Raw genomic sequence first — 72,089 nt, forward strand, 5'->3', positions numbered from 1 at the left:
AACACTTCATCTCATCATGTAGGCATTGTATCATCTCACATCATCACAAGAAGAAAGGTGAGTACGGTACAATAACATATTTTGAGACAGACCATGTTCACGTAACTTTTATTACAGTATATTGTTATAATTAGTCTATTTTATTCTTAGTTATCTTTGTTAATCTCTCAGTGTGCCTGACATGTTAACTAAACTTTATCATAGATATGTATGGTTCCGTACTATCCGTGGCTTCAGGCACCCACTGGGGGTCTTGGAACACATCCCCTGTGGATAAGGGGGGTCTACTGTGTGTTTGGAAGCTGGTAGGAGTAGTATGGAGAAAATGAGAAATGAAGAAAGAGGGGAGACTAATGGAGGGCTGTCCTTGAGGAGCAGGGCAGGCTCTAGAGCACAATTATAATCAACTTTTCAGGAAAGAGAACAGCGACTGGTGGGAAAGCGGGGTATGTGGGTGTTGTTGCTGGTCGTTGGGTGGCTATGGTGGCGGGAGTCTATGACCTTCTCCTCTGTTTGCCCCATTTCCTCCGTGAGGTGGAAGATGGGGTGTAGGGCTAGGAGATTTGCAGCTAGAGAAGAAGTGCAACAGTCCTCTAGGAGAGCGGGACACTGAATGGACTCCAGAAGCAAGGTATGATCGCCAGGCAGCATTCAAGACCCACTTAGGGTTCAATTTTTCCAAAGGAAAATAAAAAAAATAGAAATCATTACTAAAAATCAATTTGCAAAGGCAGGTTTCTCCAGATGCTAACTACCTAATTCCAGGGCACATTTGCCTGACGGAGGCTGTGAGCACTTGGTCTTGGACTCCCTCTTAGTAAGTTTTGGCCTCTCATCATGGGGCCTCTGGGCTCTGTGTTGTTAACCTGCCTCCCTGGAGCTAGTCTGATGAATATCCTGTTCTGTTCAAGGCCAGATGAAACGAATTTTTCTGTTTCCAGTTGCACCACACCCTTGAGGGACCTCCCACTGAGTTCTGGTTTCTGGTCTAGACAAGATACTTCATTTTTTCACTCATTTGCATAGCAGAGATTATCGACATCAGCCAGATCTCAATGAGTGCACAAACCTGTCTCAGCCCAGGTTCTCAGCCTCAGCCCTGCTCCAGTCTCCTCTCCCAGGTGGCATCTTTCTCTTCTGTGGAGAAGTGCATCCCGCAAAAGTCTCATATATGAGTAACAATGGTACATCTCCTATAGAAATGAGACAGTGGTCACCACGAGCTGTTCTTTCACACACCTTGAGCTGTCAGGGGAAAAGTGAGCACAACCAAGGAGGGAGGCAGGGAGGAAGTGCTCATTAAAAAGATGAGCTCAAAGACAAAACTTTCCTAATCTAGTCAGGTCAAATTCTGGCTATATATAGGACTGGGGAGGGGAGGCTATTAAGAAGGAGATGACCTAGAACGGTCACCATCTAATTAGGAAGATTTTTTGTATATGCACATGAAATAGTCTGCACTTTGCGTGGAAGATTCCAGGATTCCCTGCTTTGGGCCTCTGCTCCTTTGAGAGTCAACTGTTTGCTGTTGCAACTAGAGGACAGCTCCTTTCCTACCTCCACGATCCCACTCACTCTGTCCCTCTACCTAGAAAGCCCTGCTCCCTTAATCTCCAACAATCAAATCCTTTTCAGGTGTCAAGCCTCTCTTCAAAAATTACCTCCTCTATCAAGACAGCCCTGGTTTCTTCAGCCAAAAGTTTTCTAAATTTCTCCATGAACTCTTAAAGCAGTGTATCACAACCTTTTTTTTTTTTTTTCATTATCACCCTGCTAAGGAGACTTTTTTAGACACTTTTTTCCCTAGTCGCCCCCTTACCGCAATGAAATTGTGATACTCCAGGGTAAGGGTGTCCAGGAGAAGGCTGGGTCTCCAGGACTTTGAAGCCATGGGAATAAGAAGGAAGCAACACAAGTCATCTAACTAAAGAATTGACATATCTGATTTCTCCCACTGGTTTGACGGAGGTTCTGCCGACAGGATTCCAGCTTCTTTGATTCCTTCTTTGACCAGAAGACCATTCGCTGACACAGACACCAAAACCTGGCTCAGACATTGGATTGCAGGCACAATAGAACCACGAAAAAACCACACAGAACATAGAAGGGCTCCATTTTAGAAAATGATTATGAATATGTCAAATTTTGAATCAGAAAAACTATGGATAGATTACAAAACACTATTCATGCTACAAAGTGCCTTGGAGTGTGCCTTTAGATAGTAGTACAGTATGGGGTAATGAAAATAGAATTTGATTTATAAAAAATATACACAAAGTTGAAGGAATATACATGTTCTACTAAGCATGGTGCATTAACATAGCATCTATCTGAATACACTATCAAAAAATTGTTTTTAACAATGTATTTCTTGTTTGTTTTTCAAATTACAAAATAATGCAGATTAATTGTAGAAATCTTGAAAATATATACAACTCCCCCAAATTAAAAATCACATAAATTCACAATGCAAATATTTCACTGTTGATAATAGATTATACCCTTCCAATCTTTTTTAAATGTATGTTTATTTTTTTCCAAGATTGAGATCAAGCATCATATATAGTTTTGTAATCAATTGATTTACACTTAAAAAGAGAGGATGACCATCTCCCAATACCATTAAGTATCCATCTACATCACACCTTTTCATGGCTGCATGGGATTCTATCCTGTGGATGGACCATGAATTATTACTCAATCTCTTATTAATGTTTCCAGTTTTATTTTTTGCTATTATAAACAGTGTACAGTGAGCATCTTTGCAGAAAGCTGTGCTCACACTCATTTCCTTAGGACAATTCCTTAGGTTATTTTCTTAGGACAAATTCCTAAAAGTGAAATTTCTGATTCAAAGCGTATAAAACATGTAAAGACTCAAAAGACAGGGTTGGGAGGCATTAGAGCATCTCAAGTCATGGAGGAGAGAGTGGGATGTTTATGTTACATCATAAATATTTTGTATGACATGAGGTGAGTTGAAGCATGGTACTGACTAGATTATGGCTTTGAGGGTCTCACAATCAGGCTCCCATTAGACATGGTTAATTGAAAAGAGCTTTCGACATTTCTATACATTTGTGATTTTTAAAAGTCAACTTTATTGAGGTATATTTTACATACAATAATGTACACCCATTTTAAGGGTTCAGTTCTATGATTTTTGACAACCACAATCAAGATACAGAATAAATAATGCAGCTTCACCAAAAATTTTCCTCACACCCAGTCCCAGTCAATCCCCACTAACCACTGACCTGCTTTCTGTCACTAAAGATGAGGTTCATCTTTCCTAGGGTTTCGTATAAATAGAACCATGTAGTACGCACTTTTTCAAGTCTGACATCTTTCCTCAGCACAATGTTTCTGATTCATCCACGTCATTGTGTGTATCAACAGTTCATTCCTTCTTATTACCGAGAAGGATTCCATTATATGGATGACACAATTTGTTATCCAAACACCTACTGATGGACATTTGAGTTATTTCCAACTTAGGAGTATTATGAATAAAACTGCTATGAACATTCTTGTGCAAGTCTTTGAGGGGATGTATTCCTTCATTTCTCTTGGGACAATACCTAGTAGTAGAAATGTTGGACCATAGAATATGTATACATTTAACTTTACAAAGAATAGACACTGTTTTCTAAAGTGAACGTACCATTTTACATTCCTACCAGCAAAACACAAGAGTGTTAATTACTCTATATTCTGCCAACATTTGGTATGTAAATTTTATTTTAGCCTTGGTAGTATGTAGTAGTGGCATCTAATTTTACTTTCATTTCCCTAATTATTAATGATATTGAACACTTTATTATGTGTTAATTGGTCATTCATGACATCTTTAAAGTGCCTGTTGGAAACTTTCATCCATTTTTAATTGGGTTGTTTGTCTTATTATTAAATTTAAAATTCTTGACGTAAATTCTTTGTCAGATATGGAGATATCAAACATTATCTTCTAGTATATGGCTTGCCTTTGGGTTTTTTAAAAGCATTTTTTGCATAGCAGGAGATTTAAAGTTTGATGGTTTGTTTAATCAATTTTTTTTATTAGGGTTGACACTTTTTATGCACTATCAAAGAAATCTTTGCCCACCCCACGGTTACAAAGATATTTCTTTACGTTTTCTTCCAGAATTTTTACAGTTTTAGCTTTTATGTTTAAATCTGTGGTCCATTTTGAGTTATTTTGTGTGGTTTGAAATAGGATCAATGTTTCTTTTTCACTATATGGCTATCCAGTTCTAATAATATTTATCGAAGACTATACTTTCCTCGTTGAATTACTTTAGCTCCTTTACCAAAACTCAATTGACCATGTACGTGTGGAGCTGTTGCTGGGCTCTCTGTTCATATTCCCTTGATGTACATGGTTAAACTCATGTTCATACCACATTGTCTTGACTACCCTTCCCTTATGGCTATTTTAGCTTCACTAATAAAGTGTTGCCCTTCTAGGATCTCTACTGAATACCCTGGGTGATCAACGAGGACTCTTCAGTATAGCTGATTGGAATTTAAGCCACTCTCAGCCCTGTAATGAGCTCTGGGAACTTCAGCTCATCCTGTCCTTCTACATCCAGCCTAACGGAGATTCACCCTACACATCCATGTCTTTAGTATTCACTGAGGATATTCGCAGCCTTACAGACTTTATGTTTTTTAGTTCTTAACCCCTCAAAGGGACATCCTTAGCAGATTTCCAGAGTTCTTTTGATGCCTAGCCCCCTCTATTCTGGAACTGTCTCATAATTTGTAGCCATGTCAGCCTCTTCGTACTCCACTCTGTCCTCCCAACTCAACAGTACTGCAGGGCTCTGCTTGGGAACTGTCTCTCGCCTGTGGTCCAGAATGTTTCTCCTGGCAGAAACCAGACATGATTGTAGGACTTAAATCATTTGTTTCTCTTCTCTCAGAGATCACAGTCCTGCGCTGTTGTCCAATGTCTGGAAACAGTCATTTCTTAAATTTTTTCCAGTTTCCTAGTTGCTTAAGGCAGAAGGGTAACACCATTATGGAGTTAAATCCATGAAATGGAAATTCTTTTTTTTGTTGTTGGTGGTGGTGAGGAAGATTTGCCCTAAGCTAACATCTGTTGCCAATCTTCCTCTTTTTTTGCTTAAGGAAGACCAGCCCTGAGCTAACAGCCATGCCAATCTTCCTCCACTTTGCACGTGGGATGCCTCCACAGCATGGCTGACGAGTGGAGTAGGTCGGTGCCTGGGACCTGAACCCACGGACCCGGGCTGCCGAAGCAGAACGCATGGAACTTCAACCACTTGGCCCCTGGAAATTCTTTATTAAACATTAAACGTTAAGATCCTCACTTCCACACACTAGAGAAGAGCATAGCACTTACTGGTCACTTATGATTTTTGTAACATTAAAAAAAGTACCTTTACTGAAACTGTCAATAACATAATTAGTAACTAATAGTAGTAGTAAAATATTTAATAAATATGACCATCTACTGGCTCCGTATTTCACAATGCAGCACTCACAAGTTGTAAAATATATTTTCTTATTGATTATTCAGATCAGGAACTTCTATTTAATTAGCTTTCAGGCATTTTACTCTTTTCCTAAGTTCTCTATTCATCTGGTATGTATTCAGTAATTTCTAGTTCCTAAAACTTGTAAAACTGGTTAAGGAAATTTAAAATTATTTAAGAAAATAAATGTTCATAAATTCATTCAATAGACACTTTGGGTTCATTTGTTCTTCTCTGTAGCCAATTTTAAGGTTTATCCTCATCCTTATTTATGTATCTTTATTATTTTAAATATGTAAGCCATTAGCATAGTTGCAAAAGTCAAAACTATGCAAAATATATGCTTCCTCTCCTATTCCTTCTACCACATTCCCACTCACTCTTGATTTCTTCTTCCTATATTTATTTTTTCACTTTTTATTTTGAAAAAAAAATTAGACATAAAAAAGTTGCAAAAGTAGTATATTGAGTTGCCATATAGCCTTCACCCAGCTTCGTCAAAGATTAGCAGGTATAGAAATAGTGCACAACTCTCAGAACTAGGAAATTGACAAAATATTGTTAGCTTATCTATAGACCTTATTCAAATTTCACCTATTGCCCGCCTCAGGTCCCTTTTCTGGCATATTGTTGGGTTTTGTGAATGTTAAACCCACCTTGCATTCCTGAGATAAATTCTACTTGGTGGTGATATTTACAGTTTTTTGTATTGCTGTATTAGATTTGCTATACAAATTCATGAGAGAGATTCATTTGTAAGTTTCTTTCCTTGTAATGTCTTTGTCAGGTTTTAGTAACAGGGTCATGCTTGTCTCATAAAATAAATTGGGAAGTGTCCCCTTGTCCTCTGTTTCAATTACCTATTGCTTTGTAGTGAACCATCCCAAAATCTAGTGGCTAAAAACAGCAATGACTTATTACCGTAACGATTCTGTGGGTCAGAAATTTGGGGCTAAAGTGATTTCCAGCATGGTGACAGGCTTTCCAGAATGAAACTAAAAGTAGTCCAACCTCGTAAAGACTAGATCCGGAACTGGTACAGTGTCATTTCTGCTATAATATATCAGTCAAAGCAGAAGTCAAAAGTCCAGTCTGAATTTACAGGTACTGGAAATAGATTTCACCTCTTGATGGGAGCAGTGACACAGAATTAGTGCCCACATTTAATTCATCTGATACTCTATTTTCTGAAAGATTTTGTGCAAGATTGGTAATATTTCTTCTTTGAATGCTGATAGGAATTCACCTATGAAAACATTTGTGCCTAGAGAGTGGTTTTTTGTGGAAAGGTTTTTTGATAATAAGTTCAAAAGGCTATTTAGAGTGTCTATTTCCTCTTAAGTCAGTTTCAAGTTTTTTTTTAGGAAAAAAGTGGGTTTTTTCCCTAAAGATTGGCACCTGAACTAACAACTGTTGCCAATCTTCTTTTTTTTCCTGCTTTTTCTCCCCAAATCCCCCTGGTACATAGTTGTATATTTTAGTTGTGGGTCCTTCTAGTTGTGGCCAGAAATTTCTGGTTTTTAAAATTGTTAAATTTACTGATATAAAGTTGTTCATAATATTATCATTTTATTGTGCTAAGAATCTATAATAATATCTTCAATTGCAAATTGATGTTTTCAATTTTTGTTTCTTTTTTCTTCTTGATCAATCTAGCTAGGATTTATCAATTTTATCAATAATTTTATTAATATTTCCAAAGAACTAACCTTTGGCTTTGTTAATTTTCGCTATTGTCTGTCTTCTATTTCAATTATTTCTGCTCTGATCTTTGTAATTTGCTGCTTTCTATTTACTTTGGATTTAATTTCTCTTCTTTTTGTAGTTTCTTAGGGTGCAAACTTAGATCATTGTTTTTTAACTACACTCCTTTAGGTGCATCCAACAAATTTTGATATTTCGTGATTACATTTTCACTCATTTCATAATATTTTCTAAATTCTCCCGTGATTTCTTCCTTAATCTATAAGTTGTTTAAGTGTATTGTTTAATTTCCACATATTTACAGCTTTTATACATGTTTTATTGTTAATGATTTCTAATTTAATTTCATGTAGTCACAGACACATTCTTTTTTTTTTCAAAGATTGGCACCAGAGCTAACAACTGTTGCCAATCTTTTTTATTTTCTTCCTTCTGCTTTGTCTCCCCAAATCCCCCTGTACATAGTTGTATATCTTAGTTGCAAGTCCTTCTAGTTGTGGCATGTGGGACGCCACCTCAATGTGGCCTGACGAGCCGGGCTGTGTCCGTGCCCAGGATCTGAACCCTGGGCTGCCACAGCGGAGCACACAAACTTAACCACTCGGCCATGGAGCCGGCCCCAGACATATTTTGTAATATTTCAATCTTTTGAAATTTATGGAAACATTTTTATGGCCTATTGTATGTTCTATGTTGTTGAATGTTCCATGTGGACTTGAAAAGAAGGGTCTATTTTGCTGTAGTGGATAAAGTGTTCTATAAATTTCAATTAGGGCAAGTTAGTTGATAGTGTTGTTCACATCTTCTATATCTTTAACAACGTATTGTCTAGTTGTTCTATTAACTATTTAGAGGGGATGTTAAAATCTTGAACTATGATTATGGATTTATCTATTTCTCCCTTTAGTTCTATCAGTTTTACTTTGTTCTTAGCTCAGTTACCAGAGGCACACACATTTATGATGGTTACGTTTTCTTGATAAGTTGACCGCTTTATCATTATTAAATGTCCTTCTTTTTTGCTAATATTGAAGTCTTGTATTTAAGTCTATTTTTCCAATATTAATATAACCATATCAGTTTTTATATGCTTACTGATTGTATGATATATCTTCTTCATTCTTTTACTTTCACCTTATCTGTGCTTTTACATTTTAAGAGTGTCACTTGTAGACCATATATAGTTGGGTCTGCTTTTTTATCCGTTCTGACAATATCTGGGTTTCAATTGGTATGTTTAGTCCATTTATATTTAATATAGCTATGAATATTGTTAGGCTTAAGTCTATCATTTTTCTATTTGTCTTCTATTAATTCTTTCTGTGTTTGTTTCTCTGTTCCTCCTTTTCTACCTTCTTTTTGATTAGTCACTTTTCTTTAGTATCTCATTTTAAGTCTGCTGGCTTTTTAGCTATACTTATTGATTTTCTTAGTAGTTCCTCTAGAGATTACAATGTGCATCCTTAACACAGTCTGCTGATACTTAATATGGTACGATGTCATGAAAAGTGTTAAAATTTTGTAACAAGAAAATTTTATCTATCTCTTCTTATCCTTTATGCAACTGATGCCATATATTTTCCATTTCCATGTTTTAAATCTCATGATACAATTTTATAATGTTTGCATGAAATCATTTTAGAGAAACCAAAAGAAGGGAAAGAAATAGTCTTTTGTATTGACCCACATATTTAACATTTCTATGTTCTTCTTTCCTTCCCATATATCTGAAATTCATCTGATGTCATTTCTCTTCAGCCAAAAGAACTTCCTTTAGCATTTCTCTTAATGTAGTTTTGCTGGTGATAAATTCTCTCATCTTTCATTTATCTGAAAATGCCATTACTTCACCCTCATATTTAAAGGGTACTTTCATTAATATAGAATTTGGGATTTACAGGTTTGCTTTTTCCCTCTTCTATCTTAAGGATATCATTCCATTGCTTTCTAGCCTCCTTTTTTTTTTTTTATGAGGAGCCATCATCAGTTATATCATTGACCAATGTTTTCTTCCTCTACATAGCTGATTTCAAGATGCTCTCTGAATTTTTGGCTTTCAGAAGTCTTACTGTGATACACTTGATTTTGTTTGTTTGTTAAAATCCTGCTTGGAGTTCGCTGATCTTCTTGTGTCTGTAAGTTGGTTCTTTTTTTTAACCAAATTTAGGGAAGGGGTTCAGCCATTATTTATTCAAATCTTTTTTCTACCCCATTCTCTCTTGTCTCTCCTTCTGGGACTCTAATTACACATGTGTTGGCTGTTTGATGTTGACCCAAGGTCATATGATATTGTCCCAAGGTCAATTTTTTAAAGTATTTCCCCTGTTCTTCAGATTAGATCATTTGTATTGATTCGTCTTTCATTTACCCTTTCTTCTCTCATCACCAATTTGCTATTAATTCTAACCAACCAATTTCTTTTATTTCAGATATTGCGAGTTTCAGTTCTAGAATGTCCACTTGGTTCTTAATTAAAGTTTCCATTTCTCTTCTGAGCTTCTCTCTCTGTTCACTCATTATGATCATCTTTTCCTTAATGTTCTTGAACGTGTTTTTAAGTATCTGCTTTAAAGTCCTTGTCTGTTAATTCTAATACCTATGTGTCATCTCATGGTCTGTTTGTATTGGCTGATTTTTTTTAACTATGAGTCACACACTCTTGTTTTGTCACATGTCTAGTAGTTGTTTTATTGTATACCAGACATTGTGGATGAGACATTGTAGAGACTCTGGATTCTGCTATCTTCCTTTGAAGTTTGTTGATATTTGTTCTAGCAGGCACTTAAGTTACTAGATAATCAACTTAAATTGTGAAGGTTTGGTTTTACACTTATTTAGGTATGTAGGAAGCCCAGGTTTTTTACCAAGTCTCTCTAATTTGATAAGATTCAGAGCCCAAACTCCTTCTCCTCTATGGTGGGTAGCAGTTCAAATCTCTGCTCAGTCCTTTCAAACTTTTCAGCTTTTTCTTTCTAGTAGGCTTGTTGGAGTCTTCCCTACATATGTGCAGCTCAGGGATCACACAAAGATTGGAAGGGATTTATATGCAGATTCGGGGGCTCCTTTATGCTGTGGCTCTCTTCTTTATGGGATCCTCTCTGTTTCCAGATACTCTGGCAGCTCTGAACACCATCCTCTGATACGCCAAGCCAATAAGATCACGGCTTTCTACCTTGAGTCACACAGAATGGGCTTGCTCTTAAGGAAAAATCATATAATGTAAATCTCGCATAATATGCTTCCCTTCTTTTTCATTAGTCAAATCTCTGCCAGTTTCTGCTTGCTTTTGGCCATTTTCCCATGCCTCCAAATCCTGTGTAATTGTCCAGAATTTATAATTACAATCTCTGGAAAGGTTAGGCTGATACAAGATAACCCACCATAATAGGAACTGGAGCCACTTCTTGTCTTCTTTTTATAAAAGAAAATCTGATTATAAAATTAATGCTTAATCATTGAAGAAAAGTTGGAGGACACTGAAAAACATAAAGAACAAAATGAAGTAATCCCAACTATCTGGAGCTAGCCACTGAAAACAGAGGATTTTTGGTGAAAATCCTCCCAGTCTTTTTGCCATTTGTGTATCTCTCTATCTACCTATCTGTCTCTCTAACAACCATATCCATTTCCCTTATCTTGTGGCACCACTGCTTTCTTGGTTTTCTTCCTATTTTCTCCAGCCATTGTTCTTCATAGGTTTCGTTTTCTGTGTCCATTCTTACGACACTCCTTGTAACTTATTAGTAGGGATTTACAGATACTGTAAAGTATGTCAGTATCTTCAGTCCTTGGCACATAAGCATTCAATGAACATGTGCAGAATGACTAAACTTTCCTAAGCAAGATAGAGATTTTCTTTAACCTACAATTATGCATTCTGTGGTAACCACTACAGCTATTTACAAATGTTTGGTTCTCTCTTCCTTTAGCACGTGGTAGGATTATACTTCCCTACCTGTTGAATTCAAATGGGACCACATGATTTGCTTTGGGCAATGATATGTGAACAGAATAGGTGTGTCACATGTGGGCAGAAGCCTTCAGAACCAATGCACACTTTTTTCTCCTGCCGAGGTGATTAGCAAGGTTCCATTTAGAGCCTCCGCCATCAAGCTGGGTCCTGGATTAAGAACAATGATAATAAGGAGCAGAGCCCCCACCTACCCACGATGGACGTGAAACACAAGCAGGAAGTAAACCTTTCTTTTTCACAGAAGGGGTTGGTAAACTATGCCTGGGGGCTGGCTACATTTGTAAATAAAGTTTTATTGGAATAGAGCCACCGTCATTCATTCACGTAATGGCTGTTTTCACGCTACAAAGGCAGGGTTGAATAATTGTTACAGAGACCCTGTGGCCTGCAAGCCTAAAATATTTAGTGTTTGGCCCTTTAAGAAAAGTTTGCTCGTTCCTCGTTTAAGCCTCTGCAGTTTGGGACTTAGAATTACTGCAGCATAAACTAGGCAATCCTAACCGATACACATTCTAAATATCCAAATGAGTATCAGACACAGGCTGGAGGGAGGAGAAGCCCACAGCAAAGCCAGATGCCGTGACCCTAGTAGCTAAATTTGATTTTCTCTCTCTCTTTTTTTTTTTTTTTTTGAGGAAGATTAGCCCTAAGCTAACATCTGCTACCAATCCTCCTCTTTTTGCTGAGGAAGACTGGCCCTGAGCTTACATCTGTGCCCATCTTCCTCTATATGTCGCACGCCTGCCACAGCATGGCTTGACAAGCAGTGCATAGGTCTGTACCTGGGATCTGAATCGGTGAACCCCAGGCCGCCAAAGCAGAATGTGTGAACATAACTGCTGTGCCACCAGGCCTGCCGGTAAGTTTTCTTTTCTTAAGCTTTTAAAACCCAACATGTTCCTTTTTCACATATTTTTTAAAACTCACACCATTCTTAATGTTTAAAATGTAAATCATTTGTTCTTTACTAAAAACAAATTGAAACTATGATAATTTCTGAAGACAGTTTTATTTTGATCTTCTTTGTTGTTTTGTTTGTCTGTGCTTTCTTTTGCAGGATATCAGGGTGAGCAGTAATTCTCCCTTCAGGTGAATAATAGAACCCAGTGAGTTGCTTTCAACATCAGCTTTGCAATCAGCGACATCCTTCCTCCCAGATTCTGATAACCACCCTCCAGGCCCTGTGAAGGATCGTGGCTCCATAGGACCTACAGCATCACTACAGACCAGGAAAAACTTGACGGCAGAAGCCAGAAGGGTTCTATCCAGGGCTCCAATAGAAATGTATTTCTCTTGTTCAGAGTCCAAAGGGAAGGCTGCAAGGACTGACAAGTCCGAAGGATGGAACCTCAGGGTGAGGGTTTTGAGAAGAAAAGGATCTTCAGACTAAAGGGGAGGGATGACAGGGAGTGCCTGGAAGGGTTTGCTTGGCCCTTTATACCTGAGCCAAGCTGCCTGAACAAGGAGAGACTATTCTCATGAGAACCCTCAGTAACTGCCATCTGTACCTGCCTGGATGGACGCACATGGCTTCTGGTGCCCTCTGGAGCCCAGCCCAGCTCCTTTGCTCCCCTCTCTTCTCCCAGGACTCCTCTCCTATTTCTACCCATAGCCTACCCTACCTCCTAGGATTCCTTAGATTGACACTCCCACCCCCTCACTCCCCCACCGCAGGAAACAAACCACATGAAACAAGCACAAGGGCCGTTTACATTTTGCTGGAGCGTAAACGCTCCAGGACTGTGCTGCCCCAACTCCAGGTTCCAGCTCCACCTTGACTAGTACCTAACCATGCCACCTTGGCCTCACTGCCTTCACCTGTAAAATTAGAAGTTGGATGATACAATCTGTAAAGTCCCTTTTACCTCTCAAGGTGTTTCTGCAAATCACTGCAGGGAAATAGGGACCACTGAAAACACACAAACAAATCAAGGAAAGTTATAGGCTTTTAGGAAACCAGAATATCCTCATAAAAGTTTTGTCTGAGTTATGGTGAAATGAAAATGGGACCAATCTTTTCTCCAACTCCTTTTCTTGACACAGGGAAGCTCCCATGATAAAGGAAACTATCATTTGTGTGTCAATTGGTGGACTCACAGACAAACAGGCGAGCTGCATGCTGCTTTCAGATCTAAGGAGTCTGAGCGGCAATTTGGGTCCCAGATATCAATTTCTCCAAGATATTCCCATGATTAGTGAGCATACCAGGACAAACTTTTGGAAATGAGGATAGGCCTGAACATTTGGAGCATTTGGCCAGTAAGTGTGCTCTTATTCTATTCCTTGAAAAGAAAAAAGGAGGAGAAAAGAAATACTATTTTATTCAGGGCCAAGGAAGCTCACCCAGCCTCCCCCTCCATGAGCACCCTGGCCTCTGGATCCCAGCTGCCCGCGGAGGCTAAGTCACTCTATCCAAAGCCAGATAACAAAGGGGTCAAGTGCAGACTCCCGAGTCAGCCAGCTTGAGTTTGAGTCTCCTCCCACCACTTACCTACAGCGCTATAGGCAAATAATTAACTCCGTCTCAGCCTTAGTTTCCTCGTCTGCACAATGCTTGCCTATTTTATAGGGCTGTTAAGGTTATAGGAGAGAAAGCAAGTCATGCCGCCAGGACAGTGTCTAGGGAATAGCAAGCGCTCAGCAGACACCAGCAACTGTTGTTATACTGAATCTCAGCGGATTAGATAGATCCTATGGCAGGAGACCCCTCAGACCTCAGTCTGCCCCCTGCTCCTCTCCCCTCCTTCCTTTTCACAGGATTCACCATTCCTTGATACCCTCCAGGTGAATGTGCTTTTGGACTTGGGTGCTGAGGACCAAATAAAGCGGAAGAGCTGCTTGTGGAACCTGAAGAAGCCAGAGGGAACCTGGGGCCCTGGGCCTTCTGACCCAGAAACCCTCCCTTTTCAACCTCGGTTGGTGGGCGGGGCCAAAGTGAAAACACCAGGTCCGACGGGAGCCTCCCTTCTGGGGCAAGGGGAGAATGGAGAGCGCTCACAGCCAGCTCTGCCAATGACTTAGGCAAGAGCTTGGTACACGGTGGGGCTCAAGATGTATTTGCTTCCCCTTTCTACTGGTGGTGGCCCCAGAAGCCATGTGAGAAGGTGCCAGGTCCCCAGTAACAACACTCATCTCCCTCCCCACTTCTCTTCTCCCTCCCCTGAAGAAAGTTCCTTATTAGGGAGTACCTGGGGCTTCCCTCTGACCCAGACATCCCAGCCACTCCCGAACCACCTGGGGAGCGAGTCTCACCAAAGCCCGCTCGGGGCCCCTTCCAGGTGCAAAGCCGGTAATGGGGCCGGCCTGGGGGCAGGCGGCAGCTGCGGATCGGCAGGCAGGGCCGGCGAGCAGCCCGAGCCGCTGAAATCCGGCCGGGGCTGCGGGCCGGACATCAAAGGCTCGGGGCCGGGAGAGCCAGGGTCGCGGCGCCCGGCGGGAGCGGAGGGGACAAAAAGATCGACACGTTTCTGGTTCTCTCCAGGATAAGAGGAAATTCCCCTTTTAAGGACGGTGATCGCTTTCCTCTCCCCGGAGAGCCGCGGTCCTTACATGCTCCGCCCCTGCAGGAGGCTGCCGGGTGCCCGGGGCGGCGGGGCGCGCGGGCGGTCCCCACGGAGCTGCTCCGCACCCGGCCTCGATTGCTCAAAACTCTCCAAACGACAGAAGGGGTTTAAAGGAAGATAAATAATGACGGCGGCGTGACAGCTGTGAGCGCAGGGATGCAAATCTCCGCGAAGACGCTGGCACCAGGAGCCTGCGGCGGCCCGGGTGCAAAGGATTCCTGGAGGAGGCGCGGGGGCTCCGAGAAGGGTTGAAGTTCTCAGCCCCTGACCCGACCCCGAGCTCTGAGGCCGGACAGAGGGGCGGGCATTTGCCCCTGGGAGTGCCAGAGGCCTGCAGGCCTCGGCCGGCTCGGGGCAGGGCTGTCTGCTCCATGGGGGGCGCTGCCCTCTCCCTGGGCGGGGTGGGCTGGGGAGCTGGGTTTTGGAAAGGGCGGAGTTGGGGGCGCTGAGGGAGAGAGCTCAAGACATTCCTGAAGCCAACCTCCAGAAAATGGTGACTGAGAAAAGTGAGGATGGGAGCCAAAGAATGGCTAAGAAGAAGAAAGAGGAGAAAAACGCAGAGGGAATAAGGGCAATGGGAAAAGAGGGTCAGAATCAAGGGGAACAGGTAACTGCTAGGTCAGCGCCAGGATGATAAGTTTTCAAATAGAAGTTGGTTGGGTGTAAAACAGTGGTTCTCAAAGTGCATCCTTGGGCCAGCTGCATCAGCATCACCTGGAAACTGAGGAATGCAAACCTAGTGACTCAGAGACTCCGGGAGTGGGGCCCAGCCCTCTACACTTCAAGTCCTCCAGGTGATTCTGATGGAGGCTCAAGTTCAAGAACCACTGGTACAAAGGAAGGGGCACTGGCCTGGGGGCTGGGAAACTGGGTCCTTCGGGTTTCCCATCAGTAAAAAGGAAGGGTTGGACCAGATCAGGGGACTCTGGTGGATGGAGCTAGGTGGGTGACAGAGCCTGAGTTGGGCCAGGTAGGTAATGTCCCACGCCAGGGGGCCTGAGCCCTGTGGCAGCCACTTGTTGCCTGGCCTGAATTTGGAACAAGTGTAGCCATATTATTTGGTTTTGCAAGAGAAGCTGGAAACCTGGATCTTTTAAATGTGAAATCTCCTGTTTTTTAAATGTTGGCAACTAATTGAACATTTTAAAAACATTGTTTGGGTCTTCACTGCAGGCCCAGCAAAACGCATCTGCAGCCTGGCTTTGCCCTGTGGCTCGCAGTTTATATTTTTGAGTCTTCAGGATCTCAGCGTATTCTGAAGGAGTCTGTGAGACTGACAAAATGCGGCTGCTGCCCTGAAAGAGAAAAGCAGAGCTTCCTGGACGTCTAAGAAAATATCATTAGGAGAGAAGGTTGTTAGAACATCTCAGAGTCACACAAAAATATTATTGTTCCTTTAACTCCCTCCTTGGTGCTCTCTGTCATCTTCTTAATCAGGGAGCCCATTGTTCTCATTGTAATTGAGACCTAAAAAATGCTGACCCACAGAAACACTAAGCAGCTTGCTCAAAGCCATCTGCCAGAGCCAGCCTGTGTACTGCCATCTCGCCAACCACAGCTTTCTTGTCAAGGCCCACTCTAAAAAGCACCTAGGGTTTATCAAGTGTTTTTCCTTCGTGCCAGACGTTGTTCCAAGTGCTTTTTACATGTATTAACTCTTTTAAACCTACAACTCCTCTATGAAATGGGTACAGTTATTGTCTCCCATTTTAAGGATGAGGAAACAGAGGTTGAGTGACTTGCCCAAAGTCACCCAGCTTGTTTGCATAAGTGGCAGAGCTGGGATTTGAACTCGGGCAGCCTGGCTGACTCCAGAGCCCACCACACTTTACTGCCTACTCTGCTCTCCGTATTAAAGCCTCCTCCTGTCCCACCCACATAGGGTCACTAGGAATGTGGGAGCTCAGAAGGACATAAAGGGCCTGTGCTGATGGAGCCGAGGAGGCCCAGCGCACGTGGAACTATGACCCAACCAGGTCGGCCCCTCTGCACCATGCCCGCTAATGTAGCCAGTCAGGCTTAAGGTGTCACAGAGTTTGACAGCTTTAACAAAGGAGGTGTCATCCGGAGAAGATGAAAGAGCAGAGCTGTTTATTTGAGGATTAGAGCCTTAAGAAGTGTCTGTAACTCTGCAGGCTGTATTTCTGCATCTTACCCTCCCTGTTCCTGAGAGAGTTCTCAGGGCTTTAGAGGTAAGAATGCCCCATAGTCTAGTTTAATGTTACAAGGCTTTCTAGGCAGAGGAACTATCTCCCCACCACAGCTCTTGTTGTTAAGAGCTCCAGATGGAAAGAGCACTGAAAAAGGAGTTGGAAGTCCTGGGTCCTAGCCCCAGCCTCATAAATAATTGACTGTGGGACCTGGGGAAACAAATTTTACCTTTCTGGGTTCCAGATGCTTCTTCTCCTGTATTATCCAATATAGTAGCTGCTTGCCACATGTAGCTAAATTAAAAATTCAGTTTCTCACTTGCGCAAGCTACATTTCCTGTGCTCAACAACCGCATGTGGCTAGTGGCTGTCATATTGGGTGGGGCCAATGTAGGACATCTCTATTCTTGCAGAAAGTTCTATTGCGTGGTGCTTATTGGGACTGGATTAGATAATCCTAAAGCCCTTTGAACACTTAAACTCTACATTTTCTTTGTTTCTGATACGTGAGCAGTCACTGCTTACATCTGTGAGACATTCCCTGGGGATGGCTAACTTCTGACAGTGATGTGGGGCGCCTTGAATTCCCCTTGTGGCCAAGAGCAGCTTCTAAAGAGACGTCCAGTCAGAATTAGTGATGCAGCTTTGACGGTGAACAATCCTGCTTTGTGGATCCTATTGGCCCATAAAGGAAGTGAACATTGGATCTAATTATTTGGGGTAAAAGTAAGAATAATAGAGGATGCAATTTCGAGAACTCTAGCAGTCTGCCCCTGGCCGGGAGTAGGGATGAAAATATTGAAAGGGCACCATCAATAATAGTAAAAGCTAACATTTATCTAGCATGAGCACACGCCACACATTGTTGTAAGCACTCATGCTTGAACCCTCATAGCAGTGCTGAGGCGGTGCTGCTGTCACCCCATTTTACAGAGGAGGAAGCTGAGGTACAGAGAGGTTCAGTAGTGCCCACTGCCATATGGCTGGGATTAGGGTTGAAGGATAAAATACGTCACTGAAATTCAATTTGTACTGGGCATCTTGTATTTTTATTTGCTAAATTGGTGACCCTAGCTGAGACACAAGTCCAGGCATTCGGGCTCCAGGGTCTGTACCCTTCGTGCCTCTGTTTGCTGCCTCTTGAAAGAGTAAGGTAATTTTGGATGCTCTGTTCGATGACACCAGGAAGCACCTCCTCGGAACTGTGCAGCTCCCCTCCTCAGTGCCGCCCACAAGTCCTCATACTCAAATGCAGGAACTTCAGCCAGAGCACGGGAGTGCACATTTTATACAAACTGACAAATTACAGACGCCAGGTAACAGGACCCAGCTTTTCTGTCCTAAAGCATAAGCCCTACTTATACCTAGTCAAGTGGACTCCATTATTCCCAGAATTCCAGGACACTCCCCTCCCCTCCCCCGTCCATGGAAGCCCCTTCAACACTTTAGCTTTATCACAAGACACAAATATTGGGCCACTACATGAGAATACCTGGGGCTTAGGTTTAAAAATAGTTTCATAAGCCAACTACAGATATACTAGAATTGAATTCCCATGGGTTGGGGCTAGGGGCATCTATAGTTTTAATAAGCTGCCCAGGTAGTTCTGTTGGGTACCCAGGTTTGATAACCACAGTTCAGTGGTGCTGCCTGGAGCCCCTGCCGGGTCTCAGGAACTTTTCCCTTCTCTCAAGAGCTAACCTACATCACATTCCATGGGCCCCAGCTCCCCATGCCTACTGTCTACCTTGTCACCCTAAATCCTTTCTAGTCTCTTCCCCCTTGCCTATTTCCTCCATTCATCTCTTGTTTAATCTTCCTACCCCAGAGCTGGATCCTCCCCAGGCTTTCTCTTCTAGCATTGTCCTGGCTCCTATGTAGTCAAATTTCTGGCCCATCACTATGTCATTATTCTCACACACATTCTTGCACCATATCTACCATCATAGAATCTTAGTAGGTTAGATTTGTGGATGAGACCTTGGAGAAGACCCTCATTTTACAGATGGAAAAAAAAAGTCTTCAAGAGGTGAAGTAACCCTCCCAAGATGCGGAGAGAGCTTGAAGGGGAGCTGTCTGCAGAACCTGGCTTCCGGAGGCCCAGGCAGATGCACATAAGATTTCTTGTATTTACAGGGACAAAAGCTACAGTTCCGAGCTGGAACTGATCACAAACAAAAGATATTTGGTATATTTTCACCTCTGCTCCAGGGGTGGTTTTAACAATTGGAAATCTATTGATGAGTGATCAGCCCAAATCAACTGGCCACAGCCTAGGAATTCTTCGAGTCTCTAAAATGTGAGATAAGTAGGCCTGTCAACCATTTAATTGACTGTGTGTAATTTGCAGAAACTCTGACTCCACCACCAACGATCTGCACTGACAAGTGAGACAGGTGGGCAGTGGGGTGGGGAAGCTGGGTGTCCTTCAACTCAGATACTAGACATACACCCTTATTTTTCTTCAAACACCTCCCATCTATTAGTAATTCAGTCTAATTTGGCAAGAACTTTTCAAATATCCACTATATCCCCAGCACTTTTAGGTGCCACGTGTACAAGAAAACAAACATGTGCATCATATGAGAGAGAAAAAGAGAGTAGGAGATGAAACAGTTAGGGTGTATGCTTCCCCACTGGTCTCTAAATCAGTGGGGGCAATTCTAAATACCGAGATACCTGAACACAGAGGCCCTAAGGACCCTGCGATGCAGTCCCAAAATGCTGAGCACAGGACTGGGTGCTGAAGGAGTAGATGGAGGTGAACAGGACTCGGCCCCCGCCCTCAGGGAGCTGAGGCTGTTGCCGGAAGTGAAAGATACCACGCGGCTTTTGGATACTAGGGAACTTCTGCTGCATCTGAAAGGGTTAAGTAAAAAGACTTGGGGGTGAGAGGGCTCTCTGTGTTCCGCATCACTCCAAGATTAATTTGGAATGAAAAGGGGGCTCATTTTTGATATCCATTATCACTCGTGCTGATGTGTGATACACACGTATCATACATGGGCGAGTTACTTGAGCTTTCTCTGCTTCCATTTCTTAATTGGTGAAATATAGATAGTTCTAGTTGCTTTGCTGGATTGTTGTGATGGTTTAATTAAATGACATATAACAAATTTAACGGCCTTAGTAAAGTGTCGGACTCCTGGACGTGATCTAAAGAGGGTCAGTCAATTCTAACCATTCAGTCAATTCTACCCTTAAAAAAAATTCAGTCCTGTAACTGTTTGGTTTGGAATTCCGTGGAGCAAACACTGGACGTTAATTTTTATCACCGAATTACCAAATTGATTGGGTCATGTGGCACTGTGGCAAAGCATAGCAAAAGAAGGAGAGAGGGAAAGAGAAACAAGAGCAGAGAAAGGGTAGAAAGAGGGAGGAGAAGGAAGGGAACGGGGAGAGAGAAGTACCAGACATAATGAGAGCCAGGTGGGGGAAATATTTTACGTTCACTCTGACAAGCCATTCACAGCCCACACAAAGGAAAGCAACGCTGAAATAGATAATTATTGAGATAGTATCTGCTTAATCAGTCCCAAATGGTACTCAATTACTACAGAATTAGAAATCCTTAATTATTGGTGTGGAATTTCAAAAGACGAGCCTAGGAAATATGCAAATAGTCCGCTGGGTGCCCAGGTGGGACCCAGGCATGCCAGGCTGCTGCCATTCATTCACCTGAGAGAGGGGCTGGGCCCAGGTTTTCAGAAAGCAGCTGGGACAATTACAGGTTTGTGGAGAACAGCTGGAGATCCAGCAGAAACAAGTGGAAGCTAAGCTGTGCCTGAAGCTGTATTTGAATAGTTGTATCTTATCTGTGACTTTTTACTTAAAAAGAAAAAGCACAGCCATGATGCAAGCTGAATGAATGAATGAATGAGGTTGGGAAGCTTTTATTAATTTAACACATATTCTCTCTCTCATGCTGGCCCCATTTCACAAAACAGAGAAAATTAATTTTTTTTTAAAGATTTTATTTTTTCCTTTTCTCCCCAAAGCCCCCGGGTACATAGTTGTGTATTTTAGTTGTGGGTCCTTCTAGTTGTGGCATATGGAATGCCACCTCAGCACGGCCTGATGAGTGGTGCCATGTCCACGCCCAGGATTCGAACTGGTGAAACCCTGGGCTGGCGAAGCGGAGCACCCGAACTTAACTACTCGGCCACGGGGCCGGCCCCAAGAGAAAATTAATTTTATGTCTAGAAGAGAGCATACTGACTTATAGCCTCAGCTCAGAGACTAGACAAGCACCCTTACTTTTCTTGAAAAACCTGCCCTCTATTTTGGCAAGAACTTTTCGAGTATCCGCTATATCCATAAAGTAACACTCTGAGCTATATTATTTTAACTACTTTACATGATTAATGTAACCCCTAATCACTACCCTATGATGTAGCTACTATTATTATTTCCGTTTTACAGATGAGGAGACTGAGGCATAAAGGTCAAGTAACTTGTTCAAGATCACACAGCTGAGTGAGTGGGGGAGCTGAGCATCCCCCTCAATGGTCTGGTTCAGAGTTTACGTCTGACCACGTCCTCTCTATTCAGTGCCTGAAGAGCCGCCTTGGCCATGGGTGCAGTGAGGCATGGAAGGGACTGGCGACAAAGGCAGAGTGTAGGGTCAGGCATTTTCCTGGAGGAGCCCACGTGGAGAAGGTGCCTTCTGAGTGGCCTGTGTGCCTGTCCCTGTTGGCTGACATGGTATAGCATCAAGCCTCTCCTCCCCAGCCCAGTCTGCCCTTGGGCTTGTCCCTCTGGTGACTTCTTAACTCCTTCATGGGGGTAACACCCCACATATAACTTCTCTAGGGAGTCATAAAGTGATGTGTGTCCATTCTGGATGATGCCTACCCACTGAGAAGAATTCCTGCCCCTGGTCCCCCCAAAATAATCCCAGGAAGATCCGGCTCCAGGGCCAAGGGGTCCCATAGGTAGTTCAAATGTGTCACAGATTTCTTTGTGGTCACATCAAAGCTGTGCCTGTGGGTTACCTCTTGAATGACCAAATGGAGCCCTGACTAAAGATTAGAAGGTCATCTGGGATACAAGATTAAGGATCTATTGCTAGAAGAAGACGCTTTTCCATTGATGGGTTGTGCAATGCCAGGGGGAAGGAGTAGATGCTGAGGAGGTCATGCGTGGGATTCCCTGGGGCCCTCTTCCCACTTTGCAGAAGCTTTCCCACCCTAAACTTGTGCTCTGTTGTCTGATTTTCCATATGTGTGTATGTATGGATGTGTATATGTATGTGCATATTTTGCCCTGACAGGCAACATGGTGGAAAATGGCTTAGACTATGCGCCAGGAGAACTGAGTGGTTCTGACTCTGCCCCCCATTGGCTGTGCAAACTTGGGTCAATCAGCTTCCCTCTCTGGGCCTCACGGTGCTAATCGATAAGGCATAGGAGATGGAGGAGATGTTCTAACATGGGATTTAGGACTCCTGGAGGTGATACAGGGATCGCTCCCTTAGCAGTCCCTAAGAAGCAGCTCCTCCCAGACCCCCGTCCAAGGCCTCCCTTCCTACCCTAGTCGCCACCCTGACGCAGCCACCCATGAGAACTGCCTCCGCCTCCGTGTTGATGTTTCAACACTCCCTCCCCCCGACCCCCTGCCTTGCCGTGGGGGCCAAAGCCACAAGCGAGTAGGCATGTCCAAACCTTGGTTCTCACAGCACCGCCAAGCAGGCTGTTCTCAGAGGTGAGCCCCATCCTGACCCAGACTTCCAGCCCAGCCGCTTATCTGCAGACGGCTTTGTTCCTCCAGGCCCAGCACGAGACTCGAGACTCGGTTTCAACACAGCCCAGCAGATCCCAATCTTCCTGGCCCGCCCCGTCCGCAGGCGCTGCCTCCAGCTCCTTGCTCACCCCTCGCAGAGACTTGCCTCATTGTCTCCGGAGATGGAAGCACCCCATACTCTCCGAGTTTCTCTGGTCCCAGGCAGGAGTGGTGACAGCAGCCTGGGCAGGAGGAATTGTGCAAGCCTCCTCTGGAGGGGCAGTGAGAGCATCTATTTATTATTGTTCTGCTGGTTTATTGGGCTGGCAGAGCCCCGCCGGTGGTGAGAAGCCTTGGGAGCTCGCTGACACCGCTGTTCTTGAAACCTGAAAGACTGAAAGACGGTGGCAGTGGCTGCAGCAGCGTACCAGACCGGGAGGGCTTTGAGGCTTAGGAGATGGCTTCACATCACATATGACAGTGCAAACTCGAAGCTCTCAGGTCCTCCTTGGGGGACGCCCTACCTGTGGTCCTCAGAGAGGAAGTCACTATTGGGGGGACGTTAGGAAAGCTGTCCCAGGCAGGTCCTGCAGATTGTCCTGGTCTAAAGACTGTGTCAAGGCATTTCCCCTCTTAAGGAGGAGAAAGGTATGTTAGTCCACATACAAGCCACTATTTAGAGCTTGTGCTTTGCCAACAATTGACCTTCACTGACAGCCTGAGTTCAGTTAATTATGGGATTTAACAGAAGACAAGATAAACTCGGGAGAAGCAAGTGTTCCAGTCGGGGCTCCCCAAACAGCTAACATCGTGATCCTCTCTGCGGAATTATACTCAGTTCTTCCTATACCTTCTCTCTAAGCAGTTACCTCGACCTCCTTCACTTCCTAGTCCAGCTCCCAAATCCCTGATCAAACTTTTCCTGACCATCCCACGCCTCTTGATCCCGCCCTTTCTGAGCATCAACTACACGCAGAGCCACCCACATAATTTGGCCCTCGATCGTGCAATATTGTGTATTGTTCACTAACACCTTATCTGTGAGTGTTATCTCACTAAACAATCTCAACGACCAGGAGGCCTATCTTTTATTTCTTTTGGAGCCTGTCTTCCATTATTTTCTGGCACAGTACTGATCACAGATTTGGGGCTTAATAAATGCGTGCTTGATTGAGAAAGATAATACATTGTCAATAGCTAACAGAAGCCAGAGATAAAGCACAGCTGTTCCAGTCCCATGGAAGAGACAGTTGTACTTACCAATTGTTGTCCAAGCTGCCCTCATTCTCTCACCTCCCTCTTGGCGGTCTCATGACTAGCTCTGGCCAATGGACTATGACTAGCATGCCACCATCACTTCTTATCCGAGGGAGGTCAAGCCGTTGTGAGTTTTCCACACTCTTCTCTATCCACTCCCCCTGTTGATATGACAGAGTTACAAGGGAGTGGCGTCTCCATCAGCTTGGGTCTCCAAATGACCTTATGGAGCAGAGGCCTCAGTGTGAAAGTCATGTGATGTGACCAGAAATAAACTTTGTATAAAACCCCTGAGATGCTGGAGTCTGTTTTTTGCTACAGCAGAACCTAACCTGACTAATATGGCTCTAAGTGTACTTACATATTTTTAGAAATAAGGATGATCTTCACATTGGAAAGGGAAACAGAGAAGACAAAGAGAAACAACTTTAGTTCAAGATAGGCCAAAAGAGGCACCTTGCCTGTTGTTTCTTAAAATGTCGGCAAGGGATGATATATGCATTAAAAGCATCTGAGACGCTGATTAAAAACGCAGATTCCTCAGGGCTGGCCCGGTGGCACAGCGGTTAAGTGCGCACGTTCTGCTTTGGCGGCCTGGGGTTTGCAGGTTCGGATTCTGGGTGTGGACATGGCACTGCTTGGCGCGCCATGCTGTGACAGGCATCCCACATATAAAGTAGAGGAAGATGGGCACAGATGTTAGCTCAGGGCCAGTCTTCCTCGGCAGAAAGAGGAGGATTGGCAGCAGATGTTAGCTCAGGGCTAATCTTCCTAAAGGAAAAAAAAAAATGCAGATTCCTCAACCCCACTCTAGAACTACTGAGTCATAATCTCTAGTGGCAGTAACTGGATATCTGCATTTTTAACAAGCTTCTAGGTAATTTTTATATACAGTTAAGTTTGAGAGACTCTGATCCCACCATTTTAAAAGAAGTATTCTCCGATCAGTGGTTCAGAAACCTAATTGTTCGTTAGAATCACCTGGGAAGCTTGAAAAAAATACTAATTCTCTGCCTCACTCCTAGACAAACTTTTCTAATTGGTTAAATCTGGAGAAGGGCTTAGCTATCATTTTATTATTGTTGTTGTTGTTGTTGTTGTTTCAAGTTCTCTCTGATGATTTTAATATGAACCATTAGCCTGGATTAATTGTTTAAAAGCATTTTCAATTCACATTTCAGAGGATTAAATAAGAAGGAATTGTGCCAAGATTGAGACATGAGCCGATGTGAATGTAACTGCATGGTGTCCTGATTTAAATATTTATGACCTTTGACAACAACAAGATTCTCCTTCATCTGTGGCTCATCCCCACTCAGATGTCACCACCTACACATACCACAAAGGCAGCACTGTTGGAACCTGCGTACCTGGGTGGCCTTGTCAGGATGAAGAGAAGTCCTCTGGCACCAGAAACTTCATCTTCACAAAAAGACTGCTCCCTTTAAAATGTCCAGCTTTCAGGAAAGATATTTCTTGTCACTCAATTTTCTTCAACTATTTTCTTCATCCATAAAGTGGGTTTCACAGGAGTTCCTATCTTATAGGCTTGTTGTGAGCATTAATTAGACAAAAGCAAGTTACACACATACACATCCACTCGGGATTCATTGTACGTAAAACTTTTTATTTCACACAGGTGAGTCAGTTCCTTATAAGAAAAGCCACTGTCAATCTCTGAGAATTCCTGGAAAGTGAAAGAGATGTCAGTTGACAGGATTTAAGCAAACGCATTTTTTCTTTTAAGTTTCATTCCAGTAACTACAGACTGGTAAACTTGCTCTCTCTTGACACCAACATTTTACAGTCAGTCTTTCAATAGTGATCACCAGGAGCTGATACAGGTTCACTGAGAACAAGCCCTGTCAGGTGAAAGCCTCTTTCTGAAAAGATTGGTGTTGAATTGGCAAGTTGGTAGATGTGATATATCTTGACATTTAGCAAGGCATTTGGCAACTTTTTTTTTTATTGAGACTGTTGTGAATAAAATAAAAGCATGTGCTTTTAGTTCAATTCTCCAAACATATCTAAAATATATTCAATGGGCGCTGGCCCAGGGGTGTAGCAGTTAAGTTCATACATTCCGCTTCAGTGGCCCAGGGTATGCTGGTTCAGATCCTGGGCACAGACCTACACACTGCTGATCAAGCCATGCTGTGGTGGCTGTCCCACATATCAAATAGAGGAAGATGGGCACAGATGTTAGCTCAGGGCCAATCTTCCTCAAAAAAAGAAAAAATCAGTGTTGGCTCTGTAAGCTTTCCAGAATATTGTGTACTCTCAACTATATCTTAACTTGGAGTCCCTCAAAATGCCCAGTACAGCATCTTATGTGGTGTGAAAACATCATAAATATTCATTAAATGAATGCTCCCAAGGGATAGAAATCTAGTTAACTTCCCCTCGTTGCTCTCTTCTTGGCTCCCTTGTGTTCAATATGTTGACTTATAGCTTAGATGTCAATGATGGATGATGAGGTCAAAGCCTCAAATGTTCTCTACATGAAATCCGTGGGGAATAAGATGACCTCTTTTTGCTTAATGAACGAGGACATAAATGCAGTTGGGGAAATCCGACTTAGCATCGTTCGTGTAAAATCAGTGTTCACTTGACAACAGAGTCAGTTTGAGCCAGTATTCTTGGCAACTGAAACACTGAAAAATCTTAGCATTTGTTAGGTCATCAGATCATCCTAAGTAATGGTCTCATTGTCCTTGGCACCAGTAAGACCTCATTAGAGGACTCATGTTGATTCTCACAGTAAGGGGCTGAATCGTGACCTCCCAAAGACAGGTCCACTCAGAACATGTGAATGTGACTTTATTTGGGAAAAGGGTCTTTAGAGGGATTATTAAGTTAAGGTGAATTAAGTGAGATCATCCTGGATTTAGGGTGGGTCCAAAATCTGATGACAGATGTCCTTGTAAGAAGAGGAGAAGGCAACCTGAAGGCAAGTGAGACAATGTGGAAGCAGAGATGGGACTAACGCAGCTGCAAGCCAAGGAGATCTAAGAATTTCCAGAAGCCACCAGAACCTGGAAGAGGCAACGAACAATTTATCTATAGAGACTTTGGAGGGAGTCCAGCTCCAGAACGGTGTGAGAATAAATTTCTGTTGTTTTAAGCCAGTAAATTTGTGGTCATTGGCTACACCAGCTCCAGGAAACTAGGTCAATGGCTGTCGTATTTAAGCAGAGGTGTGGTGACCAGTGCAGTGAAAGGTGTGGGAAATCGGATTGAGGTCTGTGAATATTTAAGAGGCTACCAGATAAGGGAGCGAAAGAAAAAGACATGGATTTGAGTGCTGCTCTGAGTCAAGTCCCGGCTGATGCGTTCTGTCCCTCATGAGCGAGCTCTGCTTTACTGCCTCCTTCCTTCCTTCCCTCAGGAAATATTTACCATCTACTGACTGTGTGCCAGGCCCTCCTCTCAGGCCCTTGGGATAAACCAGTGAAGGACACAGGCAAAACCCCTGTCTTCACGAGGCTCAGGCTCACGTTCTTGTGGGGAGGAGGGGGGAAGCTCACAGAAAGCAGGTAACTGGAGAACAGGACCAAAGCCAGAGTTCTGTGTGCTTGTTCTTGCTTTTAATGCCCAGCTCAGATGCAGATTTAAATCCCCACCAGCAGCCCCAGGAAAGGCTTTGACTTGAGGACGTGTTAAGGTCAAGGGTGAGCTGAGACACTCAGTCCATCTGGAGGAAAACACAAGTCAGGATTCTCTCCCGCGTTGATTAATAACAAAAATAAGTCAGAGAAAACTTCAAATTTTACATAGACTTACTTTTTTTTATCATCTTCTTTGGAACTATTGCTTAGGGGTCCCAACTAATGTGATCGTTTTTACTTTTAAAGGCAAATTTAAAGGAAAAGTCTGTGAATTGTTGTCTGGGGCAAGGACCCCGTGAGAAGCTTGCGTGGGTGAATCATGAAGCATTATTATCCAACTGGTGGTAATTTACTCTAATTGAGGACAAAATACCTAGGAGGAATTGAAAAGTCACTTGATTGCTACTTGGTAAACCCAGTCCTTTAAGAAATGGTAAGAAGCAGAGAAAGCGTTTTCAATTTTATGAAGGGAATTAACAGAAAACAATAGGCTTCTCTTGAAACAGAATCCATCATGTGTTAGTTTTGCTAGAATTCAGCTCTTCCTCAAAGTAAAAGATGCCACCAATTATGAATGTGCTGATATTTGTACTGAAGCCAGTAAATTCCAGTGACATATCTATTTATCAGACACAGGGAAATTTTGGTCGCATAGCTGCAGATGCAGACTGCTCTACAGTCCTTGGGTATGAAGATTTCATTTGTTGTTCTTGACTTTGCTTTTAATCCAATGAATTTTAAGTGACGTTCCCAAGAAATTTGTTATTTGCAGCAGTGCTGTGTGTGAGAAGGAAGGGACGGTGGTACAGAAAAGCAAGCCCCATCGTTTTTCCTGGGAGAATACCTGCTCAGGAGCAATGTAAATAAACAGGGTAGATGCAAAAGCAACGAAGGCTGGAAGATTTCTTCCTCTTCATGTAATGGCCGGCAAAGAGGAACGATCCAGCAGCCACTGTGCAAAACCCCCTGTGCCTTAATGGCCTGAGATCTTGCACAGAAACCACATCCAGGGCTGTGGATTTACCCGAACAAATAGACAGAGGCCTTCCAAAGCTGCAGCCTAAATGCTGTTTACACTGTAAATAAGAAAGACACAAACAGCTCTCTGATGAGCCACTGTCACATCTGGGCTGCCTCGTGGGAACAGAGGCGTGTTCAGGAGGTTTGGCTGGCAGTGGGTGCATTTCTCTAAGATATGCCCTCGTGGCAAAACTTTGGAGATGCGGCAGATAAGAGATCTGGAAACGAGCATGCTTGGCACTCTCCATAAGACTGTTCTGGAAAACAACATAGGGGCTGAGTTCCCTCACTTTCCCCCAAACTAGCCCCATGGGAATGTGTAGCAGGAATGAAGGCCCTTAGATAGCAGCCCAGCCGGGTGTGAAATCCTTGTCACTCCCTTCACCACTTTGGTTGTGCCGTTGGTCTGCAAAGGCCCAGATGTTAGCATTCCAGCAGGCGTGGGTGTGTCAATGTGCTCAGTCCTTATTAAAGAACACTCTACATAAAGCTCTGTGGTCCTTGGTATGGAAGATACAAAGATCGAAATACAATCCCTGTTCTCAGAGCTGTCAGTCTTGTTGAGGAGATAAACTGGTAAGAATTCGGTAAGTGGAGGGGGATGAAGGATGGTCCACAGGGAGGGTGAGCCAGGCCGCATCCCAGGCTGATGGCCAGGACGCTGGACTGCATGCTGAGGCCTGCTTTCTCCTCAGTGTCTTCCTCCAGCCAGCCCAGGCGTCCGCTGGCTTCCCTCGCACTTTGCGCACGGCACTGTCGTCTATTCTGGCGCGCACCCATCCCTTCCTCTTCACCCAGCCGAGCCAGCAAGCCCAGCTCCAGTTTCTCCTCCTCTGTTAAATCTTCTGTGATCTATTTTTGTAGGAAGTGTGTGGTTCCTCCTTTGAACTTTCGTCACATTTATTGTATAAAAACGTGGTTCCCAAACTGTGTGCTGAGGTGCCCAAGGTTCTGCAGCAAGCTCACAGGGTGCTGTGGAATATTTTAAATTTTCTCAAAGAAACATCTGTCAGGGGCCAGCCCAGTGGCATAGCAGTTAAGTTTGCACACTCCACTCTGGTGGCCCCAGGTTCCCAGGTTCAGATCCCGGGCACAGACCTAGGCACCGCTTGGCACACCATGCTGTGGCAGGTGTCCCACATATAAAGTAGAGGAAGATGGGCACGGATGTTAGCTCAGGGCCAGTCTTCCTCAGCAAAAAGAGGAGGATTGGCAACTGATGTTAGTTAAGAGCTAATCGTCCTCAAAAAAAAAAAGAAAGAAACATCTGTCAGACACCACGCAAACCACTAACTCAAGGTAGCACACAGTTTCCACATTAAATTGCACCACATTCCTTTTGATGATGTAGTTTTGCAGTTGCTGTGATTTTTTTTTTTTAATTTCCATCTGAAAATCAATGTGGAACAGGAAATGAGGGTGGCGGTGTGGTGCCCAACTTGATCCCAATGTCTGAAAAGTTGTGCAGTGCCCATACATAAGTGATTGTAATTATTTAATAATGAAATACAAATATTATGTTTTTCTTTCAATCTTTTGAGTATTAATATTTCAAGAGGCTACTAAGTCGTCAAGCCATAAATACTTATTAAGTTGTTTGGACCTAATTACTCAATTACTTAATAAATGGAACTGTCGGTTTCTCTTTTGGCTTAGGGGCGCCGTGAAAAAATTACTGAGACACTAAGGGTTGGTTCGGTGAACAGAGAGAGTTCAGGAACCTCAGGTCTACAGCTTTCATCTGACACGTGGCATTTACTGCGTGCATTCTTGTTTTATCTCCTTGTGTGTGCACTTGGGGAGCAAGCTGGGTTATGTTGGCTTCTTCATTTGGTTCCCCTTGGACGGGGCTTGAGAAGAATAAGAAAGAGTTTTCTCCAGAAGACCCAAAGGAGCCTCAAGAAAGGAGAAAAACTGACCATGGTGGATCAGAGACCTGGATGAGTTTAGGTGGGAAGAGAACCCAAACACGGGGAGGCCAGCAGGAATCCATACAGAAGATTAAGTTTAATTAACTAAGCGGTTAGAGGACTGTATCACTTCCATGCAAAGGCATGTCACCACTCCTCTGTGCTGGGCTTTTGAACAGCGTGTGTTTTTCCTTATTTCATAATGAGAGGTGTATTTTAAGTAAACTTGTTTTATGACTATTAATAGATGTTTTAAAGTTAGTACTAATGAGGGAACGAAAAGTTATTTCCACTTGTTTGTTTGTTTGTTATGTTTTGTTTTGTTTTCAGGGCTTTATATCCAGAGTTTTCCATTCCGAATACACTCTACTTCGCTATTCAAACAAAGCGCCAGTTCACCCACTGTTGATAGCTAGATGTAAAGATGAACTCAGGAGGAGTCTTCCCCAGAGACTTCACCAGCTCCTGGCGAACAGGGATGCTGTGCGCTACGTACGTCTCTTTGACTCCATGCAAGGAGTCTTGAAGGATAAAGAACTGTGGATTTTTCATTGATTGGACCCATGGGATCCCTGAGTGGAGGAAACCTTGGGAAGCTGTAAGGATGGCTTAGAATTGAGATCATCTTGTGCTGAAAGCTAGCAAGTCTTATCTGCAATGTGTTGGTGGCAAGTGTGTCGCCGCTTCACCAGGTTGTTGTGATAATAAACTGGAAAGTTCTGTACAACCCTAAGATTCCAATTTGTTATCAGTGGCCCCTTCTGTTTTCATTTTGGTCAACAGAGAGCATGCTAAAAGTCTGCTTTCCTGAGGGAGGATGCTCAGTGCCGGACACGGGTGCTCAGACCCAGCCCAGGCATCCACCCGTCACTGTGATGGACTCACTCTGAGCAGCCATCTCACCAGGATGCCCAGGGAGATGCACTTCTTGGATCCTCCCCGGGTTCATGAACAAGTCCAGAGCCTGGTTTTCCAGCTCTCCCTTTCTCAATTAGGGAAACAGTCAAGCTCTGTCAGTTCTTTTTCAGGTCTCAACAAGCCTTGGGCTGCCCTGGAGGGAGGAGGAGAAGGGGAGAGGAGACAGGAGGAAACTCTCCCTGTAAAACTTGGCTTTGACTGAATAGCTTCCAGTTGCCTTGAAATCCAATCTTCTTTTGAACTCGAATTTGCCATCAGTCACATTCTTGGAAGGCGATGAGCTCCAGCCTGGTCCTGACAGCTGGGAGTGATAGTACATTTCCAAGAAACCCACTCTCGGGGTGGTAGGAGCTGGCTGCCTGCTAATGCTTCTTTTCACCTGCTCAGGGAGCCTGGAGTGTTGGGGACTTCTGCCCTGGACTAAGACAGACATCCTATTACCTGGGTTTAGGAGAGAGGGTGATCCTTTTTCTCCCTGCTGCTTTTAGGATTGAGGGGTACTTTGATATCTCTTTTATACACCCTCATCGAATTCCCAAATGCCTGTCTCCTCCTCTCCAACCAACAAATCTTGACCTCCTGCTGACATTCACTAACCCATGAATTAATTGATTCAATAAATATGTATTAAGTACCTACTCTGGGTTCTAGGCACTGGGAAGAACAGTAGACAAAATGAGCAAAACGCGTGGTTTCCAGGAAGTGCACCCCAAAGACAGACAAGGGTCAGGAATGAAATCTATCAGAGAGAAAGGTCTGGACTTCAAGTCAGAAGGTCCAGTCTGAGATGGGACGTTGGGTAAACCACTTAGGTTCCCCGAACCTCCCTTTTCTCATCTGTACAATGGGCACAGTATGGCTGTCCATCCGCTGTCCTTGCAATGATAAAATACAAGGAAATAAGTGAAATCATTTTGTATGCTGTAACATTCCGTGCAAAGTGGCCCAGTACAGATCAACTGTACAACTCCAAACTTTTTATTCAGTTATGTAAGGAACATTTATTGATCACCTACTATATACCATGCATTTGGAAAGTTGAATAAGATATAGTTCCCCATTTCTTACAGAGGAGATGCACACAGAAGCAGTTGATTACAAAGCTGTGTGGTGAAAGCAATGATAGAGCCATGCCAGAGAACTATGGGAGAGTGGAGGAGGGGGACCTAAGCCACCCTGGGGGCAGGGAGGAGGATAGGACACTTAGAAACTGAGTGTTAACTGACGTGTTGGAGGCCAGCACGTGGAGAAGCAGGGGAGGCGGACTTTCCTGGTAAAAAGAATGGAAACCAGCTATCGTACAATTCCGTGGTTCCAAGGCGCTGAATATCAACAGGAAGTGATGAGAGAACAGGGGTCTGTAGGAACCAGATTACAGACGGCTTTCTCTACCGTGGCGATGTGTTGGCATTTATTTTCTAGAGGGTGGAGTGACATTGGAAGGCTTCGAGCAAGGACACGTCTCCTCCGCTCTATGTTTTAGTTAACGGGAGTTGTGTGATGGACTGATGAAGAGTCACCTGCACAGACTGAGACAAGAGCATCAGTCGCTGTACACCCACAAGCAAGATGGGGGCCTGAACGAGGGTGGCAGAGGGAGGTTAGGATGGATTCGTGACATATTTAGAAGGTGGAATTTCAGGGCTCGGTAATTTCTTGGATGTAGACTGAGCAGGACCAGGAGATGAAATGATTCCCAATTTCCTAGCCTGAGTGCCTAGGTGGAGGGTACAATGAGGAACCAGAAAGGAGGGAAGGTTTTGAGGGAGAGATGACAAGTTTTAGGTGCTTGTTGGATTTCTCGGTGGAGCTGTCTAGTAGTCAATCGAATACAGGCAGTCCTTGCTTTACACGGTGTATGCGTGAATTTCAGTTGCCACTTTTAGTTAATGACATCAATCCTCCAACACCACAGTCCACCTTTCAGTTACCACAGTACAGCTGTGAGTAACTGCATACAGCACCTACTTGTGTGTCAGCTCTTCAGTCCACAAATCATTGCATAACAACAGATGCACATCATGATCCATGACCAACCACGTCATAGAATAAAAAGGGGGTCAAAATTTGAACACTAGAGAAATCAAGAGTAAAGCCCCAAGTCGTGCTGACACACATCTCTGGCCCTCTGCTCTCATCCTCACCCCTGTACCTGGAAGGATTTCCTGGCAGAAACGGAACTTCAAGCCAAGCCCTCAGACACAATGCTGGAGAACTGTTACATCGTCCAGTGCCTTCAGAGTGGGAGCTGGACTTGCCAGGCGAGCTTGGCAGAGATTTTCCACACAATGCACAAACAATGAGATTCCCATCACACTTGGCCTGGAAACCAATCCTCAGCACCCCAGAATCACAGGAGAAAACAGAAAGGACAGAGACAAATATCACTATTCCTCCTTTCTGTAGCCCAATAGGTGTTTGATGACTCTTCTTGGACTAAGGAAAGAGGAGAGGAGAAAGAGAGTGGAGCCGGGACGAATGGTAGAAACAGCACTTGCCTGGGAGCCTCAGTTTCTTCATCTGAAAAATGGGGCTATTGGCCACTGTATGGGTTTTTTGCACAGCCCAATGAAATAATGTGTGTGAGAGGAATTTTTCTACCGTGAAAGATCGTTCAATGTTGGGTTGCAATGAAAATATTTGGAAAGAAGAGATAAGACGTGAGAATATGGGATCCTGGTTTCCTGCCCACCTCAGAAACAATAACAGCCACAGACATTTATTGAGCTCCTACTACATGCTAGGTACTGTGCTGCAATTATTAGCTTTTGTTCTCTTTTTATTATTGAGGCAGAACTGACATACAACATTGTATTCATCTCAGGTATACAATGTAACAATTCAACATTTCCATACATTGCTAAATGATCACCACAATAAGTCTAATTAGCATCTCTCACCATACAAAGGTACAGAGTATTTTTTTCTTGTCATGAGAACGTGTAAGATTTATTCTGTTAGCAGCTTTCAACTTAGCAATACGACGTTGTTGACTATAGTCCCCATGCTGTGCGTTACATCCCCAGGACTTGTTTATTTCATAACTGGAAGTTCGTACCTCTTGATCCCCTTCGTTCATTTCCACCCTCCCCCCAACCCCAACCCCCTGCCTCTGGCAACTACCAATCTCTTTCCTGTATCTGGGAATCTGGTTTTATTTGTTCATTTGTTTAGTTTTTTAGATTCCACATATAAATGAGATCATATATTATTTGTCTTTTTCTATCTGAGTTCTTTCACTTAGCATAGTACCCTGAAGGTCCATCCATGTTGTCAAAAATGGCAAGATTTCATTCTTTTTACGGCTGAGTAGTATTCCATTGACTGTGTATACCACATCTTCTTTATTCATCCATTGATGCACACTTAGGTTGTTTCCATATCTTGGTTATTATAAATAATGCTGCAGTAAACATAGGGGTGCAGACATCTTTTTTGAATTAGTGTTTTTGTTTTCTTCAGATAAATACCCAGAAGTGGAATTGCTGGATCAAATGGTAGTTCTATGCTTAATTTTTTGAGGAACCTCCACTTAGAGCGGATCAGCTAGAGCTTTGTAGGAGCTCTCTCATTCAGTTCTCTGAGGTTAACAACCCGGCACTATTAGAAACTAGCACCTTCGAGGGAATGAATTCATCAGGAGCTAGGGGACAGGGCCTTTTAAATTTGGAAGGGAAGAGGGAAAGGTTCACAGGCTGGGCTGCTCCCCAGGAGCCCAAGTTAGGGCACCTGAGGGGTGGGGCCGGGTGTGGCTTCGGGATCCATCAAATCTGGGTCAAGGCTCACAGTTCCCACCAACCGTCTTTGTGACTTTAGGCAAATAAGTCACCTGACTTCTATTTACCTTAATTTTCTGTAACACTAGGATATTAATAATATGCTTCTCATAGTGATGCTGTAAGGCTTAAATTCACTAATGCACGTGCCACCTTTCCCACAGGAAACGTTCAATGCTGGCTGCTAGCCCGCCAAAGGGGCTGGTGAGCCTCCCCTCTTAGGCCACTGAGGAGGCTCCAGCAGGCAGCCTTAGAAAAGATCCTCCTTGCAGGGACTACGTCCAGGGAGCTCCTTATCAGCCCAAGCCCAGTCCCCAGGGTCCTTCATGCCTCTGTTTGGGAGATGATCTAAGTTGTCCTCAAGGCAGAATTCAGGGCTGGGATTCATAAAAGATAGCCAGGGGCTAGTCACACGACTACTGGGCTTCGTCCACATTCTTTCTTTATTTCCACCTCTCCCTCCCTTCACGTCTTCCTCCCTCCTTTCCACCTTCTCTTCCCCGCTCCTTCTCTTACTCTTCTCTCTCTCCTTCCCTCCCTCTGTCCCTCCCCTCTTCCTTCCTTCTTTCAAAAGATACTTATTGAGCACCTGCTATAAGCTGGACATTATTTTTAGAGCTGGGGATGTAACAGTGAATAAGACAATGTCTCTATCCTGCAGAGGCTTAAGTTCTAGCTGGGGGAGAGAGACAAAGAAGGAAAATAGACACTGATGAGGTCCGTGGGAAAACAATTAAGGGGGGAAGGTGGACAGGGAGTCAGAAGGTGGGAGAGGGTGCCATCTTAAAGAGGTTTGTTGGGGAAGAACTCGTTGAAAAGGTGATAGATAAGCAGAAGCTTGTTGTGGGATAGATTTTATTGTTGCCAGCTGCATCCTGGCAGCTGCCAATATCTAACACAACCATCCATTCTGTGTATAGTTACAGTTTCATGTGCGGCGTACAATCTCCACGTATGTAAATGAGTACGCATAGGAGGGTGTTTGGGCAGGAGTGGTCCCTGACATCCCTGATATGGGTGTGCCCTGGACCCCATGACTGTCCACCCAGCTAGCTGGCAACTCCACCCTCCTTCTCCTCCTACCCCTGGCACCTTGGGCGTTTCCCTCCCTCCCTGCTCATAACTGCAGACCCCACTGCAGTGGGGACAACCTCCCCGCTCTTCTCTCAGGCTGTCACTGCTGGGCTGGGGGCTGGAGTCACAAGGTGACTGGAAGGAGGAAAGAGGATGAAAGGTAGTTTTAGGAGTCATTCTCCCACCTTCTCTCATGGCCACTTCACTGCCAAAGGGGCCCCACTGACAGCATCCATACCTCCGTCTCATTTCTCCCCTTTGAAAAGACTCATCCTTGTTCTCATTGCCAAGTTCTCTTCCCACCTCCTGGGCTAAAGATCTTGGGAGACGCACCGTATCTGTTTTCCCTCAAGAGAATCACTCGCCCATAGCTTCGTCATCACCACTAAGATACATATCTGTCTGCCTTTCCCCCCAGAGGTTGGGGCGGGGGGGCCTTTGTAAGGGGCTGCAAGAAGCCTCAGAAACTCTCAAAGTACTGGGGCTTTGCTTCAGGGGCTCATGGACCATTCTTTAAGAGTCTCCTGCCATGTGTTCTGCAGTCAAAATTGTCAGAAGGAACAGGTAGCAGAAGTGGAAACAGAGGACAGAGACAAGGTCTGGAACTGTTGGGGATGGGGGCAAGGGCCGCTGTGGAGGAGTCTGGGCATGTCTCTGCCATCAGAAGCCTGGAATGCCCAGCTCCTCACCACCCGTCTCTAGCTCTAGCCTTGCTGGAGGCCCTGCCAGGGCCCACAGGACCCCTCGGTGGTGCCTGGTGGATGAGCCAGGCAGTGAGTTTGGTGATAGATACGCCCACGGTCTGCCCACCTCAGCCAGAGGAAGCCCTGCCAGCACCGCGCCCACAGTCCCTCGCACGTGCACCAAAGGGCGCCGAGCCTCCCAAGAACCGCCAAACTCACTTCTGCTCTGAAGTCAAAGAAAACCTAGTACAAACAGTGGGGTCTTTGAATCATCCACATGAAATGTTTAACGCGTTTAGCCTGGAGCAGATGAGATTTAATAAGGGGATGTTCCTGTGGTGATTTTATTAGAAACTTTAATAGTCAACCACCATTTATTGAGAGCCTTGTATCATGTCAGCCACTGGGATCCGGGCACCTTGCCAAGTGCTCCTGTCCCTGAAATTTCTGCAAGGACACCCCACCCCGGGACACACACACACACACACACACCCACTAACATCAAGGTTATAGTAAGGAAAGTTCTCTGTGATTCAGCAGCATTAAGCAACTTACTCAAAGTCATACAACTAGTAACTGTCAGAGTCAAAACTCGAAACCAGGACTGGCCAACTCCCAAGCCCGTGCTCTCCCTCGCCGCGCTATCCCGCTGCATCTAACGCTTCAAGAATTAGCCAGGCAAGCAGACTCTGTCCTTTCAGTGCTGGTTGATGGAAGGAAATTTTGACAGCTTGAGTATGGTTTAATTGATTTTTCCTAAATTTTAAGCAATTTTGCAAGAGTTAGAGCTTTTGGAGGTAGCTCAAAAGTTGACGTATTTATGATCTCATTTAGGAGTAAGCACCTAATGCCACGCAAGTACTTCTAAAATCAAAAGCATCTTCTTAAACATTTTATGTTTTATTTTTAAATGATAATTGATTACATATACATGACAACATTAGTACAAATCAAGCGATAAGGAAGAATTCACCCTCGATTTTACCTTTCCAATTCATTCACGCAGCACTCACGGAGAAACCACTTGAAGACACTTATATAATTTGCACAAAAACAAAATGAAACAAAGTGTTTGAAAGCTTCTAAACAGAACTGCTCAAAAGCAAAGGGTTATAGGACATACATGTTTCCACTCAACTCAAACATGTTCAGGAAAGAGAAACAGACGCTGAATCACTGTCACAAGGTTAGGAACGCTTTCCTGGAGGGTTCCCACTTCACTGCTTCCACTCTCCCACTGCTCCTGACCCCAGTTGCTTACCTCCCTCTGCTTTTCTATCTCCCATGCCTCAAGTCCTGCCTTCTGCTGCCCCAAACCCTAGACAATCCGCTGTATGCTGTATGTTCTCTCTCTCCTGGATACCATAATCACCTCCTGCCCTTTCTCTGCACAGGCACTGTCTCCCCCCTCCAATCTACTCTCCAATCTTTTAAAAACACAACCCTGCCTGTTCTTAGACCAAAGACCCAAATTATTAACATGGCCTCTTAAGGATATTCTCAGTTGCTTAGCAGCCACCAACGCCCTCTTCTCTCTTACGAAAAATGTTATCAGCTAGGATGTGTTGAGATGCAAGCAACAGAGTGCTCAACTCACGCTGGCTTAAGCAATGAAGACCTCTAATCATTTCATATACATTCCATGTTTAGTGTGGCTCCTCCACAATGTTGTCAAAGGCCCATGCCCTTTCCACTCTGTCATCTTCTGCATATTGACTGTTGGTTTTTGTGTCTGTCACCTCACGAGCGCAGGATGGTTGCTGCAGTACCAGGTGTCACAACCACATTTAAAGGCAGGAAGCCTGGGGAAAGTGGTAAGTGGTTAAGGGGCATTGCCTCAAGTGGTAGTCTCCTTTAATAAACAAAATAAATATTCCCCAGAAGCCTCCCAGCAGACTTCCTCTCACATCTCACACGTCAGTGCTGTGTCCTATGGCCCCTTCTCACTACAGAAGAGCCTGGGAATGTGAAAATATGGCAAAGGGAAAAGGTATTTCCATGACAGACTTAAATCAATCATGATTCATCACGTGGGCCAACGGAACATGGAGGGAGGTTTGGGGGGACTTCTGGGAAAGCTCTTCCTTCACTTTTCCAGGAGAGAATCTACAAGTGATCTTGTTCTCTTCCTTGAGATATAGTCTTGCATGGGAGTAAAGTTCTTAAATCCTATAGCCATCTTGCTTCCAGCCTGATATACAGTGATGCACAGAGGAGGAGCCGAGCCAAGAGAAATCAAAACAACGTAGATGGAGTCTGTGATAGGCAGTCTCTTACCTGGCCTCTCAAGGTCCCTGCCTCTTGGAATTCATGCTATGGTGTAATCACCTCCCCTTGCACATGGGCTGGACCTAGGGACTCTTCTAACACAGAGAATAGGGCAGAAGGGGTGGCATATCGTTTCTGAGGTTAGGTTATAAAAAGACTGCAGCTTCCACCTTGGGTTTTCTCTCTGTGTCTCTCTCTGTCTCTGTCGCCGTCTCTGTCTCTCTCTCTCTGTCTCAGTTCATTTGCAGTACATGAAGCAAGCTTCTCAGTCTAACCACCCTTGAGGAGCAGTGCCCACTGCCAACAGTCACTTAAGTGATCTTGGAAGCAGATCCTTCAGCCCCAGCCAAGTCTTTGGATAACCAGAGCCCTGGTTGATATCTTGGCTGCAACGCCATGAGAGGCCTTCACTCAGACATTCAACTAAGCCATTCTTAGATTCTTGACCCAAAGAAACTGTGAGATGACAAATGTTGTTTTCAGTTGCTAGGTTCGGGGGTAATTTGTTATGCAGCAACTGTTAACTGACCCGGAGTCATTAGATTAAGGCAATTCTCAAGTCTGCTTATGTTTGGGCCTTCCAGTTACATAAGGCAATAAGTTTTCTTATTTCTTAAGCCAACTTAAGTTAGGTTTCTCTTACTTGCAGCAGGAAGCACCCTAACTGACAAAAGGCAGACTGCACACTGCCTTCCTGCAGCCTGCCTCTCCAGCAGCAGCTGGAAACACTTACCCCTTGTTCTAAAACTACTCCAGCCTCTGTGGCCCTCTTCCAATGCCTCGAGCACCATGCTCCTTCCCGTCTCTGGGTTTTTATTCATTGTGTTCCTGCTAGCCAGAACGTTCTCCACTTTATCTTGTTAACTCTTTTTGGTTTTTCAGACTTTAGCTTGAAATCCCCTTCCTTGGTAGAGTTCCCTCCAAATTATATCAGGTCCCCCATTGTGATGTTCATAGCGCTCTGTCCCTTTCTCCAGGGCAGGGATCACAGTGGGCAATTATGCTTTGTGTAACCATTTGGTCACCTCTGTCTCCCTGAGGACAGGGCTCAGATCTGCTTGGGCACCATCGTCCCATGGTGCTCAACACAGTGCAGGAGCAGGGCAAGCTCTCAAGGAATAATTAATGAGTGAATGAACAGATGCATTGGAAATATTCATCGGTTGCTCTAGAGAAGGGCTGGGACTAAGTTACCGTATTTTGGAGTCAACCATATAGAAGGGATATTTGAATGCCTGAGAGAATGTGGTCTCCCAGGAAAAATACGTCAGAGTGAAGATGAAACGTGAGGATCGCCGGTCTGTGGAGGTTGAGGAGAAAGAAGACTCAGCAGAGAAAGTCCACGGGTGGTGAGCAAGGGAGCCTAAAATGCCGAGGCCACTTGACCGTCGGAAGGAACTCCAAGTCCTTGAGAGGTGACAAGAGGTGGGACTCTCAGAGTGTCAACCAAGCCAAGGCAACACGGTGCAAACTCAGAAAAGCAACTCAGAGTGTGGGGTCCGGAGAGGGGCACACAAGTGACTCTGGCTCCTGGAGCTAATGGACCAGGATGGGTCATCCGCCTCCTCACATCCCTCCGCATGCCCCTGCCCATCAGCATGGGGATGACACAGACAGTGAAAGGGCGACGCTTTGAAGGCAGTGCCAACCACAGTGCCATGCATGAAAAGGGCTTTTCTCCCAGCACAGATGCTAATTGCAGCATTCATCCCTGTCCCCCAGAGAAGGCTGTGCCAGCCCCAGAAGGGCCAGGAGATGATGCTGCCATCCCCCAGCGAGGGCCATCTCTGCGGGTAATGCAGGCCCTGCCGCCTCCTTGCTTGAAAGAGCTGAGATAGGGGCTCAAATTATCCTGACAGTTATTTTACCCCGAGTTCCTGTTCGGACCATAACTCATGTGTCTAGCTGAGCCTGAAATCCTATGTATCCATTAAAGCTTCATCTCTCTGGCATTAGCGAAGGAGGAATAAATGTGGACCTGATTAACACAGAGTCTAAGTCATGTGTTTGAGCTAGAAGATGAAATTTCCAGATGACTGAAATTTGCTCCTTGAGCAATAGAAAGTAAAAAAGAAAGAAAGCTTTATCAAAGGAAACACTCACACACACCTCGCTCACTTTGAGTGCGACCTGCAACTCCACACGGCCACCTTCCTGCTTTCCTTCCTTGGTGGTAAGGGGGGTGGTAGGGAAGTGGAAACAAAAAGGAAAGAGAGAGAGGGGCTGGCCCCGTGGCCGAGTGGTTAAGTCTGTGCACTCCGCTGCAGGCGGCCCAGTGTTTCGTTGGTTCGAATCCTGGGCACGGACATGGCACTGCTCATCAAACCACGCTGAGGCAGCGTCCCACATGCTACAACTAGAAGGACCCACAACGAAGAATATACAACTATGTACTGGGGGGCTTTGGGGAGAAAAAGGAAAAAATAAAATCTTTAAAAAAAAAAAAAAAGGAGAGAGAGAGAGAGAGTGGTGGCATGGTGGGAGCAGGAACTATCTAAACCAGGGTCAGCAAAGTTCTGTAAAGAGCCAGATAGTAAATATTTCAGGCGTGGTGGGCCGTATAGACTCTGTCATAAGCACTCACCTCTGCCCTTGTAGCATCAAAGCAGCCATGGACAATACACAAGCAAATGAGGACGGCTGGGTTCCAATAAAACTGTATTCATGGACACTGAAATTTGAATTTCAAATAATTTTCATGTGTAAAAAAATATTACTCTTCTTTTGATTTTTTTAAAAGACTATTTGTTTAAAGCAGTTTTAGGTTCACAGAAAAATGGAGGGGAAGATACAGAGATTTCCCATATACCCCCTGCCCCCATTTATGCACAACCTCCCCCATAATAGAACTCCCCCTAGGGTAGGATGTTCCTTACAATTGATGAATGTACACTGACACATCATGATCGCCCAGAGTCCATAGTTGACATTAGGGTTCACTCTTGGTGTAACATATATATTTTATACATATATATATATAAAATATATATTACCTATATATATATGGTTGACTTGTTTTTAATTATCAAAACATTTTAAAACCATTCTCAGCTCATATACCATACAAAACAAGTGGTGGGCCAACTTTGGTACATGGGCTGAAGTTTGCTGACCCCTGATCTAAAGCAAGGAGTTAAAACACCAAAAGAAGCAAGTCTCTAAGCTTCCCTTCCCTCCTGCTTTCTTCTCTCCCCACCCCTCCTCTCACCCCATGATATTCAAACTTTATCCTGTAACAAATATTCATACTGTCCGTCTTAGCTCCAGGCTTGCCTGTCCTCTAGCAAACGCTTATGTTTGTGTTAGCATTCAAGCGATTGATCCTTAACCAAACATTCACCTTTCTGTAGCTGAAGGATTAAGGAACATCCAGAGTTTTCTACAGAGTAAGGTTCTTCAAAAATAGGGTAGGTGGTGGTAGTAGGACTTGTGGGGGAGGAAGTGACTTTTAAAGTGGAGCTCTCTAAAGCATAGGCCCACCCAATTTTTTTCTCTATTGCTGTATTATGAAGTGAAAATAGTTTCTTGCTAACTATAATGTTTATATTTTATTTTTAGCTTTTCTTACCTACTCAAAATGTTAAGTGAGTTTCTCTAAGGTCTAAAAATGTTCAGCAGTCCCCACTTTTGGCTGAAACACATGATCAGGTACTGCGCTTGCAAAAAGGGAGAGGACTTTGCTGCAGGTACTTATTATGGGCTGATGTCCTTGAACTCACATTTGCAGAAACTTCAGTCTGGGTGAACAAAGGTCACGGGCATCACAGGAGAACATAGTGTTTGGGGTCAGACAGGTGTAGGCCCAAACCCAGTTCTGCTGCTGGTGGGAGGATGGACCTTCTTGAAGCTTCAGTCCCTTCACTTGTGAGATGGAAATAACAATGGTCAATTGTTCCGATGTTTAAATGAGCTAACAAATATGAAGTGCCTCGTTACTGTTAGTGTTCTTCATCCCTTCCATCTCTGGAGTCTCTCCCAATCTCCTCTCAATCTAACAAAACTTATTTTGAGCACCATTGTTTAGTATCAGCAATGACTTTCTATTTTTTTTGCCATAAGAGTAGAATCTTAAGGCAGAGCAAGTAATAAAAAAGCATTCAAAGTAAAACCTCCTGGACTGAAGGTATTTTTTTTTTTAGCCGTCTCAGAATATTCAACTTAGATTCAATTATTTGCAGCTATAATGAATAGCACATTAGTAACTGAAGCCGTCTTTCTAGAAGTAATAAAGCCAGAGCAGAGCATGAGCTCACGGCTGCTCTTGGCTCTTAAGTATCTGCTGAGGAGGAGAAGGGGAGCCTGCCAAGGAATGCTGGGGGGAATTATCAGGCTTGTGGGTTTGCCAAGGCAGAATTAGCCAGGCTCTAATGCATGCGGTGGGCGCCGTGCAGATGGGGAGACGGCTGGAAGCAAGGCCTGAGCCTGGGGAGTGGGGGTGCTGCAGGGGAGGGCTGGCAGGACAGTGGCAAATATGGGCCGAGGTCATGATGGGGAGTATAGGGGCATTGGGGCTGGGAATTATGCTCTTAAGTTACAGATGGGCCTTGCTGTAAGGCCCAGATTCAGAATGTCAGAGCTAGAGAAAGCCTCAACCTCAGGTAGCCCTACCCTGTCATTGTACAGATGGAAAAACTGAGGCCCAGCTTGGTCTGACTTGCCTAAGGACATGCATATTTTATGAAGGAAGAGCCTCATTGTACGTGACTGGCTTTCTGGGGGACATTCAGAGGAGGGAAGTCCAGCATCCTATGTCCAGATGTCCAGGTGTCCAGACAGGGCTAAGCTCATCTCTTGAAAGTCCCGAGGCAATGCCAGCTATTTGTCTGTCACCAATGGGTAGAGAGGGTCCCATGTACGTGCAGACTCACACCTCCGTTGTCTTTCTCTTGGAATTTGGGGGTTGTAGGAGTTAAAGCCACCTGTTACAGCTTTTAAAAAATTTTTAAACTGCAACAAAAATTTACAGTATTTGTTGTAATGAAATATTAATAATAATGATGAACCAGACATCAATTTGTGGAAGTGACTCATCGTCCCTGTCCTGTGTCCTGAGAGAGGGGCATGTCATTGAACACCTGTGACCAGCCTGAGGGTCACACTTTGAAAACACACTTCCTGATAAACCTGTTGGATCCTCTCCTGGGAAGAGGTGCCCATTCCTCTGCTGCCCTTCCATTGGGAGCCATGGCCCTCCAGCTGCAGCCTCCCCTACCTGCCCCCGGGCTCCTCCTTGGAGCTAAGCATCCCCATTTACAGCCTTCGCCATAAGGAGAGAGCCTGGCAACGGCAGAAGGTGGTCGCTCGGTTTTGCGGGAAAAGAGGTGCCAATTATAGCCTTTATTAGGCTCACACCCGCCGTCTCACTGCCTTTCGCCTGCTGTAGACCACACACACACTCAATTTTCCTGCACCGGGACAGGAGACCTGTGTGGTCCTGCCGACTCACTTATAATAAATCTGCGAGCTTAATAAAAGGCATCACTTCTATCTTTTGATCTCTCTTGAGTTACTCATTAGCTCTGGGTAACACACTTCTTGACTGACAGGCCCTTCCCAGAGAAAACCCAAGCTTGGTGGTTCTTCAAACAAAAAGCAACGTGGAAGGGTTGTGTGTGTGTGTCTGTGTGTGTGGGGGGGGGGTGCATTGTGCGATTTGTGGGAAGGGAGAAGGGGAAGGAGGAGCTTGGCCGTCTCGGGAGATGTCTGGGACGAGGTCCCCAGAGGAGCATGAGCATCACTCTGGGCCTGCTGCTGCCGGTGGAAGGTTCTGGGGACTCAAAGCTATTGCACCCTTTATGCCTCACCTCTTCCAGTCTTCCCTCCCACTTTCCTTCGAAATCCTTCTCAGGGGTTTCATTTCTCCGTGGAGAAATGTTTATTCCCTGTCAGCACTAAGTCTTAGCTTTAATTCGATTTGTATCTGTTTTCAGTACACAAAGGCCACTTTCTTGTGTGACCTCTTGCCTGTAAATTCCTTGAATTCAGGGGCTCAATATTCCATTTTCTTTCCCACTTCCCGGCACACCAGAAATCAGTCATGCTAGCTCCACATGTAGGCATTTGCTGCCCTTCCTCGGTGCCAGGCTAAGCTCTGGACATATAATATTATTCCCATGTGTCTTCACAACATCTCTATGAAGCAGGGACTGTTACGATTTTTGTTTGACAGCTGAGGAAACTCCAGCTTGGAGAATTTAGGTAAGTCGCCCAAGGTCACACAGCTAATAGTCAATGGGTTAGGGAACTCATCCCAGGGCTGTCTGAATCCACAGGCCCTGCTCATACCCACTTTTCCCCAACCCCCTCGGTGCTGGGCCTCCCTCAGGCTGCTCAGCTGTGCAGGGCGGGCTGGTCCATGCATTTTGCGCTCCCTGCAGCACCCAAGCCTGAGACTGAACTGCAGTTCCCAGTGAGCTGCCTCCCTAGGACTCACGTCATGCCCACTCCCTCCAAGCGACTTTGCCCTGGGCCACGGCTACTCCGAGAAACCACAGCCACGTAGGGAATCGTGGGGCAGATGCCAGACTCAATACCGACTCACTGTGTGTGTTGGCGTTTCAGCTGAGAAAACAAAATTACTAGGCCAGCCGTGTTTGGTCCTCTTTATCACATAGACACAGGCTTCTTTACTCCCACCACCACCTGAGACCACAACGCAGAGACTACAGGGCCACACACAACAGAGAGGCAGCATTGCCTGGTCGCAAGGGTGCAGCCTCTGCAGTCAGCTGGGGCAGGGTCGGGCTCCAGCTCTGCCCTTTGGTACCTATTTGACCTTGAGCAAGTCACTCAGCTTCTCTGTTCAGTCTCCTCACACGCAAAAGGGAGATAATAACAATGTTCAATTCATTTGTGTGTTAAATGAGATAACCCATGGAAAAGAGCCTGGCATAAAGGAAGTCTTTTTTTATAGGTTAGGTGTTATTAGTGTTACGGGTTGAACTGAGTCCCCCAAAAAGATGTGTTGAGGTCCTAACCCCCAATGCCTCTGAATGTGACGTGATTTGGAGATGTAATCAAGCTAAGATGACATCATGTGGGTGGGCTCTAATCCCATAAGACCAATGTCCTTATGAGAGGGAAATTGAGACACAGATGTACACAGAGAGAAGAACACCATGTGAAGACATAGACAGAGGGAAGATGGCCGCATGAAAATGGAGACAGATTGGAGTTATGCTGCCACAAGCCAAGGACTCCTGGAGTGAACAGAAGTTGGAAGGGACCAAAAAGTATCCTCGCCTAGAGGTTGCACAGGGAGCATGGCCCTGCTAACATCTTGATTTTGAACTTGTAGCCTCCAGAACTCTGAGAGAACAAATTTCTCTTGTTTCAAGGCACTCAGTTTGTTATTTTGTTATAGCAGCCAGAGGAGACAATACGATTAACACTAAAAAGATCACTGTATAGATGGCCATTAGGCACATGAAAAGATGTTCAACATCACTAATCATCAGGGAAATGCAAATCAAAATTACACTAAGATATGACCTTACACCCATTAAAATGGCTATAATCACTAAGACAAAAAACAACAAATGTTGGAGAGGGTGTGGAGAGAAGGGAACCCTCATCCACTGCTGGTGGGTACGCAAACTGGTGCAACCACTATGGAAAACAGTACAGAGATTGCTCACAAAACTAAAAATAGAACTACCATACAATCCAGCTATTCCACCACTGGGTATCTATCCAAAGAACTTGAAATCAACAATTCAAAGTGATTTATGCTCCCCTATGTTCATTGCAGCGTGATTCACAATAGCCAAGACTTGGAAGCAACCCAAGAGCCCATCCACCAATGATCAGACGAAGACGATGTGGTATATATATACAGTGGAACACTACTCAGCCATAAAAGAAGACAAAATCGTCCCATTTGCAACAACGTGCATAGACCTGGAGGGTATTATGTTAAGCAAGATAAGCCAGACTGAGAAAGACAAACACCATATGATTTCACTCGTATGTGGAAGATAAACAAACATGGACAAAGAGAACAGATTTGTGGTTACCAGGGGAAGGGAGGTGGGGGGTGGGCACAGGGGGCGAAGCACTTACATGGTGACAGACAAGTAATAACGTACAACTGAAATCTCACAATGTTGTAAACTACTATGACCTCAATTTAAAAAAAAAAAGGTCACTGTATAGGAACCCCAAGACTTCTTTCCTTCGTTTTGACTTTGCTTCTAACTATTTGTGTGACCTTGGACAATTTATAGGGGAGTCGACTATTAGAATTGACAAAGACCTTATGCCCAGGTGAAGAAACTGAGACCCGCAGAGGGGAGTGGCTGTCAGGTAACACCAGCGGACCTTAGTTACTTCATCTGTCACAGAGACGATCATCTCTGCCCTGCCAGCCTCACCGAGCTGCGGCTGAGATGTCAGTAAGATCACCGAGGGAGACTAGCTGTTATCACAGTCACAACAACACACACACCACTGTCTGCCTTCAGAGGAGCATCCTTGTTAGTTTCCCAGGATTCTGGTTGATTTGGAGGAAGGAGCCAGGCCAACGATGAGCTATTTGAAGCAGATGAAATCACGAACAGCCTCTGGGCACCCATGTGACAGCCCTGCCAGCTGGGTAAATACGGAGGAGGTGGGTAAATGTGGGTAATCAGGCAGTGCAGACAGCATATATTTGCATCCATATTGCACAGCTTGGTATCCTAGGGAAGAATTTGACGAATAGGACAGTTGGGTTCAGCACCTAATGCTGCTGCCTGACTCACTCTGCATTCTTGGTTAAGTTCCTTACCCTCTCTGGGCCTTCCCATGCCTGACTATAAAATGTGGGGCTGGGACCTGCACCCAGGTCTGTGTGACTCCAGAGTCTCTGATCAGAACCATTTTATATTGCCAAAGGAGTTGAAAACAATTGGTCATGCCAGGGAGTACAAAGTGTCAGTAGGGCACACGTGTACGTATGTATGTATGTACGTATGTCCTGAAATCATAGAGCTTAGAGGGTCAAGAGGTCATCTGGCTCAACCTGGCCTCAAAAGCAGAGAATTGTATAGCTTCTGGACATTCCAATGATGTTTTCCTCACTCCTCTTGAATGTGAAGGTTAAGAGTCTACAAACCCAGAAATGCCTCAGTTTTGGTTCTGCCACTTTTTCTAGTCCATATGATTTTGGGCAAATCACTTTGCCTTGCTAAGACTGATGTGGAAACTTTGCAGGGTCACTGAGAGGGTGACTCGGTCAGGCTGTGAAAGCTCTTGGCAGCCCTGGAACATGGCAGGTGCTCGAGAAATGTGGACTTTCCCTCTTTTATGTTAATCTGGAGCTAGACAGATGACACCTGCTCTCTGTCCCTCTGTCAGCTCTTCAGCTGTCTGAAGACCTCTCTTGAGCAGTCCCCCAACTCTTAGCATTCTCATCACCTTCCTCCTCCTCCTTATCTTCCTCGCTGTCATCATCATCACCCACACCACCTTTCGTTATCATCATCATCAACAGCCTCCTCACCATCATCTTTACCAACATCATCATCTTTTATCATTATCATCCTCATCGTATCATACATTTAACTTAATACTGGAACTTATCACGTGTTCTCCTAAGTGTAGCCAGATGATTCTTCAACAACCAATCAGCTAAATATTATTTTCGTTATACAGATGATGAAACTGAGTCTCAGAGAACTGAGGTGACTTTCTCAGGCTCGCACAGCTAGAAGCATCGAAGACAGGAACCTAACTTAGGTCTTATGATACCAAATCTTAGGATGGTCCCTTCGAGGGCATTACTGTTTTCAGCAAACCTACCACCCAGCCTGCTCAGGTCGCACACGGGATGAGGTAGGTTTGATATTCTCAATTATGTTCTTGTGCAACTGACTCCTCAAACTTGAAGGGAAAATTTTACGTGTGAGTGTGTGTGTGTGTGTGCACGCATGCATGTGTGCATGAGCAAGTGTATGTGTGTGAGTGTGTATGTGTGAGAGAGAGAGAATGCACATACCCCTGGAAACCTCTGGGGCTCTCCTTCTGCCAAGCAGACTTGGGATTCAGCCCACACCTGCAAGATTTGGATGTCTTTTGTCCTCCGAGAGTCTCACTCCGCCTGGCTAATCCAGGCAGAGCTTCCTGTTGCCTCCTTACAGGACGCAGTTCAGACCAGAATATTAATGGAGATTACAGCAAGGAGAAGAATAAATTTGGGTGAGGGAGGGAGCTGCCTGGCAGGGAAGCTTGGCACCCAGGTGAGATCCCAGGGGGGATCTTGAAGGGCTTGGCTGGCAGCAGGGTGGGAGGAAGTAGGCCCTTCCCAGGAGTGCAGAACTGTCTGTATCCTGTACTCCGTCCCTAGGTTGCTCCTAGGACAAATCTGCCCACACCTTTGTTTTTCCAGGTAATTGACATGCACGCCTCTTTTTTCTCTCCTGCATATCAAACTCTGCCCACTATAAATAGGGCGACCATACAGCCTAGTTCAACTGGGACGGTCAGGTTTGCACCTGTTGTCCTGACACTCCATCCAGCTTACCGTTTGTCACTATCAAAAGTGTCCCTGTTTGGAGCATTCTTTCAAGGATGAGCATGAAAGAAAGCAAGAAAAAAGGGCCATCAAATGAGAGGTTTGCCACATGGCTCAGTGGGAAGAGTATTAGACTTGGAAGCAGAGAGCTTAGTTTAAGTCTCAACTGTACCACTTCCCACCTAGACAGAACTCAGTTACCTCATCTGTAAAATGGGCATAATTATACCTACTTCACAGGGTTGTCAAAGGTGAATGGCTTTAGTAAGCTCTGTTCGCTGCAACCATCACCTTGAATGATCGGTTTTACCTTCATTTTTCAGTCACAACTGAGCCAGTTTTTCTCCAAGATTGTTGAACATCTGGTCCCGTGGAAGCACTGAGGCCCTTGGGCCAGGGTCAGGGGTTTTCCACCTGTGGGGTCCACTCAGAGAGCTGTAAGAATCCAGTTAGGCCTGAAAAAAATCCAACCCACCACTCAGTGCTGCACCAGTTGGAGCACCCCCACCCCAGGAACTGCCAATTTGGGAGAGGGATTTGGAAAACCTGAAAGATTATAAAAAGCATTTACTTGTTGGACGTTTAGGAAATTAGAGTCAGAAATCAGAAAACAGTATTGGGAGGTGGATTAACTATAACAAAGGACCAAATTTGTGAGGGGGAGGAAGGGATTGGAGTCAGCCCTACAATGTCATTCCCCTGGGGAGTCTGGCCCAGCATGTTCTCTCAGCCTGGTTACTGAGCCCAGCACTGCTCACCAAGCCCTAAAAGGGTGAGTTCCAAGGGGCTTCCAGGTGCCACTCTACTGCTCCCTTCCACCGCCTATGCCCAACAGGGACACCCGGCAGACACAACCTAGCCTGCTGGCTATGCCCGCTCCTTTTCCAGCCACACACCAGGTGCCTGAGGCCTTAACCACTCAGAGCCACACAGTATGTCCAAATGCAGAAGGCTCTGCCAGGCCTTTTTCAGGCTGTTTCCTCTTCTTGATGAGCCCTGGCTCTCCCTACCAGGTGAGTGCAGCCACCTTTCAACACTCAAATAGATTGTTGACTTTCAAACCTCCTCTTGACTCCACATGTTCCAGGCAGTGCGAATTGCTCCCTCCCCGCTACTTCACTGTTAGCTTAACTCTCTCTGCAGATGCAGCCATGCTTTGCAAGAGACTGTCTCTGTATCCGTCTCCCTCCACCCACTGTAAGCTCTGTGAGGGTGGGCACTGTCCTGGCCCAGCTCTGTATCCCCATTGCCTCGCACAGTGACCTCGGTCAGGCGAACTTCTCTAAGACTCTTATCTGGACACAAGGTGTTTTGAGCCCTGTATTAGTCAGGGTTCTCCAGAGAAAGAGAACAAATAGAATATTTGTATGTGTATATATATATGTGTGTGTGTGTGTGTGTATGAGATTTATTATAAGGCGTTGGCTCACACAATTATGGAGGTTGGCAAGACTAAAATCTGCAGATCCAATGTCCCAGTTCAAGTCTGAAGGCCAGAAGCTGCTGTACAATGTTCCAGTGGGAAGACCATCAGGCAGGAAAAATCTCTCTCACTGGAGGGTCAGCCTTTTTCTCTATTCAGTCCTACAACTGACTGGATGAGGCCCACCCACATTAGGTAGAGCAATCTGCTTTACTCAGTCTATGGATTCAAATGGTAATCTCATGCAAAAACACCCTTGCAGAAACACTCAGAATAACGTTTGACCAAATATCTGGGCACCCTGTGGTCCAGGCAGGTTGAAACATCAAAGTAACCATTGCGTCACAAAGTAACCCTGTGCTGGATATTGTTTAAAGGCAATCGGCATTCATTCCATTCCCCTTCTCTGCTCTCCAGGGTATCACAGAGGCTAGAAACTGGAGAGGTATGTTTCCCAGGCTCCTTTGCCAGCAAGGAGACAGTGGAGGTTCTGCCAGTGGATCAGCTTGCAAGCGATTTGAAGTGAGGCAGTGATGTCCTCCCTCCAGCCCAGGCACTGGAGCATGAGCTTCTGCAGACGTGTTTTGCAGTGGCCAGCTGGGTTTCCCATCCTCAACCCGCTGTCTGCGCCAGCAGCAGCAGGTTCCTGAAGCTGTCTGATCTCCAATTGCAACTTGCAGAGGCACCCTGACCAAAAGCTAGTGGTGGCCCCTGACTTCCTTCAGTCTGAGCATCTCATTCCCCACATTAAACTCCGCTCTTCTTGAAATACTTAAAGTATTTTTTGACTTTTTTGCACTGAACCTCAGACGATACATCATCACAACGACCTAAATGTGTATGGACTCTAGGTTTGCAAATTCAAAATTTTAAAAATAGAATTATATCAATATTAATACATTTTTAACAAAAGAGCATTTTCAGGAGCAAATCTCATTAAGCCAATATAATTTCTAGATCAATTTTCTGTACAACACAGTTACACAGTTTCCCTCCCTTATTTCCATTTTTATTTTACTGAAGAATTTTCGTCAGGATCATGTTTTTTCTCTTTTTGCTATAAAAGTAAACGATGAAAGAAGATTTGCTTATCAATCAGGGCTTAATCTTTGTCACATTGAATAACACTGACTATATCTTCTAACACTGTGATTTTGTTTTGTGGTTTTATTTCTCCCAAACTAATTTTCCTAGTGAGAGCCTAGAATTTTCAACCCTGCCAAGAAAATTTAATTCTTCTGTCAATTTTTAATCCATAACAAATTTTACCATATATAGCTTGGCTGTTGACAGTTTAATTATATGTTGAATATTTTTACACAGACCAATTTTTCTTGGATCAAATTTTTGCAGTTTTGATGTTATCCACAAGATGTATGTGACATTGTGATATAATAAAAAATATACGTTTTTGTCTTCATGTATTGTTCCTGGTTCCTAAAACCTTTGTAATTTCCTAAGTTATTAAGAGCGATAGGAGCATCTTTTATCACAATATTTGGTTTTTTGTCCTCAGTTCCTGAAATAGCTTCAGAGAGATAAAGATGAAATGGATGTTTTTTACTATTCATAACAAACTCCTTTTAACTTCACCTGGTTTGTTAATGAAGTGATTTTTAGAAAGCCCCTACATAACCACAGAATGGGGGCTGGTTGCCAGGGGAATCAACCATGTGAGTACAGGGTTGCAACTTTCAGCACCTCTCCCGCGTCTCCGGGGCGGGGAAAGGAGCTGGAGGTTGAATTAATCACCAACAGCCAATGATTTAATCAATTGTGCCCATGCAATGGAGTCTCCATAAGAATCCAAAAGGATGGAGTTTGGAGAGCTTCTGGGTTGGTGAAGAAGAACACCCACGTGCCAGGGGGGTGGTGTATACTCTGGCTCCAGAGGGACAGACACTTCTGTGCTTAGGACCTTTCTGCACCTCACCTTATGTACCTCTTCATCTGGCTGTTCATTCTTATCCTTTAATATTCTTTGTAATAAACTGGTAATCTAGTAAGTAAACTTTTCCTGAGTTCTGTAAGCCATTCTAGCAAATAATCAAACCCAGAGAGGGGGTTGCTGGAACCTCCAATTTATAGCCACGTTGGACAAGTTGTGGGTAACTTGGGAACCCACCACTTGCAACTGATGTCTAAAGTTGGGGGGAGGGTGACAGTGTTGTGGGACTGAGCCCTTACATGTGGGGTCTGCACTAATACCAGTTAGTATCAGAATTGAATTGAATTGAATTGTAGTATACCCAGCTGGTATTGCAGAGTTGCTTGGTGTGGAAAACCAACACCTTTGGAGACCAGAAGTGAAGTATCCTGTAGTAAAGAGTTGTATTAAAGTAGAGGAAAGCAGGAGTTTTTCCTTTCAATGTGACTCTTCAGTGTTCAGATTTTACTGTGCACTATTTTAGTTAATGCAGGATTTCTTTCTTTGTTATTATTTCTTTTTTTGTTTGTTTGTTTAAGATTTTATTGTTTTCGTTTTTATCCCCAAAGCCCCCCGGTACACAGTTGTATATTCTTCGTTGTGGGTCCTTCTAGCTGTGGCATGTGGGATGCTGCCTCAGCGTGGTTTGACGATAAGTGCCATGTCCGCGCCCAGGATTCGAACCAACGAAACACTGGGACGCCTGCAGCAGAGCACGCAACCTTAACCACTCAGCCACGGGGCCAGCCCCTTTTGTTATTATTTCTATAAATAAGTTCTACCAGTAATCATCATTGTAAATTAATTGTAGAGGGATTGATTCTTTGCATCGTGTTTTATTTGAAGCAAAGAGCATCACAGAGACAAAGGCAGAGGACGTATGTGCGCAGTAAGCTCATAACATTCTTCTCGCCAGTATGGTAGGGTAAAAAATTCCTGCTTGTCTGGGTCCCTTAACAGTAAGACATACTTATTCTGAGGATTAAACTAAATATTACATCAAATGCTTAGCACGATCTCTGGAGCACAGAGCACTCAATATCAATTAGTTGTTATGTTAATTCTGAATGTTTGTGAGTTAAATTGAACTTTGAACTCTGTGAGATGGGTATTATTAGTAGTAGTATCCCCATTTTACCCATGAGGAAGCAGAGAGTATTCGTGGCTGGTCCCATGTTAATCCAAGACCCAGGCCTTCTGACTCTGGAAGCCAAATCCTCTCTCCTGCCCCACACAGCTCTGTAGGAGAAAAGAGACTTTCAGAAGGAGATAGTTAGCTCAGCTCTGCGCTGTGCCAAGTGGATACAAGTGTGATACATATGCCAAGTCGTTGCAGGAATTCCACCTGAACACTGCCAAGGGCAGGCCAGGATGGGACCCGCCCATTGGGAACCATAGGGCAAATGGGAACAAAATCCCAAGCAGACCCTAGAATGATGGGGCATCAGGCAAAACTCACTATACCATGATATCACTGACCTGAAGGGGGGCAACGACACCTCAGAAACCCCAAGATCTTTGGGCAGGAGGGGCAAGAAAAGAGCGGGAAGGTATCAGAGATACTGAGACCTCTGTGGCTCCTGACTCAATGTCCAGCTGGCCTATCAGGGTTCAAGAGAAGCAGGGCAGCAAAGGGAAACAGCAGCTCCCCTGCACACTGAGGTAGGGCTAGGCCAAGACAAGGGCTATGCAGTAATTCCCTATTCCTGCTATAACAACTTACCACAAATTTAGTGGCTTGAACAATAAAAATATATTATCTTTCAGTTCCGGAGGTCAGAAGACCAAAGTGAGTCCAGTAGGCTAAAATCAAGGCATCAGCAGAGCTCTGTTCCTTTTGGAGGCTCTAGGGCAGAAACCGTTTCCTTGCATTTTCCTGCTTCCTCCTTCCTCATTCCTTGGTCTCCTTCAGAAGCACTGAGCCGAGTCCTACCCACGCTGCCATCACTCTGCTTCTCCCTTCCAATGCCCTCTTCCACTTTTAAGGATCCTAGTGATTATCTCGAGTCCAGGATGATCTTAGATATTCCAGGATATCCAAACTTGGATAATCTCCCTATTTTACAGTCAGATGACTAGCAACCTTAATTCTACCTGAAACCTTATTTCTGCTTTGCCATCTAACCTAACATATTCATAGGTTCTGAGGATTAGCATCTAGACTTCTTTGGGGCCCATTATTCCGTCTATGACAGGCTGATAGAAGTCAACCTTTGGGGGCAAAAGTGAGGAGGGCATGGCAGGACCAATCCTTGTGGGAAACTGCTCAGTCCCTGCATTTTATTCCAGCTGTTGGGCAAATTCCTGGGAGCTGGTGTGATGGAGCTTTGGGGTCAGGCAGATACAGATTAGAAGCCTGGCCTTAACACTTAATGACTAGAAACTTAGACACTCGGAGTTATTTCCTTATCCGTAGGGTGGTGATGATAATAATTAAGGCACATATTTGTAGTAAAGGCTCCATAAGACATCACATGTGAGAATGCCTAACTTTCCAACTGTTCAATTTTCTTCCACTGTCGCCCACTTTATATCACGTAGGACCTCTTGTCTTCTTCTTAACATTCATTTACTTAGTAAATGTATATGGAACATGAACTATATGCTGAGTGCTGCATTAGGTGCTGAGGGAGAGCCAGCACCTGGATTCTGCCCTATCTGACCTTTACAAACACAGCAGAGGAGAGAGCCAGATCAGACCTCAGGGAAGGGGCAGCAACAGAAAAACCGGAGGACGGTGAGGTTTATGGCTCTCCCAAGATCCATGTGTGTCATCCTTTACTAGGCAGTGTCTAGGAGCAACCCAAATCACAAAGCAAGGCTGTAGGAATGAAGAAGGTAGGAGTTAAGAGCATGGGGTTCGAATTCAGACCTGGATTTTTTTAAATAAACCTTTTATTATGAAAGGTTTCAAATATTAACCAAAAAAATAGAATATAAAACTGTGTTATCTAGTTCAGTAGCCACTAGCTACCTGTGGCTATTGAGCACTTGAAATATAACTAGTCCAAATTGAGATGTGCTGTAAGTGTAAAATATCCACCAATTTCAAAGACTTAGTATTAAAAAAGAATGTAAATATCTCATTAGTAATTTAACATTAAAAAATAATTTAAAGTTTTCATTAGTAATTTTTACATTAATTATTTTGGGTATGTTGGCTTAGATAAACTACTTTATTATGATTAATTACACCTTTAATTCCTTTTTTGATGTGGCTATAAAATTTTAAATTACGTATGTGGCTCACATTAAATTTCTATTGAATCAAGCTGATGTATTATAATGAATCCCCACTTTAAATGAATCATTCAGCTTCAACAATTACCAACTTCTGAACACTCCTGTTTCATCTATACCCCTACCAACCTTCACCTCCACTAAATTATTTTGCAATAAATTCCAGATATCATATTATTCCCTATGTAAACGTTTCAGTAGTTACATCTAAAAGGACTATTTTTTTAAAACACTCATTATTATACTTAAGAAAAAAAGAATGTATGTCAATTATATCTTAATAAAACTGAAAAGACCTAACAACAATTCTCTAATATTATCAAATAGAGATTTTTGGTTCCAGACAAGATGGAGTAGATACATTTCTCCCTCTTCCTCCAAGTACAGCTGAAAACCCTGAACATAAGACAAATATAAGAAGACTCTGAAAGATGGAGAAAAGGAGAACTGGGTAGGAACCTCAGGATTTGAGGAATGACATGATGATGAGCTCCTAGATTTCCTTATTCCCACTTCTTATATGTCTTATGGCTTCCCTCAATCTCAAAACACCAAAAGGTGTAGATAAAATAATCTCCAAGGAAATCTCTAGCTAAAGGATCAGAGAAAAGCAGCCTAGGAGATCAAAAACTTTTCTTAAAATACTCTACTCTAGCCAAACACCATGGAAAAAAATGAGGCACCTGTCAACAGCTGAGGTCAAGTGGGAGCCTAGAATTTCATCCTTGCCCAGTGGTAATAAGTCGCGGCTTCTACTGATCTTCCCACCCTCCAACACCTGCAGAGTCACCAGACACTGAGAGGGAAGCCTGGATTTCTTCATTACCTGGCAGTGATGAGGTAGCACCCCCCTTTCCTCTGCCGGTGCAGTGTCAGCAGAGACCTTCTGGAATAGAATATTTAAATAATATCTAGAGTCTCATAACATGATATCCAACATGTCTAGGATACATTAGAAAAACATCTCTTAAACCAAGAATCAGGAATATCTCAACTTGATTGAAAAAAGGACGATCAAAAGGCACCCACACACAGATGACACAGATGTTGGAATAATCTGAAAAGGATTTTAAAGCAGCTATCATAAAAGGATTCTAACTGGCAATTATAAACACACTTGAAGCAAAGAAAAAGGAGAAAGTCTCAGAAAAGAAATAGAAGATGTAAAGAACAACCAAATGGAAATTTTAGAGCTGGAAAATATAATAAGTGAAAGAAAAACTCACTAAATAGACTCAACAGCAGAATGGCAATGACAGAGGAAAGAATCAGGAAACTTGAAATAAATTACAGTCATGCATCACTTAATGATTGGGATACGTTCTGAGAAAAGTGTTGTTAGGTGATTTTGTCATTCTGTGAACATTGTAGAGTGTACTCACACAAACCCAGATGGTAGCTTACTACACACCTAGACTATGTGGTACTAATCTTAGGGACCACAGTCATATACGTGGACAGTCATTGATAGAAACGTTGTTATGTAGCACATGACTGTATCCAGCCTGAACAACAGAGAAAGAATAGACTAAAAAAAGAACAGAATCTCAGGGATCTGTGGGACAACACCAAAAGATCTACCACTTATGTCATTGGAATCCCACAGGAAAATGGAAAGAATGTGGGGCTGAAAAATATTCTACAAAGTAATGGCTGGAATGGTCCCAAATTTGGCAAAAGATACAAACAGATTCAAAAACTCCCAACAGGATTAACCCAAAGAAATCCATGCCAAGACACCTCATAGTCAAACTTCTGAAAACTAAAGACAAAGAAAAATCTTGAAAATAGCAAGTGAGAAATGACATCTTACCTATAAGGGGAAAAAGTGAATGACAGCAGATTTCTTATCCAAAACCACAGAATCCAGAAGGAAGTGGCACAAGATTTTTCAAGTGCTGAAAGAAAAGAACTGTCAGCCTAGATGTCAGCCTAGAATGCCATGTCCACAAAAATATCCTTCAGGAATGAAAGGAAAATCAAGACATTCTCAGATGAAAGAAAGCTAAGAGAATTTGTCACCAGAAGACCTGCCCTATGAGAATGGCTAAAGAAAGTTCTCTAGACAGAAAGAAAATTATAAAAAAAGGAATCTTAGAACATCAAAAATGAAGAAGAAATATGGAAAAAGTAAAATTTGAGTAAATACAATAGACATTCCTTTTCCTCTGTTTGTTTTTTTTTAAAAGATTGGCACCTGAGCTAACAACTGTTGCCAATCTTCTTCTTTTTTTTTCCTGCTTTTTTCTCCCCAAATCCCCCCAGTACATAGTTGTACATTTTAGTTGTGGGTTCCTCTATTTGTGGCATGTGGGACACCACCTCAATATGGCCTAACGAGCAGTGTTGTGTCCACACCCAGGATGCGAACCTGGGCCACCAAAGCTGAGCACGCAGACTTAACCAGTCGGCCACAGGGCCTGCCCCCCCTTTTCCTCTTGAGTTTTCTAAATTATGTTTGATGGTTGAAGGAAAATTGTAACATTGTATGATGTGTTTTTCAAAGTACGTACAGTAAATATTTAAAATAATTATAAATGTGGGAATGTAAAGGGACCTAAAAGGTAAGATTTCTATGTGCCAGACAAAGTGATAAAATGTTTACACTAGTAGACTGCAATGTTACATATGTATAATGTAGTACCAAGGGCAACTATTAAAAAAAAAACTATACATAAAGATATATCCCAAAACACTATTGATATATCAAAATGAAATTCTCAAAAGTGTTCAAGTAATCCTCAGGGAGGCAGGAAAAGGGAAACAGAAGAATGGGAAACAGAGGGAATAATCAAAAAACAAATTAAAAATGACATACTTAATCCCTAATATATCAATAATTACATTAAATGTAAATGGTCTGAACATACCAGTTAAAAGACAGAGATTAGCCCAATGGATAAAAAAATATGACCCAACTATATGCTGTCTACAAGAAACTCACTTCAAATATAACAATATAGATAGGTTGAAGGCAAAAAAATACCATGTAAACATTAATCAAAAGAAAGTAGAAGTGGCTATATCAATATGACAAAGTAGACTTTGGAGACAAAAAGGATCATAACATAATAACTAAAGGGTCAATCCAGGAAGAAGACACAGCAATCCTAAATATGTATGCACCAAACAACAGCGCTTCGAAATGTATAAAGCTAAAACTGATAGGACTGAAAGAAGACACAGACAAACCCGTAGTTATACTTGGCATTTCAGCACCCCTCTCTCAACAATTGATAGATCTGCTAGGCAGAAAATCAGCAACCAACAAGATCTAATTGATGTTTATAAAACACTCCTCCAAGAGGAAACCTATGGCCCTGGGTTTCAGTGAATACTGTTCTTTCTGAGCTTGGTGCCCTACCTAATAGAAGTCCCTAAATAAACAGGATACAAAAAGACAAACATTTTGATAACTGCCAGTTTTTTTAATGATTATTTTACTTTTAGGTGATTATTTCTATAGTTATAAGAAAACTGGAGAAGGCTGTGCCCCAAGCAGTAGGTTGAGAACCTCAGTACTGAACTATGGAATCTCTAGGTGGAATGGACAAGTTATTTTCAAAAAGAATAGAGCTCAGAAGCCACTCTGGCTGCCCATGACTAGTGCCAAGGGTGTTAAAGGGGGACTAAAGTAGGCCTGAGACCAAGCTCTTGGTAGAGCCACCTGCCAAGTTCACAATGTCACATTAGTAACATAAACAACCAGATAGAGGATATGAGAACATCAATACTAATACCAAACTTGGGTCCAGCACATAGTAGGTGCTCAATAAACATTTTTACAACAAATGAGTGAATGATTCCAGCTCTGCTGCTCTAATCTTCTGTTACGTCTGGTCACCTTTCTGAGCTTTCTCTTGTGTAAATGGAGTGAGAGCATGAGTCTGATTATCTCTGCAGTCTCTCCCTGCTCTCACAATCTATAATAGTGCCTCATACTGCAAAGCACTTTCACACACATGATGTCCCTCTTAACGTCACTGAATCTTCACGGCCGTGCAAAGAGGAAGTCATAATCTTTTTAAAGATGAGGATACCTAGTAGCTAACACAGTGCCTATCACACACATAATAATTGTTGTTTATGATTTGTCCTTCTCAAAAATCCTGATAATGTATCAGAAAAGATTACCATTTTCCAGACACGAGAAATGAGAGGAATCTTGAAATTTTCTTCACCATTTACCTCAGCATCCATCATTTTGCAAATCAACATGTTTTCACAGACCCCTCATTATAAATTTTGGAGTAAGCAATGAAATGGCCAAGAAGATGCTGATGTCCATTCTTGCAGGCAGAGAATGACTTGACTGCATGTTCAAGTTTGTCTTCAAGCCTTTCATTGTTGTCATTTCATAGGGGCACTGTTTTAGCTTGACAGTCTCCTTTTTATCTGAAACAATTACCAAATCTGTAAACTACAGCTACCATATCATAAACTCAAAAGCAGGTCAGTATAAATTACCCAAGCTGAAGCATAAAAGGAAAAAACAATACATGAGAAGAAAAGAGCTCAAATTTTCCCCCAAACCTTGTACTAAGTTGAACGCTCCATATTAATTTTTGCAACTTTATGTGCCCCCTCCTTCAATGACTGCAGCCCCCCATATGGGTATGAGTCCCATCTGAGAAGCACACCGTGTTATTATTATTACGGTCCTTTCTGATGCTGAGCTTTTACCATCAGGCTCTGGAGTCATCTAGTCAGGGAGATACACTTTTCCATCTAGTGTCCGTTTTGAGAGAAATGTGTATGGGGAGGGGTCTCTTTGGGCCTGGGTGACTTCCATTCTCTTGTTCTTGTTTCTCATTGGAATAGGGAAGGAGTAGACAGTGAAGAGTTGAGACAGGTCGAGTTCAGTTCACTTCCTATTTATGATCAGGTAAGATGATAATTCAGATCACCCAGGCCAGGGGTTCCCCAAAGCTGGCCAGTGACAAAATGTGTGGCCCAGCCCTCTCCCAGCACCTTCCTTATGGCTCCTGTTTCCTCTCCACACTTGCGTTTTCCGTCTTGCCTCTTGGCCAGAGACAGAGTTGGAGGAGAGTGACCAAGAGTCAGGAAGTGACTGCCGGCTAATCCCTGGGCTGTCCCTCTGGGGGAAGGACAACCCACCTCTACCCGAGAGGCAGAGTAAAAGGCTTCTGATTCTGTCACCCAAGACGGAGGCCAACGCGCACATTCCTGATCCCAGACTCGCCAGCCCAGCCACGCGTCCTCATCCAAACTGTCCAAGAAGTGGAAAAAGAAGGAAAAAAGGGTTCACTAGGGAGGCAGCTCAGGGCAGAGAGTAGGGGCTACCTGAGCATACGCCAGGCAGTATCCAAAGTATGTTACATGCATTTCTCACTTACCCCCACAACAATCTTGTGAAATAGTACCGTTATGCATACTGTACAATCAGCAACAACACTCTAACATTTATTAAGTGCCTACTGCATTTCAGGCTCCTTGCTAAGTGTTTTATACGTTTTCCCTCATTTACCTTCAAAATATCCCCACTTTACAGATGGGGAAATGAAGGCACAGAAAATCTAGGGAACTTTCCCAGTCACGGCTGGGAAGCAGGGGAATCAGGATCCGAATCCAGCCCCTCTGGCTGTAGATCTTTCGTTTTTAACCACCTTTCTACAATTGCTTCCTATACGAGAAACTGAGACTCTGAGAGCAAAGTCATTTGCCCGTAGTCACATGAAGCTCACCTGCCCCCAGAGCTCGGATTAAAACACAGGGCTGACCCTGAAGCACAGGCGTGAGTGGTTCAGAGGCATGCAAGGGGAGCGGTCTGGTACTTAGGAAGTTTCTACTACGGCTCAGGCTCTGGACCCAGCACTGTTGCATAACTGTTTAGTTTAATCTCTAACCATGGGAAGTAGGCACTAGGAGCCACATTATCAGATAAGGTTCTGAACTGAGATTCTGAACAGTTCGGAAAAGCTCAGGTCCCACAGCTCACTCAGCTGCTGAGTCTTTGTCCTCAAGCTGCAGTTTGCTCCACTTCTCAGTTGCATTCTCAGGCTTGGGCGAGCCGGGAACAGGCTGCCGCTGTGGTCCTGCTCCGGCAAGAAGGAACCCCCGCCTTCCAGGCAGCAGCATTTGCAGGGTTTCTCAAATCAACCGCCTGTGAGGCCCAATGCATTGGCTGTTACAGTCAGCACCAGGGCAGCCATGAAGAGAGGCGTTTGGGGCAGCGAGGCCTTGTCGCATCCCTCGGCTGGCCTCTTGACCAACTAAATCTGACGACATGGGGCTGGCCCCAGGAAGGGCTGGGCCGGGCCTGGAGACCTGGCCTGAATTGAGTTAGCAGCACAGGTGGTAGAAAGGCAGGGAGCTCCCAATCCCCCCTTTGGGGAGACCCGAGACTTCCCAGCAATCACATTGCAGTGGACCCGGAGGCAGAAAAGCAGCACTTTGAGCTCTGCACCCACCTCTTTTCAAGTGGTGAGACCTCAGTCAAGTGGCCATGCACCATCACCAAGGACAGGGGTCCTCAGCTATGGATAAGTGACTATATGATAAGGGCAAGCAGAGAATCAGATCCAGGCTCACATCTGTGCACAGTGTGACATCAGACAAGGTAACATAACTTCACCGCGAATCAGTGTCCTGACCTGTAAGTCAGCATAATCACACCCACTTCACCTGCCTCCCACTCCCAACCCTTATCGAAGGTGAGCATCTTCACTGCTTCCCTGGGTTTCTATGGCCTCTCACAGATCTCCTGTCTCTTGGCTAGCCGGGACTGCTCTTCTGCACCCTCTCCTAGCTAAGCGTGACTGCTATTATGGGTTGAATTGTGTACCCCCAAAATATACGTTGAAGTCCTAACCCCTAGTACCTGTGAATGTGGCCTTACTTGGAAATACAGTCTCTGCAGAGGTAATCAAGTTAAGATGAGGTCATTGGGATGGGCCCTAATCCAAATGACTAGTGTCTTTATAAGAAGAGGAAAATGCCATGTGAAGATAGAGACACAAGGAGAACACCACGTGACGACAGAAGCAGAGATTAGAGTGATGCAGCCGCAAGGGACACCAAGGATTTACGGCCACCACCAGAAACTAGGAAGAGACAGGAAGGAGCGTACCCAGAGTCTCAGAGGGCGCATGGCCCTGCTGACACCTTGATTTGAGACTTCTAGCCTCCAGAGCTGTGAGAGAATCAATTCCAGTTTGCGGCACGTGGTTACAGCAGCCCTAGGAAACAAATACACCTCCTCCTCCACAGCTGGGCGCACGCCTGCCCCCAGGAGCCTCCCCTGCACCGTCCTGCCCCACCTGACCCCACACCACCCTGCACGCCTCCTCCCAGCACTCACTCATCTGTCTCCTCCACTAGGCAATGGGGGGTATTTCCTCAGCAGACACAGCAGAGGTTCTGTGAGGGCAGGGAACACGCCTTCCTTTCTTCTTCCATTCATTCATTTATTCATTCACTCATTCATTCAAAAACTAGTTTTTCAGCACCTCTACCGGTCAATCATGTTCTAGGCCCACAGGATACGTCCCTGAACAAGACAAACAATATCCCTGCCTTCAGGGAGCCTGCGTTCCAGTAGGTTTGGGAAGACAGACCAGAGCCTCTAAACACGTTAAACGAATAAATGAAATCATTTCCCATAAAGACAAGTCTACAGAGGGAAGTAACAGGCAAGAGAAGGACTGGTCCCAGAGAACGGGGAGGAAAGGGAGAAGGCCTCCGAAAGCAGCAAGAGGCCGAGACCTGAGGGAAAGACAGCGCCAGCCGTGCTCCGGGGTGTAGTATCTGCCTCCCTCGTTGAAGTATACACTACCTGGATTTGGGACTGTGCCTGTGGTGCTTGTCATTTTGTTCCCAGCATCTGCGATTTGTCTGAACTGGCACTGACCCCACCCCACCCGGAGCAGGGGCCGGACAAAACTATGCATCACTGAAGGAATGTCTGAATGGGGGATCTTCTGAGAAAAGTGTTAGAAACCGCAGAAAGGGCCTAGTACACCGTAGGCGTTCCATAAATGCTCCCCTTCCCTCTTTCCTCTCATTCTTGGCAGCACAGGTGAACTGGGAGCCCAGTGGCCCCCTACAACTTGCCCATCCCCTCACCAAGGAGGCCCCTCTCCAGGATGCTGCCAACCCACGTAACTCCCTTCTGGAGCCCACACACACCGTGCGGGGCGGAGATTTCAGCTCCTTACAACTCAAGCGTTTAATGCTGATGATCAACAGTCATACTGACAATAAAAAAGTTAGAATTTTATAAAACCCTTTCACATACACCATATCCCTTAATCTTCCCCCCAAACCCTTAATGAAGAAAGCCCAATCTCTGCCATTTTTATAGACCAAAATCCAGTCTCAGAAAGATGAAGCGTTTCCCAGAAGTTCCCCACGGTAAGCTGGGGAGCTCTGGCTCCAAATCCTACGCTCCTCCCACTACACCACAGACTGGGCCAGGAAGAAAATCCAGTTCGTGATTCATTAGGCTGAGAGAGGCACACGGAAGAGGAGATGTCTGTTAGTGCAAAGCTGAGTGACCAGAGGCTGTCACGGTCTGGCACCCAGCGGGTCCTCACAGAATATTGTTGTAGTTATTGGTGGTGAAAGTTCCAGAAGCAGTGAAATTCATTGCTGGCTAGAAAGGTACCACCGAGTTAGGGGTCAGAAGTCCCGCGGGCAAGATTCCCCCACAGCTGGCTAAGTGACCTCAGGCGCATCAGTGAACTCTTTTGTTTATAAAACAAAGTAACAACAAAAAAAATAAAACAAAACAAAAGGAAAAACAGGAGTGAACTTCTTTCCCTTCCTCCACCACGCGGTGGCCATGAGGATGGACTGAGGCTGGATGGCGGTGCTTAGCTGGGAGGGGATGCCGCTGCGCACCTGGAGACTCACCCAATGTTTGGCTAAAGAAGATGTCTGTCCAGAGAGAGGGAAAGACAGATAGCTAGAGAGAGCCTCCTTCTGGATAACTCTGAGATGAAAGGCAGAGGCTAGGCTGATTCTCAAACGCTATAACTACGGTCACATGCTCCGGGATGCGGTGTGTGTGCCCGTCAATGACCCAGATGCTGCAGTCACTCCCACGGCCTGCATTCACATCAAGAGGTAGGAATGAGAGTGGCTCCTCTCACTATAGTCCTTGGTGATCCATAGCCAGCGTTTTGCTTCCCTCCTCCACAACTTTGGACACCTCTGGTCGAGAGGACTTAGTCCCCGAGGGGGAACACTTCCACAAGGCACACAGCAGGGGTTCCACTGAAGTGGAAGTTGGGACTGCCACCTGGCCATGTTGGCTCCTCACTCCAGTGACTCAACAAGCCAAGGGGTCACCATACTGTTTGGGGTGACTGATCCTCACTCACAAGAGACAATGAGGCTGCAGCCACGCAACAGAGGTCAGGAGGAATATGTGTGGAATGCAGGGGTTTCTCTTAGGACTCCCGTACGCTGTGACAAAATTCAGTGAAAAACTACAACAGCCCAATTCAGGCAGGACTGCTAATGTTCAGGCTCTTTAGGAAGAAAGGTTCAGATCACCACCCCAGGCAAGGAACCTGGACCAGCCAAGGTGCTTGTCAAGGGCAGATGGAATGTGGACTGGGCGGTGGAAGAAGAGAATTATAAATATCGGCTACCACAAAAAAGTTGCAGAAACAAGGACTGTACTATTTGTGAGCATCTCTTCCTCTTTTTTTATGTAAATAGGTTTGTATACATATTTACTAATTTTTTCACCTCTCTCCCCTTCCCCTCCTATCTAACATAAGATGTGTTAACAGTGGTTAACCTTTCATCTCAGTATTGAAGTTACAGGATATCAAAGGGGGCGTGCGAACCAGCTGGAAGGATGTACATTATCCAGAGAAGGGATGGGACTCTTCATCCTCTGGAGAAAGAGCTTCGCATGTTCTGGGCTGTCTGTGGAATAGATCTATGATGCTAGATGAAAGTATGACTTTGCCACTGGCTTTATTTTCTAAGTGTGGTTTAAAGAGGTCCTTGTGGGTACCAAATTGACAAGGGGTGGACTGTGGTGGCTTTCTAATCTGTCGACTTGGGTAGGATGAACGACATTTTCCCCAAATTCCCTTTCCTATGTTTCTGGTTGGGGTGGACCACAAGCAGAGTCTGATGAGGTTTGGAGGGCCGAAGAGAAGCAACAGCCATGATGTGTGTGAGCCGCAGGCGCTCCAGGTGCTGTGGCAGCTCACACATGCTGTCACTTGTCTGCTGGCTCGCTTTGTGGGCCTGGGCCAGCAGCCAGGCCTGCAGCTGCTCCACGTCCCTTTAGTCCTCTTTCAGCTTGTCCAGCTCTGGAGAGGATCACGTTCAGCTTCACGATAAAAGGCAGTAGGTTCTCCTCCAAGATAGCAGCATCATGGCCGTGGGAGGCAATAAGGGCTTATTATGGACCGAACTGTGCCCAACGCAAACTCGTATATTGAAGCCCTAACTTCCCATTTGGCTGTGTTTGGAGATAGGGCCTTTAAAAAGCTAATTAAGATCAGATGAGGTCATAAGGGTGGGCCCCTAAGCCAATATGACTAGTGTCCTTAGAAGAGGAAGAGACACCAGGGATGCATGTGCAGAGAGGAAAGGTCATGTGAAGCCACAGCCAGGAGGTGACCCTCTGCAAGCCAGGGAGAGAGGCCTCAGGAGAAACCAACCCTGCCGACACCTTGATCTTGGACTTCCAGCCTGCAGAGCTGTGAGAAACAAATTTCTGCTATTTAAGTTACCCAGTAGGTGGTATTTTGTTATGGCAGCAAGCAAGCTATACAGGACCTGACATGGGTTCCAGCTTGTGTGTGTGACATCCAGCCTGATATTCCCCACCTTGTATCCATCTTTCTTTCCCAACTCTCTGCCCTGCAGAATTCAAGCTCCAGCATCAGAGAAAACAAGGTTTCCAGAGACTGCTGAACCAGCTCCCACAATTGCATCCAGTCAATCCCTGTGACAAATCCTGGGGTTCCACTTCTCTGACTGATACAGGAGGGGAGGTTCTTGCACAGGCCTGTGGGGTGGCCCCTGCAGGATTGAAAGCCTGAGCTGCATTAAAGGACATGCACTGGCCAAGGATGTGGGCACCTTGACAACACGCCCATGAATCTCTCTCAGAGCTTGGGCAGGAGGCAATCGGCCTGCCACTGAGGACACTCCCCAGACCCCAGGACAGAAGGAATGAAGTCAGAGGCGAGGTGAGCAGGTGAGGCCAGGCATGACGCAGTCCACTGAGCAGATGCTGGTGGCCCTACCTGCAAGCTGCCGGGCCCGGTGCAAGATCAAAACCCTGCAGCCCCAGCACGTGTGCACCAGGCAACACGGCCCTATTGTAGCAGATAGGGACCTAGGAGCCAGCTTCTCCCTCCCACGTGACAAAGCCCGGGTCTACAGCTGTCAGGGATTAGGGTGCGCTGCCCTGGGTCACTGAGGGGTTAAAGTACGGGCAGTTTCCCTCCTCCCTCGCCTGAGCCCTTGTCTTCTGGGTTTTCCTCTGCTGCCTCCCTGCTCTCCCGGGCCTCTTAGGCCGATGCTGTCTTCAGGATGAATTTTTAAGAAACACTGTCAGCCCCTGGAGTTTTGTGTATCCCAGCCCCAGAGTGCAGAGGCCTGGTGGAGAAGCAGGAACAAAAAAAGAAACTACTGTGTGCCAGCCACAGGGTAACTGTTACTAATGGAGCTTCTGCTGTGTCCCAGGTGGGTGCATGGTTATAATCTCAGCAACTCTATGAAGTAGGTCTTAGCATCTGCATTTTCTAGAAAATTCTCTGAGGCTCAGAGAAGTTAGGCGACTTAACAAAGGTCACATGGAGACTGAAAAGCCAACAGGAAAAGCAAAACCCAGTTTGTCTGACTTCAAAGTCCTTTCTCATCTCACTCCCTGAGGCCAGTGCTTGTTTAAATCCCCCTCTCTTAGCCCGGATGCAGATGGGGAGTGAGTTGGGGGGAGAAGCGTGACGTCGTGCAGCGTTTCTCAAAGTGTGGTGCAACCAGCAGCCTCAGCATCGCCTGGGACTTCGTAAGAAAGGCAGATTCTCGGGCCCACCCAGACTTCCTGAACAGAAGCTCCGGGAGTGGGACCCAGGCATTCCTGCAGTAACGAGTCCCGCAGGTGGTTATGATGCGAGCCTGATCAGGTTTGAGAAGCAAGGGTCTGAAGGGCCGTGGCTCTCTGGGCCTGGACTCAGGCACCCTGGCCGAGTGTGTGGGGCCTCCCAGGTTGGAAGAGCCGAGGACAGGCCCAATAGCAGGACACTTCCTTTATGGCCCCATTCATTCACAAGCTCCTCTCCAGACCTCAACCATTTCACCCTCAGACCAACTGAAGGATGACGCATGTCACTGCCCTCTTTTTTTCTGATGACTTTTTTTCTGACAAGCACCATCTTCAAATCCTGACTCCACCACTTACTAGCTGTGTCATCTTGGCCAAGTTATAGCCCTGCTCTGAGCCTTCCGCTCTTTACCTGTAAAATGAGATGACTGTGCCTCCACCTCCAAGGTCTGGGTGCCTGACACATAGCGAGCACCAGAGCCAGCTGGCTGATGTTATTGCTCTATTTGGTCAGGGCTCTGAGAGGACTGTGCAGAGGCTCCAATAACCCAGGCCGCCTGAGTGCCTGAGGTCTGACCCCCCAGGAACCCCGGAAGGGACAGTGTCCCGCAGCCCTCCCTCTGCTTGCAGCAAGTAGGGCACTGCGCCCTCAGGAATTTTAGAGAGGACAGAGGGGGTCCAAGGCCCTGCTCATGCCCAGTCTGGCTCCATGACTCTGGACTCCTCATTCACCTTCTCTGGGCCTCAGCTTCCTGTAAAGAGAAGGGACGAGCTGCGCTCAGAGTTCATCCACTTCATTGTAGGACTCCCTGGGCTCTGCGGGGAGAAGGACTGTGAGGGCTGTCCGGGCACCGACGGAAACACATCGTTCCATGGACTGTGTGACATAGAAAGACTACACCAAATGCCCTCATCTGTTGTAACATTTCAGAGACAAAATGTGAGTTTCCAGGAGCTGCCTAGTGGCACAGCGGTTAATTTCACACGTTCTGCTTCGGCGGCCCGGGGTTCGCGGGTTTGGATCCCCGGTGCAGACCTACGCACCACTTGTCAAGCCATGCTATGGCAGGCGTCCCACATATAAAGTAGAGGAAGATGGGCATGGATGTTAGCTCAGGGCTAATCTTCCTCAAAAAAAATTAACGAATTAAAAAAAATTTTTTTTTTTAAATGTGAGTTTCCAAATGGAGGAAGTGCAGCGTCCTTGGCCCTGGATTACTTGGTCTCCCTGAAAGGCCACTTTTGCTCCTGAGGCTCCTAGAAGAGGCAGCAGGGAGGAATCAGCCCCTAATCACTTCCTCCTGGACAGATGTGGCTCCAGAGGACCAGTAGGGAGCCTGGTCTTCTGCCTGCAGAGGCCGCCTCTCACATTTAGCAGTTCTCGGCCTCCAGGAAAAGGCAGTCAGGCTAATACAGAACCACATGCCATTCTGTGATAGTCAATCACAGAATAAAAACCTCTCCTTTATGTAATTATAGAGTATTTTGATCTCATTTGCTTCTCAAAGCTGCTCTGAGAGCACAGTATCATTGCTGCCATTTTCCAGAAGCTTGCACAGCTAGAAAGCAGCAGGGTTGGGATTCGAACCCTGGCTTCTCAACACAAGCACAGCGTGCTTTATTTTAGAACTAGAGTCGGTAAGGGGGCGCCTATGAAGCTGGAGTTGTGGGTCCCTCATAAGGGGCCCCCGAGAGGGGTCCAGCTCTCTGCTTCAGGAGGAAAGATGCAGGTTAAGATCGCCTGGGTTCTGGTCTTGGCTCCACACCTTTCCAGCTGTGTGTCCTTTGACGAGTCAACAAGCTTCTCTGAATCAAGTCTACCATTCCAGGCTATAACCATAAAAGTTGAGAGTGGCAACCCTCGTTATTTATAGGAAGAGGCAGCTCTGATTGGCTCTGATTTGATAAATAAAAATGCATGGAGCTTCACTATTTCATAACAAAAGTGGTTTATTTGGTGGTAGGCAAAATCTTTGAGGAATAGAGGGCACAGAGTGGGAGGTAAGTAACAAAGGGACTCCAAGGGATGACCGACCAGGTCAGGGACTGGACCAGGGCACAGGCGTCAGCCAGAGCCCTCAGCCCGCCTTTGGACTGAGACTGACGGCCTCTCACTGGAGAAGAAGTTCCATCTATCTGCTCTTGGTGGCAATTTTCCTGCGGGAAACCTCTCTGTGTGATCCCTAGAGGGGTTCATCTGCCTCTCCTTGAATACTTCCAGTGACGGGAGCTCCCCTCTCAGCATAAACTCTTGCAAGTTGATGGCTCTGATTATTACAGTCATGTGCCGCACAATGATGTTTCGGTGGATCATGGACTGCATATACAACCGTGGGCCCAAAAGGTTAGTACCATATAGCTAGATGTGTAGTAGGCTGTGCCATCTAGGTTTCTGTAAGTGCACTCTATTATGTTCACACAGCAACGAAATCGCCTAACGACGCATCACTCAGGATGTATCCCCATCTTTAAGCAGCACGTGACTGTAATAAATTCTTCTGTAGAGGACTTCAGAGCCAGCCTCCTGGGACCTGGAGCCTTTGGTCTCACCCTGGCCTCTGAGGCCCCAGGGTAAGTCTAGGCCAAGAGCCCTCTGGGTGTTTGCAGCCAAGCTCCAAAGTCTCTGCCAGCAAAGTCTCGTGTTTATTTTGAGTCCACGGCCCTGGCACCTCTAAGTACTCCCCACCTTACTCTCAGAATATTATGGCATAGTTTAAAAATTAAAGTTAATTAAATTTATGTAGGGAGTTTTATAACCTCTCCCATGCTTACACACCTAAGGGAAAATAGTAATAACACCACCACCTATTCTCCCACCTGTTAGCGCTTCATTTCCTTCAAAGCACCCTCGCATTTTTTTATTTTAATTGATCTCTGCAGCATTCTATGAAATAGGCCAATGGGCATTAGTATCCTCATTTCCTGGATGAGGAAACTGAGGCTCAGAGAGGCTGAGTGACTCGTCCAAGTGTGAGTGGTGGGACTTGTTATACTGGGGGCTCCTGAATCCATGGTTAGTACTCTTCCTACTACAACTCATTATCAGAATTAATGCCAGGTTATAAAACAATCCAATTCTAAGAATTTGTCTTACAAGAATATTCTTAAAAGAATGCACACGTTTGTGTACGAGGGTGATCACCACAACATTGTTGGCAAATGATTGTTTGTAATCTGTCCATCAGTGGAGAATTGGTGAAAAATTGTGGACCAGCCATCAATGGAGCTCTACACAACTTTCAAAACAGAGTAAGCGACTCCATGCGTCTTCACAGGAGTAATTATGCCATTTGGCTGAGCCGTGTAGTGTTGGGTGGGAAAGAAATGCATTTTTTAAGTGGGTATAATATCCCAATTTTACTTCAGAAATATATGTTTAGATGTGCATAAAAGCTGGAAAGGACCCACACCAGCTGTCAACAGTGGTTATCTTTGTGTGGGGGGAGGTGGGGGAGGAGAGGGGGGTATAAAGGGGAGCTTTACTCTGAACTTCTCTAATGTTTCATTTTTTAACAATGGATGCAGAAAGTTTCAAAGGATCATAGGAGTCCTTCTCTCTTTATGTGACAGATTTTTGTTTTGCAATAAAGATACATTTTAAATTGAGATATATATCCTAAGCATTGCTAGCAAATGGTTTTATTTGATTTCAGAATAAGAAATGTTCAGAGTTCCAGTCAAGTGTATGCTAACTTGGTCTCCATGGAAGTATCTATCACATCCTCAGGGACAGCACTTCACAGTCTACAGAGAAGACTCTTATATCCATGAATAATCTTACCACATGGCAGGCGGGTGCTCATGAGGGTCTATGGTTGATACGGCTCATGGCGGACTCTTT

This window comes from Equus caballus, chromosome 15, assembly GCF_041296265.1.
Source record: "Equus caballus isolate H_3958 breed thoroughbred chromosome 15, TB-T2T, whole genome shotgun sequence".
NCBI lineage: Eukaryota > Metazoa > Chordata > Mammalia > Perissodactyla > Equidae > Equus > Equus caballus.